General features: G+C 42.7%; 2 protein-coding genes across 3 annotated transcripts; one reads left to right on the forward strand and one right to left on the reverse strand.

Annotated features, from left to right (window-relative positions):
* Positions 1-10455: 10455 nt before the first annotated feature.
* On the forward strand, positions 10456-11892 carry LOC135702895 (probable RNA 2'-phosphotransferase). Its single transcript, XM_065223952.1, has 2 exons — positions 10456-10549; positions 11076-11892. The coding sequence occupies exon 2, from the start codon at positions 11117-11119 to the stop codon at positions 11750-11752; it is 636 nt and encodes a 211-aa protein (XP_065080024.1). The 5' UTR covers positions 10456-10549; positions 11076-11116; the 3' UTR covers positions 11753-11892.
* A 6742-nt stretch (positions 11893-18634) lies between these two features.
* On the reverse strand, positions 18635-54801 carry LOC135702957 (dual specificity protein phosphatase 10-like). Of its 2 annotated transcripts, none has more exons than XM_065224031.1 (4): positions 53680-54801; positions 48101-48211; positions 40882-41109; positions 18635-20641 (listed from the first exon to the last, which is right to left on the reverse strand). In XM_065224031.1, the coding sequence occupies exons 1-4, from the start codon at positions 53738-53740 to the stop codon at positions 19965-19967; spliced, it is 1077 nt and encodes a 358-aa protein (XP_065080103.1). In that variant the 5' UTR covers positions 53741-54801; the 3' UTR covers positions 18635-19964. The 2 variants fall into 2 exon arrangements, with proteins under 2 accessions (XP_065080103.1, XP_065080102.1); XM_065224030.1 differs by lacking the exon at positions 53680-54801 and adding an exon at positions 53100-53383.
* Positions 54802-72089: the final 17288 nt, after the last annotated feature.

Below are 72089 nucleotides of genomic sequence, written 5' to 3' on the forward strand. Positions count from 1 at the left end.
TCATTGCCCGGAATCGAGCAATGAGATGGGACCCATGCAAAGGTGATGACAAAAGATCTTAAAGATAAAGCACTCAAAAGCTCTCGTATTTTCGTGAGAAAATACGAGGAGTGCTTTACCGGCCTCATGGAGCGAATAGCCTCGACAGAACTGAGACTATCCGTAAAAATAAAATAATGATCTGGTGCAAGTGAGGCGATCGTTTCTAGCGTATAATGTATTGCCGCCAGTTCCGCAACATATACGGAACAAGGAGCATGGAGCATTAGAGAGGCGCTATGAAATTCGTTATAAATACCAAAACCAGCGGACGCCTCTATTAGTGATCCATCTGTGAAGAACGATCTTGCGGAATCAACTTGGCCAAACTTTGCAGCGAAAATTGACGGAGCAATCATGGAACGATGATGCTCTGGGATTCCGCGAATCTCTTGCGTCATTGATAAATCAAAATGAACAGAACTGTCGAAGTCGGAGAAGCAAACACGATAGGGATTATGCTGCGAAGGGCTGACATCCTGTGTTATGTACACGTAGTACAATGACATAAAACGAGTTTGAGGGTTTAGCTCAAGAAGCTTCTCAAAGTTTGCAATCACCAGTGGGTTCATAATTTCACAACGGGTGAGGAGCCTGAGGGATAATTCCGAAAACCGATCAGAGAGTGGCAACATGCCCGCTAACACTTCGAGACTCATCGTATGAGTCGAGTGCATGCATCCTAACGCGATACGAAGACAGCGATACTGGATCCGTTCCAGTTTGATGATGTGCGTTTTAGCCGCCGACTGGAAGCAAAAACTACCGTACTCTAAAACCGATAAAATCGTTGTCCGGTACAACGTTAGAAGATCTTGCGGATGGGCTCCCCACCACGTTCCGGTAATTGTTCGGAGAAAATTGATCCTTTGTTGGCATTTCCGCTTCAGATACTCAATGTGGGATCTCCAGGTGCATTTTGAATCGAACCAGACCCCAAGATATTTGAAAGACATGGAATGAGTGATCGGCTTACCCAAAAGTTGAAGCTTCGGTTGTGCTGGGCTATGCTTCCTAGAAAAAACGACCAACTCAGTTTTCTCCGTGGAGAATTCGATACCTAGCTGGATAGCCCAAGTAGACAAATTGTCTAAGGTATCCTGTAAGGGTCCTTGCAGGTCGGCCTCTCTGGGCCCTGTCATAGACACTACTCCGTCATCTGCAAGTTGTCTCAACGTGCAGTTGTCACTTAGACAATTTTCAATTTCTCTGACGTAGAAATTATACAGAAGGGGGCTTAAACATGAGCCCTGGGGGAGACCCATGTAGCTAAATCGTGAAGCTGTAGAGTTTCCATGAGAAAAGCTCATATGTTTCTCTGACAGCAAATTGTACAAAAAGTTATTAATTAATGGAGAAAGGCCACAAGCGTGGAGTTTGTCTGAAAGGACTTCAACCGATACTGAATCAAAAGCCCCCTTAATATCCAAGAAGACAGAAGCCATTTGCTCTTTATTAGCAAAAGCCAACTGAATTTCAGTGGAAAGCAACGCGAGACAGTCGTTCGTTCCCTTGCCCCTACGGAAACCAAATTGAGTATCTGAGAGTAGGTGGTTCAACTCAACCCATTTGTCCAGGCGAAAAAGAATCATTTTCTCCAACAATTTTCGAATACACGATAACATCGCAATGGGACGATACGAATTGTGATCTGACGCGGGTTTTCCAGGCTTTTTAATGGCTATAACTCTCACCCGCCTCCAATCATCCGGAACAATATTAAGCTCCAGGAACTGACCAAACAAGTTCAACATGCGCCTCTTAGCGACGTCTGGGAGGTTCTTCAACAAGTTGAACTTGATTCTATCAGCCCCCGGAGCCGAATTGCCACACGAAAGGAGCGCGAGTGAGAGCTCCAGCATTGAAAAAGGCTGGCTGATCTCGTCTACCGAATTCGTCGTTTCGCGAGGAATCATCTGTGCCGGCACAGAATCAGGACATACTTTTCGCGCGAACTTGAGAATCCAACTATCGGAGTACTCCTCGCTCTCGTTGTTTGAAGACCGGTTACGCATCCTTCGCGCCGCATTCCAAAGCGTATTCATCGACGTTTCGCGCGATAATCCGTCCACGAATTGCCGCCAGTATCCGCGTTTCTTGGCTTTGATGAGGCTCTTGAGTTCGCGTTCAAGAGCCGAGTACGCTTCGAAATGTACGGGTGTTCCACGTTTCCGGAAAAGCTTAAACGCGTCGGACTTTTTACGATAAACCTCAGTGCATTGCTGGTCCCACCAAGGGGAAGGAGGTTTCCTACGGAAAGACGTTCCTGGAACCGGCCGAGTTTGAGCTTGAAGCGCGCTGTCCAAGATCAGATTGGAGAGGAAGTTATATTCCTCCAACGGTGGAAGCCCTTCTACCGACGTTAGGGCATCTTCTATCACATTCTTGAACTTTGTCCAATCGATATTACGGGTAAGATCGTACGCGACGTTAACGGGTTCCGACGGATTGAACCCACTGGCAACTGAAACTTTGATCGGCAAGTGATCACTACCGTGGGGATCTTGGATCACATTCCACGTGCAATCCAACGATAATGAGTTAGAGCAAAGTGTGAGGTCTAATCTACTTCCATTCGAGGATGGGCCAGCCAAACGTGTTACTTCTCCATTGTTAAGAATTGTCATATTAAAGCTGTCGCAGAGGTCATATATCAAAGTAGAACGGTTGTCATCATACAGTTCCCCCCAGCCTGTACCGTGGGAATTCAAATCTCCCATAATCAACCGTGGAGCAGGAAGTACCGAACAGATATCTGAAAGTTGTTTGCGATTAACAACGGCTCTAGGAGGAATATAAACAGAAGCAATACAAAGGCTCTTACCTTTAATAATAGCCTGACATGCAACAACTTCAATACCTGGAAATTGTGGAAGATTCACTCTATAGAAGGAATGGCACTTTTTGATCCCCAAAAGTACCCCTCCTCCACGCGAATCCTCACGATCCAGTCGAATAATGTTAAAATCATAAAAAGGAAGATCGATATCTGAAGAGAGCCAAGTTTCACAAACAGCAAATGCATCACAATCATTATTGTGAATTAAAAACTTAAAAGAATCTAATTTAGGAATGAGACTTCGACAATTCCACTGTAGAACAGTGATCAAATCCCCGACCTCGTTTGGAAAATTATCCATCGAAGGAAATGATTGCTGCAATGAGGGGCCACTTCAATGTCAATTGCTTCAAGAGGGTCTTCACAGAAGAAAGCATTGCCAGAACAATGCTTTTGAGAGGATCAGAAATATTCAGGTACTTGAGAATATCGTCCACAATTTTATCAAATGAGAACAACCCGGATGAAGATGGGGCTTCTGTTCTTAAAAATGAGCCATCAGGGGTTTTTGATGTCCCCGGGAGAGATGGAAAATTCTGGTTATAATCAGTTCTGCGGAAACCAGGAGGAGTTGAAACTTCCTTTTTTCCATCACTCCTTGATTTGGGCAAGCTGATTTGGGGTTCCTTATCTACAACTTTCCGCGAACGGATGCGTTTTCGTTTCCGTGCAGAACCTTCCGGAAAACTGAAAGAAACTCCCTCCTCAGCCAAGTCAGAGTCAGACTCGTCATCAGACAAAACAGCAAAGGGATTTTTGTCGTTGGTTGATGGTGTGGCTGTTTTTAGCATTGCTGCAAAAGACTGCCTGGAACGCTCCTTAAGAGAGCGTTCTAGTTTCTCCCCGCGTTGTTTGTACGCCGGGCACGACGAGAGACCATGAGGAGTTCCCTTACAGTACACGCATTTTGGTGCAGTGACTGTGCAGGCGCCATCCTCGTGCTTCTCCCCGCATTTGGAACAGCGTGCCTTGCTGCCACAGTGAGAGGCCGTATGTCCCAACTGTTTGCAGTTTTGGCAGTTCATGACCCGAGGAACGAACAAACGCACAGGTAGCCGAAGTTTTCCCAACTCGATGTAGTGAGGAAGGGCTGAACCAGAAAAGGTCACCCGAAACGAGTCTGTGGGGGTAAAGCTTTTTTTACCCTCGCTGAAAGATACTGAGTTCAGCTTCTGGACTTCCAGTATCTCAACCGTGGGAAGCAAGGGGTTCTTGAAACGGCCAACCGCTTGCTTCGCCAAGATCTCGGGGGTCAGACTCGCTTCGGTGACCACACCTTCGATCTCCACATTACGAGCTGGGATGTACACTCTATACTCGAGTGTAAAGAGCTGGAAGGCAGCAATCTCGTTAGCTTGTTTCAGGTTAGAGACGACAACACGAAGTTTATTGTACCTCACCTTCGAGATTTCGGTCACGGCCGAGAACCGCTTCGTCAGATCATTAGTAATTTGCATTACATTCAAAGGTTTCTTTTTGGGCTGAAAGTAAACAACCCATGGGCCAGTCGAGTCTTCTGGGTAGGCTCGCGGTCGGGGGCTTATCTGTCCCTGTCCATTACCAGACTGAGATGACGAAGCAGGGATGGCATCATCTGATTTCTGGGATGACAGACGTTTTCGACCCTTTTTGCTATCGCGTGGCAAAGTGGTGTCGTCTTCCGACAAAACGTCCATTTTGCCGTACTAGTGGGAGCGAAAAACGCTCTACCACTGCAACGATAATCAAAATTACTCGGACACAATACACGAAGAAAAAAAAAATACTAACACAGAAACACAAACTTAAAATTCAATAGATGGGAGAAAGAAAGAAACAAGAACAAAAACTTATCTGATAATCCTATACTACTATCACCGAGCGTTTACACAGCAGCAGCGGAGCGACGCGCAGCTTTGATGATCTTCGATCCGCGTGTGCGGGCGGTCTTCGTTGGTGTGTGCTTGTATGAAGCTTGGCACTCAGCTGAACACACGATGATGGATGAGCGGTTTGAATGTGGAGGCAGATGCTGACACTTGATGATGATGATCCGTGTGCACAGGTATGCGTGACCACGCACCGATGGTGCGCAAAATGATTGGCGAATTGCCAATCGCAAAAACAATTTTCGATGATTCCGAAAACACACTTTCTTCTCAGAAAAAAAACTCACTTTTTGATAAATTTATCCGGAATTATGCCAGGAATCACTAAGCGAGAAAAACTGATTATTTACGTCAGATAATAGCGAGAAAACTTCCAAATTAACGGAGCGCGAAACAAGTCGACCGTACTTCTTGCTAGGACGCGGTGGTGTGACTAAACTATTGACAATAACGACAAACAATATTTTCCCTTGAAAAAAAAAGCCACAACCTATGGTCGAAATATCGGGCAGATTACATCGTAGTCGTTGCAGTGTTTCAAGACTGAGAAAGCCGTTAACCAAAGCAAAATTTTTGCTTTTGAACTATGATCGGAAAATTCCGGAAGAAAACTCCGGGGAATGTTTGAATTAGCTTCTGAATGGAGCTGAAAAAACATCCAGAGAAAGACGAAAGAAGCTCTCCTGGATGAAGTTCGAGAAAAGCTGAAAAAACCTCCGGGAAACTTCCGAGACACGAATTGAGAAACTTGTGGCGAAAATTTAAATAAACTATCGGAAAAAAAATCGGATGTCACATCCAAAGGAAGACAGAAAAGTTTCGGAAACCGGAAGTAAATTTCCAGAAGTAGCCATTTCCAGGGAAAGCCAGAAGAAGCTCGGAAAAACCTTCCAATAGAAGTCGAACAAAAAAACTTTTGGCTTATGGTCAAACTTCCAGAAGATGACGAAAGAAATTTCTGGGAGAATTAATTGAACTTCCTGGAGAAGACGAAAGTAACTTCCTGGAGACGCTGGCAGAAACTTCCTAAGGTAGATTGGAAGAAACATCTGAAGAAATTCGGAAGCCAGAGTGCTTACGGAACAGTCGAAAGAAACAAGGATATAATTCCGAATGAAAGAGGTTCCTGGGGGATGTTCTAATGATCCAGAAAATTTTCTCGATATTAAAAAAACATCCCTGAAAACTCCAAAATTTCCCTGAAGTTTACGGGACATTCCTGAAATGCAGGAATGGAATATTCCATAATTCCTCGAGATTCCTTAAAAGTTCTTGTAATTTTCCTGAAATTAGGGGCTGTTTTGGAGTTCTCTGGTCATCTTCGAAGCGCTCGGAACTTCCCTGATTATAATAAGACTACCGGCATATCTCTAATCACCTTAGAAGGTCTTTGGACTTTCTTGAAGATTACGGAATCTCATGCTCTCACAATTTTCTTGAATTTATTGTAACATCAGCACTGAAGTTCTCTGATCTTCCCGATTTTTTTAATTTTTAAAAGTTATCAACACTGCCATTAAAAAACACATAAAATGTTCTCAAAATGATCTAAAATTCATGTAACTAAACTTTTCCTAAATTTGCATGAACATTGCTGAAGTTTTCGGAAATTACCGAATTTCGCTGAACTCCTTTATAATTTCAACAATTTCATTGAAATTAATTGATCTGTCCTGATGTTCTCAGAGCTTCACTAAAGTTCCTGAAAACCATTAAATTTCCCTAAAGTTCTTTGGACTTGTGAAGTTTCCAAAATATTTATGATATTTCCTTAAGTTCACTGGAGTTCACTGGACTTTTCTGAAATTTCCGGGTTTTTTTTTAATTTTAACAGAAGTTAATGAAACCATAGAGGTAATTCTAAGACTAGAAGGTCCCGAAATAACGTGCTCAACTTTTTGGCTCAGCTCTGGTACTCTCTTTGGTCCCAAGCTAATCGATTCACCCCTCGAAACATAGGAAAAACCAATAACCCCTCATATTATCTGTCAAACTTTCATAGCGAATCAAAACAAACATTGCGTAGTACTAGAATTTCGACTAGAATGGGGTACGTTAATCGTTTGCTTGGGACCAATAGGCTAGTCAAGTAGTGAGCCAATTTAACATCGTTAGTTTCGTATTGATTGTTGATGAAACTGTCTTTAATTTATCAAAACTTAGACTTTTATGAAGTTTCAGAACTTCTTAAATGTGCTTGCAGCTAGTGTGGATCCACAATAAAAATCTGATAGCATCATTGAAGCTCCGGGAGAAGATGAAAGAATCATTCGGGCAAAGGCTGAAGAAGCTTCCAAGGTAAGGTGGAAGAATATTCCAGGGATAGTTGGACAAAACTTCAGGAAGTTTAAGAATGAATAAAAACTTTCGGAAGTTAAATAATGGTTAAAAAAATATTTCTCGATTACCTAGAAATTACCGGAAAGAGCCATCGACTATTTCTCGATTGATAGGTAGCCAAAAACGGTTAGGAAATGCAAACATTAGTCGAAGAATATCAAGCATAAGGCATCTTTAGAGATAATTGTTTAGAATTTTGAAATTTAAAAAAAAATATGAGGTATTCAAAAAGATACAAGTCTCTCACCAAAAATTTCCTCCGAAATTCGAGCGTGGGCAGGCAATTATAGTTTGGAAATCGGTATAAATACCGATAAATCGGTATATCTGGCAACGCTGACCCTCACCTTTTTTTTTAGTTAAAACCAGGGTTAAAACTCAATTACACTAGCAGCACAGATCAGACGGTTTGATCTGTCTGAACAAGCAACAGAGAATTCTGGCCGACGCATGCGCTGTACCTACTTAAATAACGGCGCGTTGTTCGCAGACTCACTTGCCAGTAAACATGCAGTTCCACGTCAAATGTCGAATCGGAAAAGTCGACCTCCTCCGATTTGTATAAAACTTTGTTTGTTAAGGGCTATCTTTCACATTTTTGCTAAAATTCGGCCAATAAGGAACTTGTATTTTTTTTTCAAAATGGTACTAATAAAAAGTTCAAACGTTTTACCAAAAGTTCTTGTTCTTTGATTTTTGTCAATAGGTTTGACCATTCCTAAAGTTTGCATTTTTTATGAGTAAAATTAAGAGATATTCGAGTTTTAAATATTTTTTTAGCCTTGACAAATAAATGATATTAAAAAAACCCTTTTTTTTATATTTCATTCCAAATTGCTAAAAAGTTACCGTATATGTTTTTCCCAAAAAGACATAATTTTTCTCTATAACTTAAGTTTATTATAACCAGGGCTGTCATCTGATCACTCAATGCGCACAATGTACTGATTTGCTGAAATAAACAAAATGAGAATCAAGCAAACACAAAGTTTGCTTGTCTTTCACCCTGCGCAAGTGTAAAGCAACCGAGAAAAGAAGACAGACACACACCCAGAAATAACGAAAGCTCAATGTGTAGCCATCGCTCTGACGGTTCCGACTCAAAGAGCACCACTCAGTGTGGGAAACTCAGCAAAAAGACAAAATTATTCTTCGTTATGCCCTTCTTCACCTTCTATGCATGCAGTCGTGGTAAAAAAAGTCTGCAAATAATTCAAAGAAGACATTAGCGCTTGTTCTATTATATTCGCTCCCTGCGCCGTACGGAGTGTACCGCTCATTGTGTGGATTGCTTTCTCACAGATTAGTTGGAAAAGAGTGTGTGAAGCAAATGTGAGAACCGAAAAACACTCTTTGTCGAGTGTTGTGAGATGCATGCACAACGCTCTGAGGTGCTTTCCAGCCCTGAGTCTCAGACGTCATTTCGACCATTAGTGACAATCACGTGCTACAATATATAGCGCATTGCGCACATTATAAGTGCGACGAAAAGTGCAGAAACGCTAATAAGGGGCTGTTCATTAACTACGTAGGGGGGGGGGGGGGGGGGCAAGAATCCCAAAAAACTGTCTACGTAGGTAATGTCATGTCTAAATCTCAATTGGGTTGTTTAACATCGAAAAACATTTCGATTTTTATATATCATCTGAAAGAGCTTTGTTTTCTGAGCACAACAATATTTGTATCGACCCCATATACATTCATCTCAATTCTTTAATAAAGATATAAATTTTTGACGCTAAATGTATTTGTTAACAGTTCGCTCTCATACAAATTTCCAACAAGCGGCGCTAATATCAACAATCAATACGAAACTAACAATTTTAAATTGGCTCACTACTTGACTAGCCTATTGGTCCCAAGCAAACGATTAACGTTCCCCATTCTAGTCGAAATTCTAGTACTACGCAATGTTTGTTTTGATACGCTATGAAAGTTTGACAGATAACATGAGGGGTTCTTAGTTTTTCCTATGTTTCGAGGGGTGAATCGATTAGCTTGGGACCGAAGAGAGTACCAGAGCTGAGCCAAAAAGTTGAGTTCGTTTCTTCGGGACCTTCTAGTCTTAGAGTTACCTCTATGCTAATATGGTGATTTTTGCTAATGTAATCGTACTTATTTAAAATAGTTAAAGTGCATCAAAATTGTTGAAATTTTAAATTTTGATTCAGTTTATAATGCAGATTACTAATATGTATTTACCTCAATACCCCTGAACAACCCAATTCTAGAGGATCAAAGAATTTCACAGTAGCGAATAAATCTACAAAAAATTATCTATTTGCACCACCCACAAACCGACATGACACTTAATTCTGACTCATGCCCGAAAATCGTTAACGGCCGATTTAAATGTGCAATGATCCGAACTGTCAAAACCATAGGATTTTTTGATCTAGATAAAAAATAATTTCTACAGAATATATCAGACACGAACCAATTCATAACTTTTGGATGCGGGTTCATGGCTTAGCTAAATATTTCCAGCGAACACGGAGCTCGATGTCAGTAGTGTGCTTTGGTCAGAAATTTTATTGTTTTAGCTATGGTCATTCATGTCGCTTTGTCGGTGCTTGCACCACACATAATCTTCATCAATCTTCTTTCTATCTACTCAGCGTGCGCGCAGCTAACCGTCCCAAAAGAAAATCTTTCCTGCATCGTAGATAGAGTCGCCCTCTCGAATAAAAGTGCGCTTTTACATTAAATCGGTTTTGGTGTTTTCTTCGCACTTTTTCCTTGGTTCATAATAAAAACTGTGCAGAAGACACCATCAAGACCGAGGGGGGCGACACATCTAAATCTCAATTCTAGATGCTCGAAAAATCTCACACTAGCTAATCAATCTTCTAAAAATCTTCTTTCATTTCTCGCATCTACTTGCATTTCTCGCATCTACTTGCATTACCTTTTTGCAGGAAATCTCCCAAATCGTGATAAATCTTCTTTCTATCTACTCAGCGTACGCACAGCTAGCCACAGCAAATCACAATATTTCCTACATCGTAGATAGAGTCGTCCCCCTCGATCAAGACGATACAAAGTAGCGATTCCGAATTTTAGAGAAGTCCGATTAGAAATGTAAAATACAATATCGAAAAATGTCAAAGACGTCAATTTAAATGAAAAATACAAAATAGATCCAAAATGACCGAATTTTAGCAAAAATGTGAATGATTCCCCAAAACAAACAACTATGCAAAGTTTCATGCAAATCGAAGTAGGTTGAATTCTTTTTTTTCGCTATTTGGCCTGGAACTGCTCTAAACACATTTACCCAGACGATGATGCCATGGCAGCTCTCAGCGCAGAGACCTATATCAAATAGGAAAACATCGAAAACATCTGATGAGCAAGCCAATGCAAACTTTGTAAATCCAGTAATCAAAATGTCTCACTAAATGACGCGATACGGAGCAAGTGCTGTATGGCGGTCGGCGTTCGAGTGACTCGAATTAAACAGGTATGTTAATGAAAAGCGGAATTGATTGCCATTTCTTTCCGAAACCATTTGATTTTCTATGCTGATGTGGATGTTATAATTTTGCTTTAAATCGAATCTTATACTTCCGCTAAACATGCTTTGATATTTCTAGATAGAGTTGGAAAAAGGGCGTAACAGCTTTTGTAAACAATGGCTTCTCTCGATGATTTCTAGAAAGTTAAAGCTCGCCAATGCAAATCAACATCACCATCGGGTAGGGGAAGACTTCCCCAAGGGCATAAATTCCAACGCTATCTAGATTTGATACTTTTAAACTAATTAATTGAAGCTGGCTACGTTAACTGTTTTCCTAATATGTACATGAATTGTGCATATTAAAGTAAACAATTTGCGAGAGTGTAGAACTAATGAATCTTAAATATTGTTATTGTTCATGTAATATAATATTAATGATAATATTATAATAGATTAATTATGATTTGCATAAATTTGTTAGAGTCAAAGTTAATGGTTTATCCAAAAATAATGCAGTTTTTTTTTTCAGTTTTATTTATAAATTTCAGATCAGGATCAAACTAACTAAAGATGAGCAACCCAAAAAACCCTTTAATACCGAACGAGAAAATTTTCTTTCAACCCGAACCGACGCACCGAGCATCAAAGTCGAATGAATCTCATCGTCCGCAGCGCCATCGCACATCAGGTAGTGGAAATACTTCGTCGGAATCCCGGTTGAGCCCGCAGAAATTTTCGTGGTTTTTGAGACATTCGGCTGCCGTCGCCGAGCACATGGACCCGGATGCTTTCGTGTGCTTTGACGTGCTGCAGCAGATCAGTGGTGCTGATAAAACCCGCATGCTGCAAATCATTGCCGAGGACCAGAAGGGACGGTTCGACGTGCGCGGAGACGAAGTCCGTGCCGTCAATGGACATAGTGTACATTTCTGTGACAACTATGAGGTTTTAACAACATCCGATAGGCCGGAGTTTTTGTATCATGCTACAAACAATCAGGCACTTGCCTTGATCATGGCGGGAGCACTGAAAAGAATGGGTCGGCATTACATTCACATGTACGATAAGCCACCGCAGAAGACTTCGGTGCGATACAGAATTTTGAGGATTAGGCCTCCGCAGGGGCATACACTCTTTAAGACCAAAAATGGATACATCCTATGCAGAGAGGACATACCGGCGGAGAACATTGAGGTGTGGAATTGAGCTTTGGATTTCAATTATGCAACGGGTTCGGGTGGTGCTCAAAACAATAAGATAGTGTTTTTGTTATTTTGAATATATATGTTGTTTGAAACCATACAGCATTGCTTTGAAGTTTGAATTAATTTAAGGTGAAATTTGCCATCCCAGTAGCCAGTTTTAGGTAATTTTAAACCACAAGTAAAACGAATTTCTCTTCCAATGTAAGGTTGGAATTATTACTTCCTTTGCATATGTTTCATGCAACAAATTTAATGGCATTTCAGGCAGCTAACAAGCAATTTTTAAAGAATGCATATTTTTCTATAAAACCTTCTTGAGGTAATTTTCAATGCATTGTTCGAAAATTACAAAATTATTTCAAAAACCTTCCGGTGACAGACAGACTCTGTTCATTGCGCAAACGATTGCAAATTCTGCATACTTTTCATGCAAATCTGTAATAGAATCTTACATTTCCCGGTTGGGTGCACCCTCCCTCAGTGAATACAATGCACAGTATGCAATGTAATATATTAACAAACATCGTAGAAGCACCGGTTGGAAACTAATGATTATAAATTGGCTCACTACTTTACTAGTCTATTGGTCCCAAGCAAATCGATTAACTTACCCCATTCTAGTCGAAATTCTAGTACTTCAGTATGTTTGTTTTGATTCGCTATGAAAGTTTGACAGATAAAATTAGTGGTTCATGGATTTTCCTATGTTTCGAGGGGTACATCGATTAGCTTGGGACCTCGCTTGGGACCAAAGCTAGTACCAGCACCGACACACCGACATGACACTTAATTCCGACTTGTGCCAGAAAGTCGTAAACGGCCGATTTAAATGTGCAGTGATCCGAACTGTCAAAACCATACGATTTTTCTTATCTAGATCAAAATAATTTGTCCATAATAGATCAGACACGAATCAATTCATAACTTATGCATGCGGGTTCATGGCTTAGCTAAATATTTCCCGCGAACACGGAGCCAGATGTCAGTAGTGTGCTTTGGTCAGAAAATTTGTTGTTTTTGCCGAGGGGGGCGACTCTATCTACGATGCACAAAAGATTGTGTTTTGCTGTAGCTAGCTGCGCGCACGCTGAGTAGATAGAAAGAAGATTGATGACGATTCTGAAGATTTCCTGCAAAAAGATGATGAGCGATGCAAGTAGATGCGAGAAATGAAAGAAGATTTTTCGAAGATTGATTTGCTAGTGTGAGATTTGTTGAGCATCTAGGCTTGAGATTTAGATGTGTCGCCCCACTCGGTTTTTGCTATGGTCATTCATGTCGGTTTGTCGGTGGTACCGGTTGGAATCTAACGATTTTAAATTTGCGCACTACTTGACTAGCCTATTGGTCCCAAGCAAATCGATCAACGTACCATAGAGGTAACTCTAAGACCACTGGGTCCCGAAGAAAATCATTATTATTTGTGGCTCACTCAGTACCAGAACAACGGTCCCAAGCAGTCCCAAGCTATTTCACTCACCCCTGCATGTTCTGCATGAATCCACACATCCCTGATGTTAGCTGTCAAACTTTCATAGCGAATCAAAACAAACATTGCGTAGTACTAGAATTTCGACTAGAATAGGGTACGTTAATCGTTTGTTTGGGACCAATAGGCTACTAAAGTGGTGAGCCAATTTAAAATCGTTAGTTTCGTATTGATTGTTGAACGTACTCCATTCTAGTCAAAATTCTAGTACTACACTATGTTTGTTTTGATTCGCTATGAAAATTTGACAGATAAAATGAGGGGTTCGTGGATTTTCCTATGTTTCGAGGGGTGCACCGATTAGCTTGGGATCGAAGAGAGTAACAGAGCTGAGTTACCTCTATGGTAGAAGTATCGTAAATATTTCTGTCAACAGAGGCACGTCAAAGATGTGGGGACCTGGTTCTGGAGATGTATGCCCGAAACATGTTCTGATTTGTAAATCACTCAGCAAATGACATGAGAATTCAAAAACCAGGGAACCCCCAGCCCCAGTGTCTAGCTAAGGGCCAAAATCCATAATGGTTTTCCTTAAATCACATGAGAATTCATCTATAAATATTTTCTCATTAGTAAGAAGGGCAAGATTCTATCATTGAGGGATTGGCGGTGCATTTTGACGGTTCGATTAGAACAACTTTTGACAGACGTCCATAGTTTTACCAACAATCAATACGAAACTTACGATTTTAAATTGGCTCACCACTTTAGTAGCAACAATCAATACGAAACTAACGATTTTAAATTGGCTCACCACTTTAGTAGCCTATTGGTCCCAAGCAAACGATTAACGTGCCCTATTCTAGTTGAAATTCTATTACTACACTATGTTTGTTTTGATTCGCTATGAAAGTTTGACAGATAACATCAGGGATGTGTGGATTCATGCAGAACATGCAGGGGTGAGTGAAATAGCTTGGGACTGCTTGGGACCGTTGTTCTGGTACTGAGTGAGCCAAAAATAATAATGATTTTCTTCGGGACCCAGTGGTCTTAGAGTTACCTCTATGCTACTACCAACAATCAATACGAAACTAACGATTTTAAATTGGCTCACCACTTTAGTAGCCTATTGGTCCCAAGCAAACGATTAACGTACCCTATTCTAGTTGAAATTCTATTACTACACTATGTTTGTTTTGATTCGCTATGAAAGTTTGACAGATAACATCAGGGGTGTGTGGATTCATGCAGAACATGCAGGGGTGAGTGAAATAGCTTGGGACTGCTTGGGACCGTTGTTCTGGTACTGAGTGAGCCAAAAATAATAATGATTTTCTTCGGGACCCAGTAGTCTTAGAGTTACCTCTATGCTACTACCATAGAGGTAACTCTAAGACCACTGGGTCCCGAAGAAAATCATTATTATTTTTGGCTCACTCAGTACCAGAACAACGGTCCCAAGCAGTCCCAAGCTATTTCACTCACCCCTGCATGTTCTGCATGAATCCACACACCCCTGATGTTATCTGTCAAACTTTCATAGCGAATCAAAACAAACATAGTGTAGTAATAGAATTTCAACTAGAATAGGGTACGTTAATCGTTTGCTTGGGACCAATAGGCTACTAAAGTGGTGAGCCAATTTAAAATCGTTAGTTTCGTATTGATTGTTGCTACTACTGCGTGCACTTCCATTCTATTACCGAGAACCATGATTTTTCGATAAATTCCTTCCACGCTATTGGTCCTGACCTTTGGGTCCATGCATAAAACGCTATTCAATATGTATTTTTGTAATCGGTCTACTGGTTCCCAATACAGGCCTTAAGACTAGAAGCGACCTAAATGAACTATGCCAAATATGCGTACCAAATACGTAACGTGACACAAACCAAGTTCAATGGACGCAATATCAACTAGCCAGGACAACATTGATTACATCCGGACATGTTCCTGAGTTGGACCATAACCCAGCATGCAACGCCTCAAATCACATGAGACATGAGAATTCGAAAGCAAGTTCAATGGTAATCATCTCGATTATCCAGGACACTGACACACTGGCCGTATTCGGACATGTACCAGGTACTTCCGGAAATGTGGTTAGTTTATTTTTTTTCCCTTTGGTTTGTTTTTTCCGTCGATCTTGTTTTCCGTGCTGAGCACCAATGCTACCGACGTGCAAGGAAGGCAGCTCCCACACCTGGACCCTACCTATCGACCCATCAACTCATGAACCGGGGACCAACGGCTTTACTTCCCATCCGAAGGAAGGCGTGATCAGAGATGTTATGCCTCAGAACATCCCGGCGGCGCCGACTGGGATTGAACCCAGGCCTGCTGGGGTGAGAGGTAATCACGGTGGTTAGTTTCTGAAAAGGTACAAAACCCCGCGACACCTCAAATCTCACTATAATTTAAAATTAGCCGCACCGGTGGTGTAGTGGTAAGCGTTATTGCCTGTCGCTCCAAGGGACCTGGGTTCAATCCCAGTCGGCGACGCGGGATTTTCTGAGGCATGAAACCCGTGACCACGCCTTCCTTCCGAAGAGAAGTAATGCCGTTGATCCCCGGACCATCAGTTAATGGGTCGATAGGTAGGGGTCCAGGTGTGTGAGCTGCCTTCCTGCCGTCGGTAGCATTGGTACTCACTACGGACTTCACAATACCCTAAGGTCGGGTAAACTTCATCTCCGAACTAAGTGTACCATGTACAAGACGCTGATAAGACCGGTAGTACCCTACGGGCATGAGACATGGACGAGGAGGACCTGCAAGCAGGGCCCCACAAAGTCACTTTCAATCGTAAATCGTCAAGCGACGATGAAGCTGTCAACCATCACTTTCAATTGAAAGTCATTCTGTCTTCTCTTCGAGCAGATCCCCCTCAACATCAACAGAACCACTTTCGATCAGTTTTCATGCTGTTTGTTTTGGCTTGACTCGTGTTCATTTCTTCTTTCATTGTCAAATGAACTTACTTTTGCATGCATGAAGCAAAGCCGTTCGATCCAAATTAGTGCAGTTTTTATGACTTTTGTTGCTTGTTCACTCGGTTTATTTTGGTTCAGATCTGTGCACGTGGATGTCAAATTTATCATTGTCGGGTGGTTTGTCTACCCATCAATATGGGTATTCGTTTAATCGGGGTGACGTCTAGAGATCGAAAATTGAAATGCGACGCGATTTTGACATCCAAGATGGCGGCTTCCAGTTTAAGAAAAAGTGGAAAATGCTGTCAAATACTTATCAATAAAGGTATTTTGGGAATCGGGATGATGTCTAGAGGATGAAAATCGATATACGACGCCATTTTGAAATTGAAGATGGTGGCTTCCAATTTACGAAAAAGTGGAAATACAGTCAAATACACATCAATACGACAGTGAGCATTCATAAGGGCGAATACGCGATGATCGATTCTCTTCATCGATTTTCTCTTTGCATTGCTACAGCTAAGCGAAACAATTTTCAAGAATTTGTTCAATGCAGAGTAGTAACAGGTTGTATTGGCTTTCAAAAGCAACAGCAAACGCACCGAGAAACGTTAAATCTAGCGAGTTATTAACAAAAGAGAAAATCGACGAAGAGAATCGATCATCGCGTATAGGCTCTTATGCATGCTCACTGTCGAATATTAGTATTTTTGTAATCGGTATGAAGTCTACAGATCGAAAATTTATATGCGACGCCATTTCGAAATCCATGATGGCGGTTTCCAATTTTAGATTAAGTGGGTAATACTGTCAAATACCCATCAATATTAGTATTTTTGGAATCGGAATGGCGTCTAGAGGCAGGAAATCAATATCCGACGCCATTTTGAAATCCATGAAATCCATCCGGCTTTTGGTTTGAGAAAATGTTTTAAATTATATCAAATACCAATACAAACGGTTTTTTTTAGCATCAGGGTGACATCTAGAAGCCAGACATAGATGTCCGACGCAATCTTGAAATTCAAGATGGTGGCTTCCGATTTCATAAGAAGTGTCAAATAGCCTACAAATAGCATCGAATATCGATTTTCAGCATCTACGCGTCGTCCTCGTTCCGAAAATGCCCAGATCTTAGGGCCGATGCATTAATTATGTCACGCTAAAACGAGCAAAAAATTACCCCCTCCCCACCTATCGTGGCGCTTTTCCTATACATAATGCATTGCTTGAAACAAAATCTTAGAGTTTTCGAGTCATTCATTGCGTCAATTGAAACAAGTCTTTGCTTCGAATGAAATGAACTGAAGCACTTGACGAACGAAACAAGTGATAGTCCAGTCATGTTTGAAAAGAGGAATGTTCATCGTGACTCGATAACAAGAAATACGATGACTTACACGGAAATGATATTGCTCGAAATGAAGCGATTCTGCGGAGAGTTCATTTTCTTTTCTTTGTTTTGAAAATGCAGAACCCTGCCTGCAAGTACTAGGAGTTTCGAACGACGCGTGCTTAGATATGTTTGGAGGAGAAGAATGAATCACGAACTGGCGTAACTCTATGATGAACCTATTATCCAGAAAGCCGCTAAAGCTGGAATGATACAATGGGCGGGCCATGTTGTAAGAATGAAGGATAATACACACAATTCACATGCACATTGCCTAATCGATGGGCTCAACCTTTAGATCCATAGGCCATCATAAGAGCCATTCCCCTATCACACATTTTTAACAAACATACAAGGTCTGGTATAGGGGGAATGGCTCTAATGTTGGCCTATGGATCTAAGATTGGGCCATCGCTAACAATCTGCTATTTATCAATTTACTAATGGATATTTTGGTCGCTATTGAAAATTTAGCCGAGTGCTGAATTTATACATGGACCCAAATTAGGGGCATTTAGGCCGACATTACATCTATTTCCCCTAAATTAAAGTAAATGGGATACAGTAATCCCCCAAATAGCGCGGTGGGTGGTGTCGTCCACAATTGAGCTGTTTTTGTATGTGCTTAGGGTCCACCATAAACTTGTCACCTACGGAACTATTCGGAGGATTCCTGTATTTACAAAGTATCGAGCACGAGCACTCTGAATGGCGTTATTGATACGCCATGATTGCCACCAACAGCCCCGGTTCAGAACATTTGTGCTGCCGTGCTTTCCACGCTCTGATTTGACCCATCAACAATATCAGTCCCTATCATATTTGTTTCAGCGCACGTTTGTCAACCTCACCTTGCGGCGGAGGGTGGAGACTCATTTGGGTTTTCCCGACCATGGATGGATGCCGCACAAACAGTGCATTCTTCAGTCATCATTTTCAGCATTATCGCCCTGCCTGTAGTTGACAGCCACCGCCACCGTCGCCGTCGCCGTCATTCGTTCTGGAATGGTGTCTCTCTCTACCTTGATTAGATAAAGTCTCATAAAAGGTGTTCACTTTTGTTCGGGTGGTTTCGGATTTTGCTGATAAGTCAGGGTGCGAAAAAAAAAGAGAACACTGGGGTTAAATTTTTCACTTTTGTGTTATTTTTTACTGTCGACTCTCCTCAGTTGTTGTATTTTTACATGAATGTGTATATCTTAGACACTAACGTTTAAATAATTTAACCGATAACTATGAAAGAGTTTGTTTTACGCAATATAAATATTTTCTGCGGTTGTTCATCGTCCGCTGTTCATTCAGTGTTATCGCACGTGCAATATTTAACTTGTGCTTTTATTGTACATCTCTCTAAACTGTCTCCTGCTGGTTTAACAGCTCTATAGGAAAAAAAGGGCATTTCGCTTGGCATATGTACAGAAAGAGATAATTGCGTTAAAGTTCAGCAAGGAAAAACAGTTACTATGCGTGTTGCTACAGCAGATGCAGAATAATAATCCAAAGTTCAAACAGGTACAGTCACACAGTTTCTGCTGCTTCTCTTTTAAAGGGGAGAGGGGGGAGCTAAAGGATATGTTTGCTTCATCTCAGAAAAAACAAAACAAAGTTAAACAGAATCTTAGCGGGGAAATTCGGCGTTATTGTTCGTACTACAGCTACATTTTGTTGGTTTGATTAAAATTTAACACAGCCTTTCTTAATTTTTACACATTCAACTTTTTTATTGATCGAGTAGTGAACTCAATGTGATTGTTTTGTTTCAGTGTGGGTTACGAAGGTTCATTTTTTCACGCACAATTTTTGTAAACAGTCGTACCGTGTTGTAGATTAATTATAATAATAGTCTAACGACGACTCTTCTTTGTGTCCACACAGTGTGTAATTCTACAGTCTCTTAGCGTAAAACTTGGCTTAGTAAACTTAAAGGTAAATGAGACTAGAATTGGCTTCCTTAATGTAGAGCTTAGTTTATACATATTGAATGAACTTAAAGAAAAAATAACGAAACAGAGACATGGCGAAGGAAATTTTTTGGCTGCTTCCGATCGCAGCAGATGGTGTGGCCGTCGAAATGGTGAATGCGTGTACGATTGGTGCTGACAGTCGCAACACTCGGGCGACTGATGGCGCTAAATGCATTCAAAGTAGCTTTTTTTTTTTCTTTAACAAATGTGTTTTTTGATGCAAACGATGATGATATGAATGATTTTTTTCTCTTCGTATTTTAAAGGATATAGGTTTTTTCTTGGTTTCCACGAAAATCTTAACTCACACTTTTCACAATGCAAAACTGACTAAACTAACAGAGGAAAGCCGATTTGCTTACGAGCTACTATGTACAAGATAGGGGGCACATAAATTAGTTCTATTGTTTTTAAAATTTGTATCACACTTTAAATAGGTAGTAGAATATAGGGGACGAAAATATTACGTCTAACTAGCTTAAACCTGATCATGAGTTGGAACTCGTAGAGACAGGCCGTGCATCGGAACTGCTGGCTGGGATAGGGAACGGCCTCGGTGCAACCATGCAGACGGGCGTTGCAGGGACTGGTGCTAGCGACTGAGTGGGCGAGGGTGTCGAGGAAGAAGATGACAGCGAGGATGGCGACGAAAGTGACGACGGCGATGACGGTGGAGAGGTCGGCAGCTTCAGGGTTAACCGTGGCGGGCAGCGGCCATTGCCTCCGTGACTATTTCGATGGCTGCTGTTAATGCTGCTACCGGAGCTGGTGCTGCTGGAGCTAGCGGTACTGCAACCGCTGTCCCGATTATTGTTCTTGCTGTCATCGCGGTGGTCATCGTCGTCGTCCATTTCCTCGTCGTGTGGGTTGAACTTGCTACAGTTGTTGATTAGGAAGAACGGTGGTTGACTAGGCGGAACGACGGGCGACGGAGGTGGCGGCTCCAGCTTTCCATCGGCGATCAGATTTTGTTCCAGCTCCAGTAGCTGACCCATAAAGTTGAGGTTCGGTGAGATGATTGGACGGGCGAGCTTCACCATTTGGTAGGCTTCCAGCAGCGAGACGGCCTTGTAGCGCATGACGTAGGCTATCGCAATTGTAGCGCTACGGCTGATACCAGCTTGACAGTGCAGCAACACGGTTAAACCTTTTTTCCGGGCATCCTCTGGAAGAACAAAAGGAAATAGAATCGAGCATTAGTCACGGTGCGAGGTTCGATAAAAATTGGCACTGGAATCTAGCGCGATGGTTAAGAGGCTAGCGACTTGTCGAACCGGCTAGCTTGAAGGTGGACGATTAGCGGTGGTTATCTTATCTTCGAGACCGCACATTACTCCCGGAAATTGAGCAGAAGTCTTCGGTCTTATGCGATTTATTGCATGCAAGTGGCTTTGTTTTCTGGTAATCTAAACCCCAAGACGAGGAGGTATAGGTAGGTGTTTGGGCGGGGTTTTGCCAAAAATACTCTTTGCATATTATACTCGCTGCGCTACAGGAGAACATCAGCATGGTGCCACCGCGGCGAAGAAAGCACGCGGCAACAGCGAGCAGAACAACTATACTAAGAAAAACCGTAGCAGAAGGTGATGGCAGAGCGTGACTCATCGCTCGGAATTTGGCGTGTGCAAGCTAAATAGTTTCTTGACTTCCACTATTGTTAGTGTGGTTTCCGTTAGGGTGGACCGAAAGTAGGCTTCCTAGGGATTGTGAGTTTTTAAACAACGATTGCAATGTTTCGATGTGCGGTGTCTATAGGTGAGGCAGAAGGAAACCAGTCGATTCTTTCATTCTCACGATGTTCTTGTGCAATGTTTTACCCGTAGAGCAAAAACCAAACCGTGATGGTGGGCTTCTTTGGAAACTATTCTGGTGTAAGCGAACTTGAACATGTTCGTATGAAATCAATAAAGTAGTTACTAATAGGATAGATCCTGTAATTATCTTGAAATTCTCGGAACTTCCCCGAAATTCACGTAACTTATGTAGAGATTTTTAAGAGTTTGAGAATTTTAGAAAAAAAATGAACATCTTTGAAGTTCTCTGGACTTCCCTGAAGTCCACAGAACTTCATAAAAGTTCTCACAATTTTTCTGAGGGTTATAAACCATGGCCCACTTAGTAATGGAACAAACTGCTTTGCTTATTACAGCGCTCCTACTGGACGTTTTCGGAAGATTTTGACGTCTATTTGTTGACAACAACAATAACAATAACAGTGTATTTTTTCAGTTCATAAAACGTTCTTGTTTTGGAGACAGTCACCATGCAAGAGGGGAATAGAAAAAAACATCATGCACCGTGACCTGGAAAATCAATCGCGGTCCGCGTCCCAGCTGGCTAAAGTGTTGCATTTCCCTAGAATCACCGTATGACGCAAGCTTAAAACGTACAGGGAAACCTTGACGACGAATCAGAAGCCTCAAAGTATGTTCGTTCGCGGTTTTAGTAAAAAGTATAATGCCGCCGTTGTACAGTGCAGCGAATTCGCTAACCCGAAGGCTTACAGGAATACCACGCCAGGAGGCTACCAAATCGACCACTCAAGCAGAATACCGTAGCTAGAACCCGTGCTCGAAAGCTGTATGACAACCTGCTGACCAAGTCCGGTGGGTGCACATTAGACTGATGCAAAATTTGACTTTTTCGCTCCACAGTGCTTAAATGGTTTCAAATCGGGTCCTGATTAGCCTCCCAAAGTTGCAACTCATTTGGTTAGAAACAGACTTCGCACAAGCCATTTGAAGTTTACATGTAAATTACTATGGAAAATTTCAACTTTTTGTTCATTGCCTTCTAGTCTTTTTCCATATTGAGCTGCGAAACAGTTCAATAGCCATTCTTATAGAAAATACAACTTTGCTGAAGATTGTTTCTATGTAAAACTAGACAGGAAAAAAATTATTAATTATTTAAGAGATTGGTAAACTTATGACATGATCAAGCAGCTGCTCTGTAGGCAACACTGTATTTTGCAGTGTGACATAGTAGCTATGATTTTCGTGTCCTATTCTACGCCCTTAGAAACACCAATGCTGCCTGCTGAGCAGTTGATTGAGCATGATCATAAGACATCAGCGCATTGAACCATTCATAACTTTCGATCCTTGCATTTAATCAAAAAGCGGTCCTGAGCAAAGTTGTAGCTGGGAAATTTTCCTACAAGTACAGTTAAAAGCGTTTGAAGCAGACCGATATGGTGAAATATTAGATAGACATGAACAAAAATCTTGGTTTTACCATAGTAATTCCCATACAAACTTCAAATGGTTTGTGCCATCTCAGTTTCTCACCAAATGTGTTCAAATTTTGAGAGGTTAGTCAGGATCCGATTTGGAATCGTTTAAGTATTGTGGAGCGAAAATTTCAAATTTTTCATCACTCTAGTGCACATACTTATGGATGATGAAAACTATGTAAAAGCCGACTTCGGACAACGTCCAAGACCAAAATTTTACAAGGCAGATCCAAATTTGTGTTTGCGGATAAATTCATACGAAAATATATGATCTGGCAGGGAATTTTCAGCTGCGGCCAGAAGACAAAGGTTTTCGTCACTGAGAAAATGATGAATTCGGAAATTTACAAAACCGAATGTCAACAGAAGCAAATTCTGCCCTTCATCCAGTCACACGATGGTCTGGTGACATTTTGACAGGAACATCTAGTTTTCCGATCGTGTTAGCTTAATGCCAACATTTTCTTCTCGCGCCTACTGTTATCATTATAATTATTGATGCATGCCAACCATATCTTTCGTGATGTGGTCGTCGGAAGGTTTAAGAAATCTTGTAATTTTTAAGTTAGCCTATTTTCCGAATAACATTTATTTCTCCTGCGGCTAGATAATCTTCTCATGAAGGTTTTGTACGAAAATATTCATTCTAGAAAAACTTGCGTGCCCGCTACAGCCCATTTGTAAGAACTGACATTACATGTGTTGTACGAAAACAAGCAGACGATGTAAGAAATCCACCATTACCTTTGATGTTCACGTCATTTGTTTTGCAGCAATAACAAAGCAGTGTGTCAACATTATTGCCGCCTCCCGCGTCTCTGTGTGGTCAATTTTCGCCCGAAGAAGCTGATTAATCGCAAAACAATTCACTGCCCGGCTGACTGATGATGTCACACACACCACACCACACACATCATACCTCGATTGGCAGAAGAATGCGGAATAGCAGTGGGATCAGAAGTTTAGCTACCGGTATTTGGCTTTTTATTTTCGTTTTCGTCGTTGTTGGAAGCTTTGTCATATGAAGCAACGCGTGCACGTGATGTGACTACCTTGCTGCGACGCACCTGGATATGACAGATGATTCATTCTGGGCTGTAGCTGACGCTTGCTGAGATGCAATCGCAACCGAAGAGCTGATCGGGGTGATTCATCCTGACAGGATCCTTCATGCATGTCCCTTTTTTATATCTTCCAAGCGGATGTGTAATGGATATCGCTTTCGGGAAAATAGGATATTAAAAAAGCGTAGATTTCAATCGGAACCTTTCTCTTCCTTGTTCCCTGTTTTGTGTGTGTGACTGCGTCGCAGCAGATCAAATTTCCGGCCATGTTTTTATCCCACAGAGCGGCAAACGGTTATGATTAGTTTTTAATTTCGATTCCCTATGTTTGCGCTCCGAGGACAAGGGGGAATATCAAACGCGACCATCCAACGGCAAGCAGTGTAATCGGGGATTGAATCCTGAAGATTTGCATTGTTTTGCGTCATGTCTGCTATTACAGGATCTAATCCTCTGAAGCTCTCTGCATGGTAATTAGGCCTCACTCAACGGCTTCACGGAGCATTAGGGACTGTCCGACCAACCGAAATCCGGAAATTGATTAATGACCCGCCGATTCGGGGGGGTGGGAAGGCACGCTCTCTGGAGAGAAACGTGTTTCCAATTAGAATCGCAAGAGGACGTCAGCAGCGAGATCATCTGCGTAGAGCGAAGGGAATCCGCAAAATCCCCTTCCTGTTTGGCTGTTTCTTGTGATGTTTCTATACGTGGGTGAAGGGGTGTCTATTTAATCTCTCTCTCTTCAAGAGCGAGAGAGACAGAGAATGCTAGTAGGCCAACGATGAATGAGTCATAACTTCAAAAAAGCAAAACGCAGCAACCCACCGCGGTCCGTTGGAGTCAAAAGACGAGTGGTTGATTGCGCGGCACTCTATGATGGTGTATAGTAAGCGGCTTGGCAGCGGCAGCAATTTTGTTATTAAAACCATTCGACTGTTAAAATAACAATTGAAGCAAACAATAACAAGAAGAACGCAAACTGCAGCGGTTCTGGCTTCTGCTGGCAGACACACACACACACAAACGCAGTAGGCGTTGAAGGTGGTATCAGCGTTGTTTTGAATGCATGGTGGTACCTAACATCACCATTGAAAATGTGCTCTACTGTCGTTGTCGTTTGATTGCGCGTGGAGTTCACTAGCATTTCCTGTCCGTTGGAAGGCGCGGAATCAAAAAAAAAAAAAAAGTATGTCTGCAGAAGTAATTTCCAAGCCAACTTTGGTAACATAATTCTCACACGCTTCAGAGGGAAGCAGAGCCGCAAGGGCACATCGAAGCAATAGGAATGTGTGCTCGTGCGTAAAATAGCGACTTAGTTTATTTCCTTTCACCTACCGTCGCTCTCTCTCTCACGCTGTGCAGTTTGTATTTACAGTCGGTGGTAGTGATTTGGATGGAGTATGAGTCATGCACATTGCTCGCGTTGTACTTTCACCCTATTCTCTGGAGTATTGGGTTATGGACTTTTCATTATTTTTTTTCTATTTTTGGCCAAATCCCGTCGGATTTTTAGCATGTTAAATTTGATCCTTTTTCGATGCAGTGCATCTGTCAGCAGTAGGGGTGGGTAGGAGTCATTGTTCTGAGATTTTCCACCCCAAACAAAAATATCTAGGAAGTACGAAGGGTTTCTTAACAACTATTTAACTGGCTGACTGAGACGATTATGGGGCTTAAAGGTTCGATTTGATCGGAATTTATCGTTGGGGAGTTTGGGAAACTTTTTAGGCGCCCTTTTTATGGACGATGTGTGCAGGGGTGTGCTGGCAAATAGGCAACGGGGCCAGATGTAAACAATCAAAACAAACCGGGCCAATTTTGCCAATCGAATGCCAAATGATCCATTAAATCGACGTCCGTCCCTCCAGTCCGGATGTATTATGTGTATTTAAAAGCAGGCGGAATCGAAAAGAATGGAACACCAAAAAGGTTTCACCATTCGGAACAATCGTAAAATTTAATTAAAATCAACGTTCATCTGTCCCTCTCCGTCTCGGCTCGGCCGCCCGTTGACGAGATCCAAATGGATGCTTTTATGGGTGCCACTGACTGCGCTTCCAGCCATCAGCAACGGGTAAATATCATCAATGAATGGGCATGAAAACGGTTTATTCTCCCCTGCTTTTACCATTTTTCCTCGCTCTGCTGCTGTCAGGATGATTCATTCATTCCATCGTACAACAGAGCACCATTTCATTCATAGTTCACAATGTTTCCGAACACAATGTGTTCGTGCTTGCACATTACAACACATTTGCACTTGGCGGGAAAAAGGGAAACTCAACGCCTACTTTACCTTATAAATACTTCTCTCTGCCGCCGCATCGCAGAATATGCGAGTGACAGCGGCGGCATCGCGCAGGGGTGGGTAAATGTTCACATATGTACACGATGTAATAAAATGCATTCTTGAAATGATTACAAGCATTTCTGTATCCTGTTCTTCCGTTCGCTGCTGCTGTCGATCCGCACGCAGGCTGGGCTGCTTGACGCCACGGACGTAAAAGAGCTAATAAAACAATATTTATTCCCCCTTGTTGTTCTTCCGGCACGTCCCCGGGCATAAGGATACCCTATGCGTGGCACGCAGCAGCACCGCATTTATTGAATAACAAGTAAAACAATAATTTCCCTATATTAGCAGCAGATGCAGAAGTGGTTTTCGTACACATTTTGACACATTCATTGTGATGCCTCTTTCAGGCAGGGGTGGAATGGAGCACCCCTTAAGATGGAAAATCTTCAGCCACGAATGAAGAAAAATGAAAAATCATAGTATAGAGATGAGGTGGTGATAACGTCAGCGCGTACACCACCTGCCAGATGGCGTTGGTGATAATTTAATCAACCGGTGCTACCAACAGCACAGCCGCCGGGCCAGGGGTGGATCAAAAAGATGAATGACAGAAGAAATTAATCTCAACGCCCACCTGAGCTGGGGTCGATGAGAAGAACTGCAAAACTTCCGCCTTGACGGCTCGCTTGCCGGCAGTTCGAGACTCTCTATCATTTATCAAACTGTCGAAGAAGAAATCTTCCGAGTGAGTTTTTTGAAGAGGATCATCAAACACACAGCGGACCGAGAGGGCAGGAAATTCGATAACGTAAATGACATCATCTTGTCATCATTCCGTACCGCTGCCGTCAGTGCGTTGTTGTTGATGTAATACACGCTCACTCTGGATTGCCACAGGAAGAACTGTCATTAATCTCTCATTGTATGGTTTGATGAAATAAAGAGGGTAACTCTGATGGGTATTGTGGGTAAATTCAATAAAAATTTGATTGTTTCCTTCGGTAGCGTTGATGATCGCAATTTCTCGCATCCGAGGCGTTGAAATTGCGTTAATTTTTATTGATCTATTTCCTTTCCGGTTATTTGGTGGGAGCTCAGGTCGCTTGAAATCGAAGGGTCGATTCAACAGCCTCCGAAAGAATGCGCCCCAAGCTTTCGAAACTCGAGAGTTCCTCAACTTTCAGCATCTGATATCTATGCTCTGTTTCTTGTGTCGTTTTCCGTAGAAGCCTTTCAGACAGCTCGCGCAGTAACGGAGTAACTGCCGGTCGAGTGAACCAGCTTCCATGGCAGGGAAGGAAACCGGGGTAGACCTAAAGCATGGGCACGACGTCTCTGAAAACCAGATTTTCTACCTCTCAAACCTCTCTCAACATTATCAACAAACGGCGCTCTGGTGCACGGTGAAAACCTGATCAGAGCCCACTTCGTCGGATCGGACGGAACCAGCACGACACCAATACATGCGCAGCCGGAGTCGGAGAATGGAGGACTCGAGAAACTCGCGGTTGATCGCTGGGTTGGAATGAGAAATTGATTGCCATACACAAGCGGTTTCCTACGGCCTTTGCGGTGACGTCACGAGCAAGCAAAGGTCATTCAAATGAGCGCTCGGTATAGTTTTAATTCGGTTGCGTTCGCCATCACATGGCCTGCTATTCTCAACTGTAACTCAGTTTTTAAGCGCATAGGAAACTAGATTTACCTAGCTGAGGTTTTTTCGATCGTTTTGACAATTACCAACATGCCTCGCATTTCGTCGACGCGCCACCACCATGACTCATAGAAGCGCGCTGCGACTTAATGCGTTGTGTGCCGTTTTCGGTCCGTTGAATTTCAGAAGGAAAGTGCAGCACCGCCGTCTGAGGTCACCGAACCAAGACACACTCGCTTGATTGACCCCCTCACGGTTTTGGAGGCAGCCGCGAAACGACGCAATAGTTCACGTTATGATCTATGAGTCACCGCGGCTGGCCGTCGTCGCAGCGTTTCGCCGCATGCCAGTGGGCCATAAAATAGTTTCGATGAGACGACCTTCCGTTCGTTGTGGTACGCAGGCAGTATAGGAGAAAAGCAACCCTCATCCGTCTCTCTTCTGGTTCCGTCGTCGCCGGAAGCACGCAGTTGCGTTGCGGCATAAAATGTGTGCGAATGGGAAGGAAGCGCATTAGTCATCGCATGAGAGCTGCCAAACACACCATCTGTCAAAAAAACCTTTCCGTTGCAGATGCAGACCATCAGCGTTATGAGGCATAATGGGCACTCCGTCAGGTCAGGAGGGATGTAAGGGTCTCTGTTTACGCAATCCACTCGAGAGGAGGCTCTTGTGAATTTGTTTTCTTTTTCGTTGTTGTCATTTCAAGATTAAATTCCTTCTTTCAATAAACCATGCGACCATGTCGTGGGTTTACTTTCCTCTTGAGGCAGACGGTACGCGCAAACACCAGGCTGCCATTGTTTATCTTCTTTCGACCGCAAATTTTGCAGGGTTCAGTTGTGCAGCCACTCTCCCGGAGGTGGATGCTGCGCAAACATGGCAGGTGGTGACGTTTGTAATGGATCTCATTTATCATTGTGTAAATTTCGGGTCTTATCTCCCGAGTCGGGTCGGGTTGGCCGCATGTGCGTCATGATGACTTCCAAAGACACTACTAATCGCCCGGAAACTAGATAAGGTTTTCCTGGATCCTGGCATGGCGTTACATATGAACCAAAGTTCCTGCTTCCGGAGGGTCATTAACGTAAGCTTCTTGCCAGCCGCAAGATTTTTCCGGTGCCGAATCGGAAACCACCGCAAATGGGAATCGGCAGCAGAAGAAATCACTTATTTCGGCAAAAAGGGCCAAAAGAGGGGATGATTTTATTGTTATTCTAATCTTTACCCTCGCTTTCGCATTTCCTGGCGATGACGACGGAGCGCATAGGATGCCATGAAATGCTACCTTCCACCGGTCGTGCGCTGCATCAGGGGTGTGCTACAGAAGGCTATTAAGAGCGATATATACCTTTCAGAGTTCCACACCCCCTCATTAGTTGCAGCTTTTGGCAATGGCAGCATCAGCATGGTAAAAAAGATGGTGACAACCGCCCTTCTTCCTGAACAGGAGTTTTCGAGAGCACCAACCCGAGATGAGTCATCGTTTGCCTGCTGCGGTGCGGCACGGGGAAAGCCGCTCCGGGTACTTTCCACCACGAGGACTAATCTGTGTGTATACACATGCGATTCTGCTCGAGGCGACGATCTTTGTTTTTCCAACAAAGGAAAACTTGAAGGGTTGTTTGTGTTGTTTTGTGGGATTTTACATTGACAGTTGGGTTTTCGATGTGTTTACGAAGCGCGACAAGGGTTGTTTTGCTTTTCGGGCAGATGATCAGGAGTCATGAAATATTCCGCCAGACGGGTGAAATATTTCACCAAGTATGGTAACTAGGCCACCGAACGTTTCCGATGACGAATTCCTTTATTTACACAAGGGCCCGGTCATCGTAAATTCCCGATCCCTGCACATTTTGTTGCTGGCAACAAAGGAACCGAGTCACGTGACATGTTAACAGTTGCGTGCATGGCTTTTAACATAAAAAATCGAAATGATTCGGTAACCCATTTCTGATAGTTTTGGACATAACATTCTGTTGCAAAACAAGCGACCCTCTACAGGCATCCGAGCAAACCACTCCGCCTCTGCCGTTTTTTTTTTATTCGTCTAATGTTTCTCCATCATCATTTCGTTTCGGTTGGTCACTTGTCTGATGTGTGCAAAAATGCAGTTGCGAAAAGCGTGGAGCTAAGAAATCAGAAAACTTCGACCACCGACCACAGAGCCAGACACACGAAATGCCACACAAAACAGGTGCGCGCTCGAAATCGTGATCATGCTGCGTAATTGCTTCTATTATTGGCCACGGTTGTGATTCCATCCCTATTGCCGCCGTCGTCGTCGTAGTCGACTACGACGACAACGGAGGACGCTAACTTTGAAAACGTCAAAATAGAAAAGAATGCCATGCCATAGAGCGCAGGAATTTCAGGAAAATCAATTTCTCGATGACTCACTCTTGGTCTCTCGGCCCGGCCCTGTGTACCATCAGAGCGTGCGGATTATTAGTTCGATATTTCACGTTAGCGTGCTCCGTTGGTTTGTGTTGGATTTTCTTTTTATTTTTTTCCTAGGAAAGCAAAGGAACCGAAACAATTTTCTTAAGCTTTCCATGTTGCAGGGTTTCTTTTATGTTATGTGAGTGTAAACATGCGCTGAAAATAGCAGCACAAAAAAAAAAAACGAACGCGGTTCGTTTTGCAGTTCGTGATTTAGCGCAATAATCGGTGGACGGTTGAAAAACAGATAATAAGTGTGTTACAACATAGCGCAAAGGATTGCACAAAGTGTGCATTTGGCTGCAGCCCTGTAGGGTTATTGATTGGACCCTGCAGTCGTGACGGGCGCAAATATATACGCGATTATTCGATGCACGTTGTAATCGGCTTATCGGCAGGGGTGGATAACGTCCGACTGACACGTGCCGTCATTTTTAGTGTCGCTTTCGGCCGCACGGCAGTCACGTGTCAAGTGTCCTTTACAAGCAAATTTAATTCTCGTCGTTTTCTGTGTTAGGTTATAATGTTACAAATTACGATTCCTTACGAAACGGGAACCTTATCTTGCGGTTGGCAGGTTACAGTGCGGTTTTTTTAAAAGACGAAATCAATAAAAAAAAAAACGATCGTCAACCAAGGTTTGGCCGATGATGATTCATCGCCGCTCGCCGTCGTGCGCAGGGGTGGATCAATTATCAGTTTTCTGAACTCGTCGAGCTGGATGTGGAGCAAGCAACCTGACAAGTGATATGCCCTTGGAGCCACACCAGCAGCTTAGCTAGGCCAGCTAGGGGTAGCCGCGATGATTGAAAGTATTTTACATAGAGCACTATGATTGGTTCGCGATAATTAGCTACCACCTGTCAGTTGTTGCGATGAATGAGTGCGAAAGCCGTAGTCAGCGAATGCGTCATCGTTGTTGTTTCGAACGAGGTTGCTGCGGCGCTAGAAGGAGAGCTGTCAGATTTCGATTTCCATAACAGCTGCCGTCGAATATTGTTCAAACATAGGCTATATGTAAACAGCAATATTCGTTAACGTTCGCAGGTTACTTTGTTTACTTTGCAGTGCGATGCACCCTTCTGCTTCTACTCAAGGCAAAGTTAGAGATTACTCCTACCGATTTCCTTTTCACATTAACTGAGGGGTTCGTAAAATACAGTCAATTCCCTGGCAGGCTCATCTCGCAGATGGAATCAAAGGCAAAGGATTTATGTCCCCTCTGATGAGCGCACAAACGCTTGTCGTTCAAAAGTTTTCTGGAATGTTTATTTAAAATTTATCTTAATTTGTTGCTTTTCCGAGCGCATCAAACCAACCTAAATATATTATACATGCAAAGCGAGTCGATCTCACCGAGTGAATCCCCTGTTCGGGGATTAGATGAGCAGAATGGATTGCTCTTGCAATCTAAGCACTCCCAGGGGAGTTGTGTGGAGTCGTAGCGCAAAATCAATGAGGCCCGGGCTAATGAACCATATTCCTTCCTACTCGCACGTGGAGCGAGCTGCGGAAAACTCGAAACCAGTGGAGTTTGGTCTAGTTTAGGCTAGGGTAGAAAAAAAAAAAACACAGAAACACTAATTACCGTCACGCAAGTCTGCCATCATCATGCTGCGAGAGTTGGAGCATGCTAATTAAACGGTGGTGAGTGACGAAAAGATTTCCCTTCTTTATAGCGTTCTTCGTGGTGTGTTACACGTTACACCACGGCACAGGCCTTGATGGTGCAGCCGACGAAATACAGAGCGTGTTGGAGTTTGCCGCTAGTCGCTGTGAAGTATCGTGTGTTCAAAGCCATATTGATTGATTGCGGTTTACTTTAGTATAGTTAGAAGTCGGCTGCTACCAATACTAACACTACTGTCGGTATATCCAGTTATCGTATCGACTAACTATGAATCATCGTTGGCTTACGGATGGCCTTAAGATTTTGCAAATTGGTTTTCATGAGCGCCGTTCAATGGCCCGGTAGGTTGTAAACAGTGATCGAACCGGGAGATTATCGCTGAAATTAGCACAATTACTGTGGCTGCTTATGATCGCAATTCTGTTGTGCATTTGAAATGAGAATATGCCTCAATTAGAGCCCTAGTTGGTGGTAATTGAAAGCCGTGTGTAAATTCTCTTATCGTGGTCGCAGCTGATAACGGGCGGACAACGCACACATACAGCCAGAACCAGCAGAGCCACGACCAGATAGGAGAGCCCGGTTATCACCGTCGAGCATTCTCCACCGCAATGAGTCATTGTTATTATTTAATAGAACACTTGTATTGTGAGCCGTCGATAAGGGCAAAATAAAGAATCAATACTCGAATCCGATTCGAGCCCCGAATGGTGCGGGATGATAAGGGCAGAGCACATTCGAAGCCACTTTGGCCGATGCGGCAAGCTGTAGAATTCAACTCGCGTTTTTAACGGTACTGGCAGACTACTCAAACTTAGACTGTGAACCATTTACCGAGTTAAATTTAACTCGTGGTTAACAGTGACATTTCGAAAGTTATTTCTTATGTTCGAAAATCCATGTGTTACCGATCGATCGGTTTTCGAGCAGAACTCAGCCACGGTTGTCAAAATTTAACTTCTTGTCGGTCAGAAGTAACCGCGCTCGGATAGCAGGGTTTATCGATAACTTTCCATCTGTCAAATTTTAACCAAAAGTTAAAATAATCCACCAAATGGTTTAAAGTCTTATAGACTGTGTTCCATTTGGTGGTTTTCACTTAAATTTACCCAGTGGCGTTTTCTTAACCTGCATCTACCTGTGCACCATCTCTCAGAACATAATCAATTATCAAAATATTGCTAGCCATGGATAGGATTTTCGAAATGTTAAATTTAAGTGAGAATTCACCAAATGGAACACAGCCTAAGTGTATTTTTCAACCGATTCGAGTATGAATAAAGGGTGATACGGTCAAAATTTGGTCAAGGGAAAACGCGTGTAAATCGGTGAAATCGTTTATTTAAAAAATCAAATTAAATTTCTTTTTCAAGTTCAATTAGTATAAAATTCAGGGAAAATATTCAGTTAGGCTTCCGCTTTTCCAAATCCGAATTGCCGGGCCTTACGCTTGACCCCTGCCATCAGATTTTGTACAGCCACCTTGTCCACCTTCTTCGCCGCAGAAAGCCAGTTTGCCTTGAACTGCTGCTCGCCCTTAGCAGTTTTTTTTTGGTCTTCTTTAGGTTCCGCTTGACAATAGCCCAGTATTTCTCAATTGGGCGGAGCTCTGGCGTGTTGGGAGGGTTCTTGTCCTTGGGAACCACCTGCACGTTGTTGGCGGCGTACCACTCCATGGCCTTTTTACCGTAATGGCAAGATACCAAATCCGGCCAAAACAGTACGGAACAACCGTGTTTCTTCAGGAAAGGCAGCAGACGTTTATTCAAACACTCTTTCACGTAAATTTCTTGGTTGACAGTCCCGGAAGCTATGGAAATGCTGCTTTTCAAGCCACAGGTACAGATGGCTTGCCAAACCAGATATTTCTTTGCGAACTTTGACAGTTTCATGTGCTTGAAAACATCTGCTACCTTTTCCCTTCCTTTTGCCGTATAAAACTCCTGTCCAGGAAGCTGGTTGTTGTCGGCTTTGACGTAGGTTTCGTCGTCCATTACCACGCAGTCAAACTTCGTCAGCATCGTCGTGTACAGCCTCCGGGATCGCGCTTTGGCCGTCGTATTTTGTTTATCATCGCGATTTGGAGTCACTACCTTCTTGTAAGTCGATAGTCCGGCTCGTTTTTTGGCTCGATGCACGGTTGTAGACGATACACCCAGCTTATTTACGGCATCTCGGAGAGAGAGGTTAGGGTTTCGCTTGAAACTACCGGCAACTCTCTTTGTCGTCTCAGCGGCTTCCGGTTTTTGATTTCCCCCCGATCCAGACTTCCTGGCTGTCGACAAACGTTCCCCAAACACTTTAATTACATTTGTAACGGTTGATTTGGCAACTTTTAGCGATTTTGCCAACTTTGCGTGCGAGTAGCTCGGATTTTCGCGATGCGCGAGCAAAATTTTGATACGCTGCTCTTCTTGCTTGGACGGCATTTTGACAACTGAAGAGTGAATTCCAAAATCAAAATAGGAGCAACATTCTACACACACACACCTTCAAAATGAGGGGTGTTCAGGTTTTTTAAATGCAAAATTGAAAGAAATACGTCAAGTTGATATTGACCAAATTTTGACCGTATCACCCTTTATGGCATTAAATCTGGGTTTGAAAGTTGGTACACAGGTAGAATTTGTTCAAATGAACCTGCTATTTTACCAGACTAATTTTTGACAAAAAAATAAATTTATTTTGACAAACATATTCTCGAAAATCGGCCGATCAACAACAAAGGGATTTTCGAACATTCTACTTTATGTTCGAAGTGTTAAATTTAAGAGGAAATTCACCAAATGGAAGATAGCTTTCAAGTGAACACACGGCGAATGAGAACAACCCAAATTTGAGTTTAGTTCACTCATAATCGCCAAAAGTGCAGGAACTCAGCGATGAGTAAAATTTGTCTCATGGTTTCCTGTGGAAAACCTAAAAAATCTGCCGGAAAATGAGGAAATTGACGAAAATTTTATTCAGTCTCGGAGTATTACCAATAGACTGAGTGAATCCAATCCTTACTTTTTCTCAAATTCGGGAATTTTCCCCTGGAAAAACCTGGGAAAACATGAGGCAAATTTACTCATCGCTGAGTTCCTGTACTTTTGGCGATTATGAGTGAACTAAACTCAAATTTGGGTCGTTTTCATTCGCCGTGTAGGGAGTGGAGAATGATAACATCTCAGCTATTTGACAGGTCTACTGCACGGCCAATGAGATCGGCCCAAATTTGAGTTCGTGCAGGAAATCAGCGATGAGTAAATTGTCGTGAGTTATTCCAGGAAAAAATTTCCTCATCTGAGAAAAGTCAAGATTGGATTCACTCGGTCTATTGGTACTACAGGTATACCTCGATATAACGTAACTGTCCCTTTTGGCTATCATCACAGAACAGAAGGGGAAGTGCAAACAAATCGGTGAATCAAAAAGTGCTCGTTTTTCTGCTCAACGAGCGATGTGATGTGGTAGCGTTCCACATAGGCTTTCTATGTGCACTCACACTATCATAGCATGCTGCCTATCTTAACTACAGGCCGAAGATGCCTTCTACCGCTAGGTGCGCTAGTGTTCGCAAATGACCAGTGGAGCCACTTTCTGATTTGAAGTTCCACTCCTGTGCTATCATCGTCCATTTATCACAAATATCAACTCAATCATACAAACCGACATTGCCAATAGATTGGGGATTGCCTCGTTTATCTGATGGTGTTTTCATTGTGCGAGATTGAAAGTCAAAAGTGACAGTTACGTTCTATCGAGGTATACCTGTACTTCTAGACTGAGTAAAATAATTTTGGAGGTTTTTCACAGGAAAATATAAGGTAAACTTACTAATCGCTGAGATCCTGCATTTTTTGCGATTTACCGTATGCGTGATAATGTTTGCACCATCGTACACATAAGGTTCCCGGTTCACCTGTGCATGCAATGCCTTGGCTTTCTTTGCATGCACGTAACCATAGCTCATACCGTAGTAGGCTGTGTATAAAAGAAAATGATTTACATAGTTTGACAGTTGCACCATGACGAAGTGGCAGCGTATTCGTGATTTGTCCCACGCGCAAATGTCGCAGAAAGACATTTCAATCGCCGTGGGAGTGTCCCGGTGGACCGTCAAAAGGGTTTTAGACCGAGAAAAGAAAGGACAACTATCCGCGAAGGTGGTCACAGGTCGTTCGAGGTCAGCTCGGGTTCCGAGGGTTATCGCTGCTATCAAAAGGAAGATTCGGGTGAATCCAGTGCGTTCAATAAGGAAAATGGCAAAGGAACACGGGATCAGTGAATTTACGGTACGGAAGATCGTAAAGGAAGATTGCGGGGCGAAGTCGAGGCACGGAAAAAACTCACATGATTACCAACCGCATCTGGGAGCTACGAGTCGAACGATGCAAGAAAATCTTGAACTTCCTTAAGCGAAAAAATCCGGTAATCCTGTTCACCGACGAGAGCATGTTTACCGTCGATCCCGTAGCAAATTCCAGAACCGACCGGTATATTAGTTCTCTTCCGGTAAAAGACGTGGCCGACGAGCACAAGAACGTGTATCTGATCAAGCATCCTGCTAGCATTATGGTGTTTGGATTGGTGGCTTCCGATGGCAAAAAAATTGACCCGGTGTTCATTCCAGAAGGCGGCAAGGTCAACACGGAGGTCTACATCGGGATTTTAAGTAAGTATGTTCTTCCGTGGATCAAAGAACAGTACGGTCCGAAGCCAAATGTTGTATTTCAACAAGATGAGGCTCCGTGCCGCACCTCGAACCGCACTCAGAAGTGATTGCAGGAACATTTTCCGTTCTGGGCGAAGGATATGTGGCCGCCATCCTGCCCCGATCTTAATCCGCTGGATTACTCAATATGGCGCGTCATGAAGGCCAAGGCCTGTTTTAAACGCCACCCGCGTACAGCTAGCCTCAGACAAACATTGACCCGTACCTGTAGAGAAATGGATCCAGACTACATTATTAGAACCTGCCGTGCATTCCGGAAGCGTGTGGAGGCAGTAATTGTAGCAAGTGGAAACTCAATCGATGATTAACATAGTTTAAGACTCTGAGAAACATCCCCCCTTTGAATAAAAAAAAAAAACAAAAACGAAATTTTTGAGATTTTTTTAAATTTTGACATTGCTTAATGGTGCAAACATTATCACGCATACGGTATGATTCAACTGAACTCAAATTTGGGTCGATCTCATTGGCCGTGTGTTCGATTAGAATGACGGTTTCCCATGCCGTTAACAGATAATCGGTAGCTCCAATTTTGACATGTCGTCACTCTACCCACATTGATGTTGTTTTAACCCATATCGTGCGATCAATAAATATTAACTAAATCCGACTAAAGTTTATCAATGTTGGTATTTTCCAACCGTATGTATCATTTTGCGTGAATCATTTGCGATAAATCTTTCCACAGACGGCTTCAAACAAAAACCGAACACGGTAATCGCTTATTATTTTGTTTGCTTTAAACTTGAATCAAGAGTAAGAAATATACGCGGCAAGTTAAGGTGAAATTTTCCGAAAAATTTATATTCAGTTTTTTTCCGACCCATCATTTCAGATTGCAAAAAGATCGCGTCATTTTGTGTAAAATAGCAAAAGCAGTGAAATGACGAGAGCTTTTCGCCATCTAAAATGAAGCGTCGAAAAAAAACTGGGTTTCTATGTTTGAACCTCGCAGCAAAGTAAATTGCACCTTAATGCTCATTTGCGATCAACAAAAAAAAAAAGGTGATTGCAGGGGTATGACACAGCTTGTCTTCTCTCACCGCGTCACTTGACGTGATGATGCGAGCTCTCACGGGTCGTCAAAGTGGGGGTATAAACAAATCTCGCGTCACTTTTCAAATAGACCAATGTAACAAATGTAAACAAATTGAGTTAAGCGATACAAACTATTGCTCTTCTATCATTGTATGGTATACAAAAACATCCATCCAAATTTACTTTCATTTATTTAAGATAATCATTGATAAAAAATTGTCCAATGTACAGTTTGAAATGATGGGTACATGATTGTTACTTCGGTCATTCGGACTGCCTAACATGATTGGTGCTCATTTTCCAAAGGCGGGGCCAATCTAAAGTTAGGTACTATACTCTGAAATCTGTGAAAGGGAATCTAGTATCATGTAGACAAAACGTCCAATGTAACACTCATTGATTATGTCATTGAGAAAAATCGTCCAATGTAACATGTCCGATGTACAACTCGACTTGTCAAAACGTCCTATGTGGTTTTTTCTATGTTGTAGCATGAAATTCAAAGTAAAATTGTGATTTTACCGTTTCTTCTGAATTTTCAACGTTATTAGACACTGACTACATTAAAAATAGTATTGCAAAATGTATAGTTTTTAAACAGTTAAAATAATAATCTGTCGAACTTCAACTTCGATTTTCTCAAAATGGTGGATATGTTACATTGGTCTATTTGAAAAGTGACGCGAGAAATTCGCTTCTTGGCACCTTGAAATTTACCTTCTTTAGTTTGTCACGTTGTTGTGATCTGCTGTTGTCTACAACCAAACAAACACAGCTCGTGTTTCTGAGCGCAAAGAGAGTTGAATGAATTTTTAATATTTTCAATTCTCCACACATTGCCGCGCTGCAGTTAATGATGATCATAACGACGGCGACGGCAGGGACAACGAAACCGGTGACGACTGCGGGATGGGTGCACGGTGAAGGCATTTTCAATAAGCTTATTTATTTATATTTACATTTGTGAATGCGAACTGCTCGCTCGGCTCAGTGGGGCTACGTAAGATTTAATTTTAACCCGCGTAAGCACCCCGAAGCGAATCGTGTGGAGGGCCGCGCCGGGACTCTGATCCGTATGGTGGTGGTTTCGACTCTCGCTCACCATTTTTTGGCCCATTTGTGAGCGCGCGGTCGCTCAAATTTAGCAGTGACATCAACTTTGGTGCACGTACGGCCGAAGTAGACGTTTTTTGTGTGTGTCTCTTCACCATCAGTGATGGTGACCAGACAAAGAAAAGCGCTAACGAAATTGTTGACAGATATGGAGAGGTGCACCGCCGCAACACTTGTTTGTAGCGGTACGGATCATGAAAAGAGTAATCAAAACTATTAGCATGCCTTTCATTCGATTGGGTGTCCTTGAATTGGCTACTTCCCTGTCTGTAGTTCAATTGGACAACCAATTCGGGGACGCTGTTCATAAACTACGTAGACAGTGTTTCAAAAGGTTTAAAACTCCTTCCCTCCCACTGCGTAGACTGACGTAGTTTATGGAGAGCCTCCATACAAAATCCAGTCGACAGGAAAAGTTTAAATGTTGAGTAGGTGCAGGAAAAAAAAATTGCCGAATCAGCAGGATCATAACGGGTCGCAAAGTGTTGAGTTCACTTCCTCTTCGCGGTTGAATGACCATCCACGCACGCAGACGGTTTCACACACTATACTATCATCAACGCTGTCAACAATGTGGTGGCCGGTCGAGCGAGCGCGCGCGATGAAATAGTGAAACCGCATCACCAAACCGGAAGTTTGTTTGGTGGCACTCTCACGACCAGCCGTTTCTGATATGTCGCGCAATGCGACCTCGATCGGTGCGTGAGAATATTTGTAGTTTGATCGTTGCCTCGCTACGCCTGCTTTGCTCTTATACAGTTCCTTTTCAACCCGACTGCTAGTCCTCCGTTATCAATCGTAGTAGGCGATAAAAGTAAACTCTTTTTGAGGCGCACTCTAGTAGTGTGCTCTGAGTTCTTCGAATAAAATCAAATTTTCTCCCTCTCACCAAGTTTCGAAGGCAGCATGTAAGTGGTGAGATAGATCCAAATTCAAATTTTGGCAGCACCCTCTCAGTAGACCACGTGATAAAAAGTGAGGTTGGCTTATCAACAGGCCGATAAACTCTGACTTCCTTCTCCTCCTCCATCAATAGAGGGGACAGTGGAGCAATCTCGCCAATGGAGCAATGTGACCGCTCGATTCCCAGATTTGTTAATCAGAAAATAAGTTCTGTCAGTAGTTTCTTATAACTTATCGTTTATATTCCTTCCGCAGCTATAGAAATGGTAATTTTCACAAGACTGAACAAATTTAATTTATTCTACAGAGGATAATTGTTTCTTTTGAATATGTTTATGCTAAAACTGTTTATTGTTGACCCTTCTTAAATCGTCGAGAAAACAATTTTTTTTTTTTATCGACAACAAAACAAACATTTTTAAAATCTTCTTTCATAAGATTCAAATGTATAAAAGTATTCATTTTGTATTCATGGTGTAAGTAGGGCTTGATACTATCAATTTGGTTAAAAATCTCATTCGAATTTTCCTCTGAATTTGATATCATTAGTGATAATTTTCCTAAGGTCGCCAAACTACCCCACTTTCCGCTACGTTTCTCGTTATCGCACTAACGCACTGGACAGGTGATTGAGTGGACCGTGAGGCTCCCAATTCGCTTGCCATTTATCGATTTACAAAGGAAGCAATAAGCGTCTAGATAGAAACCAAAATCATCTAGTTAAATACCACTACCAAGGTAGGCGCTGCCTTCCACGCAGGCAAGCAGAATGCGAACCCGCGATGATGAGTCATGTGTACCTATATTTAAAGTGCCCGGTGTACCAACACACAAGCGAAACAAAAAAAAAAGCACAAAGTACACCTGAACACTTGCGGGGTTGCGTGTGATAGTGTCCGCGAGAGGGCTCAGCAGAGCAAACGGAGTGTATGATTGATTTTTATTTCTTCTACGGCTTGCTTCATGTAGTAGCTACTTGCGGCAGTTGCAGCCGCGCGTACTCAAGATCCAGTTTTTCATTCGCCTTAGCGTGGCTAAAAGAAAGACCCTAGGGTCGCTTGAAGGTTGTTCTGGACTACCTCCGATTGCATGGTCAGATAAGTTGTTTGCAAACCGCGCGGTCGACGTAGGAATGCAGTTCCACCAAAACAAGTTTTTTTTTTCTTCTGCAGGCTGTTCTACTTCGTTTGGCCGTTGAGGCACGTTGCGTAAGTTCATTTAGGCGCTTGGCAATAGAATTCCGTTGCTAGAAATGCTGGTTCGTTGAGTCATTAACCTCTTAAATGAAATGGGGTCCTGTGAAAAGTACTCACCAATGAATTCGAAGGCCTCCTGGAAGTACTGCTTGATGTTCTGGTGTGGCGTGTCACTGGCTGGGATCTGTTTGTACTCCAGTCCTGGTTTGAGTTGGCTGGCTGCTGGCTGTTGGCAGGTAACGTTCAGAACGCAGTTTGCTCCGACGGTCGACGGGTCGATGGCGTCTCGTCCGTTGCCGAGCAGTAGATGTGGAAACACGGGTGATGCGGGATGCGATTCAATGTCTGTCAATGGGAAAAAAGACAGCAAAAGGGGGAAATTGTAGTAATTGGATCAAATTTGTATGAGTCATTGATATCGATTGGCGGTGGCAGTTGTAGATCCCAAATGACCGAGCAGCGGGTTTGAAAAGAGAGTAGGTACTTGGGCAATAAATTTCCAGCAAATTAATATAAACACTTGCCTTCCCGCAGGGCCTCTCTCGGCAGGCGGAGCGAACAACAAGGCAATATCAAAAGGCGATAACGAAATACATCAATAAAGTATTGAGTTGCATTCACACAGGCACAGCCGAGTGGTGCCCTATCAGAAGTTAAGAAATCGAGTACAACGAGGGGGGTGGATGATTAAAATTGACGTCCGAACGCGAGGGGTGAGTGTGAGAAATGAGTCACTGTTTGACACTTTCGTTTGTCTCTGGGGCCGTCGCACATCGTACAGGCGATAAGAGAGCGAGTTTCAATCATGGGTAGGCGATATTTATTTGTAACATGATATTGGTTCCGATATTTGGACAATGGTGTTGAAAATCGTCGGTTAAGTTTCTGGTAATCGAATCGATTGACAGTGATTTCCGATTCGAAAATGACACGTGTTCACGGATATAGATAAACAACGATATTCGTGAATCACACGTATTGGAGATTTGGGTAAAATTTGTCTCATCGGCCAAATACTGGAGCAGAAAATCGATTACGAAACATGAAAACGGGTGGCAGCAGCAACATGCATTGTCGACACGATCGCGAATCAGCAAAAAAAAATCGTTTATTTGTCAAAAACCGATCGCCTCGGCGCTGTTTAATTCGTCGATTAATGGTACCGTGAGGAGCGGTGTCACGTTAATTGCCATCATCAGCAGTGCAGTGTGCACTGCTACACGTGTCAAGCGAGCGCGAATGAATGTTAACATGTAACCATTCATTACACCGAATTAGGAATGAATGGGGAGCACCACGAGCAATTCTCGATTAATTGAGAATCGTCGCCGGCCGTGTTCCACCACCGGTTTCCAATTTCAGTCCATTCTGCTGCGCAGTATTTAGCGACGATCTTCTTCCTGATAGAGTGAAAAACGGGACGATGACTAACTCATTCGATTGATGATCTAAATATTCAGAACGATCAATATTCCGTATTTTGTTGTTGATTATCTGGTTTGTGCTTGTCATGTGATCTCGTTGTTTACTCGATCACTTAGCACTGGAATATATAAGCCAGCAGCGATATTCAAGCTTGCCTCTTACGCATCTTTCGATCTGCGCTAGAGTAAATTACTGCCAATTGTGCAAATTATCACAACTGGCAAGCACTGACTGAGGCTAAAAATAGTACACGAACACGTGCTGGATGCCATCTTGAACACTTGAAACGTCAACATACGGCATGTATTATGCCATCGAAGCATGTCACTTGTATTATCGTTATGACAACGGATAACGAGCGAACAAATGGACGCTCATTTCGCTTAAATACATCTGATTGCTTTGATTGCATTTCGTCTCGGTAAAATGTGTGTGAAGGCAGTTTGCCTAAGCACACACGCTAATTGAAGGCAAGTGGTTGCATCGGTGCAGGTTGTCCAAAATTCCACTGTGCAGGGGTGTGTTTGCGGAACCACGCATTGACAATCGAAATTCCTTAACGAACTGATCATCGCAGCGCGCGCATTCGCCGCTTGCCGCTGTCGTGACGTGAGTGGGAGTGGATGAGAACCGATACCTTTGTGTGTCGAGAGAGCGTCGAGAGTAGCAAATAGCGAACGAACAAAAAATAAACGATCGGCTGCTTGATCTCCGCTCGTTAGAAAATACAATACACATACACAAGAATCAGACCAAAAATAACAACAAAAGCGCGTTTGGCAAAACAGGTTTTGTTTATTATACAAGAAATCGACTATTATTGGCTTAACGCCATGATGATTGACTAGTTTTTTTTTCGGTAAAAGCGTGAGTAATACCTCAGAGAATTTATTCGTCGTTTCTCTTCTTCTTTAGCTTTATTACGTTCCCACTGGGACATTACGCCGACTCTCAACTTAGGCTGTGTTCCATTTGGAAAATTTTCACTTAAATTTGGCACTTCGAAAATAAATTAATATGTTCGAAAATCCCTCTGCTGTTGATCGGCCGATTTTCGTCAAAATTGATTCCTTGTCTGTCGGAAATAAGTCTGCTGGAATGGCAGGTTTATTTGAAAATTTTCCATCTGTCAAATTTAAGAGAAAATTCTTCAAATAGAACACAGCCTTAGTATTCTAATGCTCTGAACCATTTGGTGGATTATTTTAACTTTTGGTTATATCCGAGCGTGGTTATTTCTGACAGACAAGAAGTTAAATTTTGACAACCTTGGCTAAGTTCTTCTCGAAAACCAGTCGATCGACAGCACAGGGATTTTCGAACATAGAAAATAACTTTCGAAATGTCACTTTTAACCACGAGTTAAACTTAACTCGGCAAATGGATCACAGCCTAAAGGCCTAAACGCAATGTGGGCAGAAGCGGAGCGGAAACGGAAAGTATGACAGTTGTTACAAATGACATCAAGATGCCTAACCGAAGTCGATTTGGTTCTAACTAGTTTTCAATCCGACAAGTTGGCTTAGGCTGTGAACCATTTGCCGAGTTAAATTTAACTCGTGGTTAAAAGTGACATTTCGAAAGTTATTTTCTATGTTCGAAAATCCCCGTGCTGTCGATCGACCAGTTTTCGAGCCACGGTTGTCAAAATTTAACTTCTTGTCTGTCAGAAATAACCATGCTCGGATAGCAGGGTTAATCGATAACTTTTCATCTGTCAAATTTTAACCAAAAGTTAAAATAATCCACCAAATGGTTCAGAGCCTTACTCAGATCGGGCTTTTCCGCTTCCGCTGTCATTGCACTTGGGCCTTAAGAGGCACTTCCATAGTTGTTGAGAGCTTTCTAAAGGCTCAAACACAATGTGGACGGAAGCGGAACGAAAACGGAAAGTTTGACAGTTGTCAAACCGACAAGTAGGCTTACTCAGATCGGGCTTTTCCGCTGCTGCTGCCGTTCCACTTCAGCTGTCATTGCGCTTGGGTCTTAAGGATGTGTCATTTTTAAATCAGGATTATTCAAGCTGAACATTGCATTAGGTCCTAAGTAACATTGATCGATTCTCTTCGTCGACTTTCTCTTTCGTTAATAACTTGAGCATATAACCGTTTCTTGTTGTGTTTGTCATATTAGATGCTAGATAAAAGCTTCTTTTATCGATCTGTCTGCTGAAAATACTTGGCAATATCTTAACATGGCCGTGGGGATACAAAGAGAAAGTCGACGAAGAGAATCTGTCAATGTTACTTAGGACCTAATGCAATGTTCAGCTTGTATTGTGTGACAATTGATGAAACTAAAACTGGACTGCTTCATGAAAAAGGCAAAAAGTGTGATTTATTGCTTCATAAGGAATGAGTGCACCGAAGACAACAAAACCGTTGTCTGGCTCTGAACCATTTGGTGGATTATTTTAACTTTTGGTTAAAATTTGACAGATGGAAAGTTATCGATTAACCCTGCAATCCGAGCGTGGTTATTTGTGATAGACAAGAAGTTAAATGTTGACAACCGTGGCTGAGTTCTTCTCGAAAACTGGTCGATCGACAGCACAGGGATTTTCTAACATAGAAAATAACTTTTGAAATGTCACTTTTAACCACGAGTTAAATTTAACTCGGCAAATGGTTCACAGCCTTAATGTGTCAAAACGCGCTTATTTGACAAGTTTGGTGAGTATTAGCGGTCCTCACACGTATCAATATTATTGACAATAATCTGTTAATACATGAGTAGTGCGGAGGCACTCAAAGTGGTTGTCAAAAAAAAAAAAATCCAAATGATGCCGTCAAAAAAAAAAATCCAACGATCAGGACCACCACCGAGGCTTACGTCCCTTAAGGTGTTTCCTTGTGGGGTCCATTTTTTCCATCACACCTCGCTATTTCAAGGGCTCACAACTCAAGATCTACGAGGTTTATACATCTGAAAATTTCAGACATTGCTTGCTTCTCCGCAGCAAACAACCAGTAGTAGTTTCAGCTACGTGCATTTACAGAAACCTTATTATTTTTACATGTGAAATTGCGAAGTGTAACACGAAAAAGGACGCTACAGGGAATCACCTTAAACAGATTCGTTAGAAAGATTAAGTATTAGGATCTACAATCAAAATATTCTGCTTAAATTGAATAGCAAAGTAACGAAATAAATGTTTCTTAAAGGCTGGCCAAATTTATGCCTACCAATTCATTGTAATAATCACTAATGATTGTAAACAATCTTAACACAGAAAATTTAAATATCAAAATAATCGGGTTGAGGGAAAGCAGCAAAAGCATATTCGACCGTTTGACTTGATATTGTTTCTTACTTGATAACCATTTGAAAGCTTATTCCGAACTTTACAACACATTGGTTTTGTAAACAAATAATTTTGATGTGATTGACGGATGTTTTGACAAAGCGATTATTGTCAATAATATTCATACGTGTGGGCCTCAACACTTATGCCGAAGGCAGTCGATAAGTTTTCCGGCCCGAAAAATGCCTCGACCGGACCGGGAATCGAACCCAGCCGCCTCCAGCATGGTCTTGCTTTATTGCTGCGCCTTTACCGACTGATCTAATGGAGGCCGGTTGTCGTTTAATGGGTGTCAAAGCATAGCAAAATTTATTACTTGTTGTGCTGTTCTGATTTCTGATAGTGTATAATTATAGTTTTTGTTTGACAACAACCTCATCGAACGGGCAAGCATCGAGCTGGGAATGTTGCCTGACCGTCCTTGAAACCGGATGAATCAGTTTCAACGCTCAGAAAAGAGAAAGAAGAGCCAAACATCTCTTTCTCCTATTTATAGCCATCCGGCGAGGGCGAGACAAGGGAAAAAAAATAGCAACAGTGAAACAAGCTTTTAATTCCTTTTGAAATAAACTTCACCAATCGCTGTCGTCGTCGTCTGACGTTGTATGTGAGTGTGGAAAGGCTGTGGATCATCAACAGGTGAAATTTTCTAAACATGACCACTCGTCATGAAAAGAAATTTCTGTTCGAACCTAGGAAATACCTTGAAAGTGCGGTTGACGCATGCCATTAATCAAAATGACTGCCACAAACGACGCACTGCTGGAAATTGACAGCTCTCCTTCAAAGTTTGTTACGCATCTAAAAGTCGCGGTCGTCGTGATGCCGTGAAGTGTTGTATACATTTTGCTTTATTTTTGAAAATGACATCATTTTTTGTGCTTGACCGCTTCTGGTGCCGCGAGCGATGAGTTCATATTCTTTTCGTTTGCGCTTCGCTGCAGAAAAAGACGGTGACATACGGTGTGGAAGTATGTTAATATTGGCTGTAAATTCTGTGTTCCTCCCGAAGGCGGATGATCGAATGCAGGAGAAAAAAAAAACGAAAGAGGATACATATCCTAGTTTATGCACATTTGCCAGAAAAATAGTCAAATGTTCAGAAAAAGGCCAGCACGTTTAAGTCGAATTTCTGTAATTTTCCGCATTATTGAATGCCAGACTTGAACAGATGGGTGACAGTTATTACATGTTGACAGCATATTTTCGAAAAAATGTTCCGACATTCCAAGTGACCAACTGGCCAACTGAATATTTTTCACGCCATACCGTCGATATTATAAACGGTTTCAATTTGTTCTTATTGCCCACTGCTCGGTGTATGTGTTTTGCTAGCGTGTATGAAAGTGCATGTGCACGCGGTTTGGTCAACTAAAAAATTGAGTTTCTGAATGCGCGGCTGCGCCTGTAGTAGGCAGTGGAATCAGAATGATTTTCTCGGTCGTGTTAGGTCGGTTGTTTACAGCCATAAAGCAAATAGAAGTGATTTTTTCATTGTCGCCTGGTATATAAACAGTATGCCAGTAGGCCTGTGGTTTGCGCTTGCTGTAGGGGCTTGAAAAAGCGTTTCGTTGTGTTTTGTACATTAGCATGCTGATTGGTTTACGTAATTCACGCGTAATCGGACGCTCCACTGCGATGACGGTACATCGAACTGTCAAAACGTGCACCAATGATTGACATCAGTGCTGCCATCAGCGACATGAAATATAGTCTGTTCAACAAAGTGATAACCTTTTGGGTTATCACAAACCGCATGTTCACCGTTATGTGTTTTTGTTTTTTCCATCGCTCACAAGTATGCTATATTTACGCTTACTCAGTGTGCTCTTGGATTGGCCCTGCTGGTTTGCGGTTTATACTTTTGAATGAAACTCGATCTGACACTCTCTTCCATTGAACAATCGCTCATAGAGCGGTGCGATGAAAAAACCCGTGAATGTGGGAAAAACAATAAAATTTCATAATGAATAACCATGAATGAAAGTGCGGTGGCAATCGGAGCATCTTGTTTCGGCCATACAGAACATCACAACGGGACAACCGTTACATGTGTCACATAGGGAAATCGTGTGGTGTAACGCTACTGTATAGTAAGATCAACTGTTTACATCGTATTTGAACGATGTTTTCAGAGTGGAAATTTACATCTGTTAACCGCGTTGACAAGGGTAAACAAAGTGAAACGAATCGAGAGGCACGTTTCACTGGACTGCATATCTACGTCGAAAATCATAACAACACTGACTGGAAAGAGTATGCGACGCGCGATATTAATGAGCTACACACATCATGTAGTGAGCCGTTGTCGGTTGAGCTGAGCGCGAGACAACCCGCCCACGCATCTGCTTGGCAGCGCTACAGTCGTTAGTGGTATCATGTTCGTTTCCTGTTTGCTTGAAAAATACCGAGAATCATAATCGTGGACACAGGATAGAACGCACTTCCCCGCTCCCCCTTCGATGAGTGGTTCTCGGGACGGGGTCAAGCAGTTCTCGAAAGTATAGCCGGTAGATTATGGACTGAAATTGCTGACTTCCTCATTCCTCGGCCGGACGACCAGCAAGTTTGTTAATTGAATTAAGGGAATAAAAATGAAGCACTTACCGTAGGAAACGGCCGGACTGGAACAGCTGCGTGCCAGCGGGATCCGGGTTCCGGGCGTGATCGATGAATCATCGCAGGTATCTTTGTGCCGTTTGTGCGGATTGTGAATCGCTGGAAGAAACAGAGAACATGGGATTATTGGAATGATAAAAAAAAAAACGTTCAAACTATATAAACAATTGGGGTCGTAAGTATCGGTAGATTCGACAGCACAGATTTGCCCCCATCGGCCAAAGTATCATCGTGCAGAATCATTTCCTTATGACAGCTCTGTTGTTTACTTTGTGCTGCGCGATGATGGCGCTGATTCATGTTGATAAAAATTAACTATTCTCTTTTTTCCTCGATCTTTACACCTGAAGATATTGTGTACCTGGCGACGACGGTGGCACCAAGTGGAGAGCCGTCCAGCGTGGAGTGCAGTGAAGCCGCCGCTGCTGTTTCGTGGGCTTTGGAGCGAGAAACTTGTTTGTTACGTACGTGCTGCTCGTTGTGGCTCAACTCGCTGCGCCAATGAAGAAATCCAAGCAGCCACGAAACAAACTTGGAAAGGTCGTACTTCTTTTTTGCTTTTTTTTTCTGTCACTCCGTTGTGTGTTGAGGAGCCAGCCAGCCTTCTTGTGGTGCACTCTATCTATTGTACATAACGGCAGGTTGCACTGGCAGTGGCGGTCCATGGTGGAAAGGTGGGGCAAAACGGGTTGGCATTTTTGCTTATACTCAGCGCGCACCTTGCACCTCCACGGGTTGAGCTGAGCAAGCCTTTGTTGCGCACAGAAGAAAATGGCTGCTCGCTCACCGCACTTGCAATTGAAGCATTTTCTTCCTGCTTCGTGCAGGTGGATTTTTAGAAAGTGGATCTCCGTAATTGCAATTTTCTGCAGAGATGAGCTTCCGGAGCTGCACTGGAATGAAAAGTGCCGGAGCAACAAACGGGACAGTTACGACCTGTGAAGTGAAGTCATCAAAAGAAGCGGGGCTCTAAAATCTTAAAATAGTAGCCAAAACGTTACAAAAACAGACATTGTTTACACGCCAGCACGATTTACGATCTACCCCCGGCAGTGGTGCCCCCTCTTGCGAGTGAGTCATGTTGCGGATCAATCCGATCCCTGGGAGGTGCTCCTAGAGTCGGCCAGGAATGTTTTATGGCATCTTTTCAACTCTCATCATTAGCAAATCGAGCGTAAATCAGCGTGATTTATGTGCGAGATTTGAGCAAGGTAAGGGAAGGGAAGGAAGGGAAATATGCATGTCTTACAAGTGCGTTGCCAGTCGGATTGAGTTGGCACAGTGGTTGTGGTTAATTACCCTTTAGTACAACGACTGCCGCTGATGCGCGGTCATTTTTCTTAATGTCTCTGCCGTGTCTGCTCAGCATCTTTCAAGAGACAGAAGGCAACACACCAAAAAAAAAAGCCAATCAATGGAACATTTCCCTTCACTCTGCGCTATACTCGCGAGGTCGCTCTGCTCGAGAAACATGTGAAGGAGTAACATAAAATTTTACACGCAATGCGCAAGGCCGTCTTCGTCCAGCAGGTTCCCCTGACGGCTGCATGGGTATGTAATTTGAACCGGCAGCGCAATACACCGCACGTCCTTCCACACAGCGCAGCGCGCTCTTCGCCTGCAGGTCTCCATAGCCCACTACAATTAAAAATAAACTTCTTATAAACACTCATATATACTCTCGTTTCGCCACCTTGGCACCCGCTCCGAAAGAGAGCTGGGATCGGGCGCTCGGTCTGCGGCTGTTATGACTCAGATGTTTATAGGAGATTTAATTTAAAAATAATACATCCATTTCGGATCAACCGTACGTACTACGGTTCGTCGTCGGTTGATCTTCTTCATGGTGCGTCTTCTTAGCACTGCAGACAGAGCAACATTGGCAGACCCCCAGGCTTTGCGGTGCGCGGCCAACTTCGACTGCGAGTCGTGCGAGGAGATGGCTGCGGCAGGCGCAGAAGGGGTGGATTATTTTCATTTTCTTTCCTGCTTCGGATTTTCTTGCGTCTTTCTCCCACTATCTTCGCTCGGCTGTAGTCACAGTGTGTTGATGTTGGTGTTGTTATTTTTTTTTCAAACATATTTTGAAACACATTCGCTCTGTTTGCGCTTACACAGTTGGTTGAACCGCACCAGCCAGAGATATGTATGACTCATCCATCAGAGATATTCTCTGCTGTTGCTGTTTGCTGCGATTTCTACTGGTGGGTAGGTTGCGGAGCACTCGACGGAAGAGTAGGGAACCCCCGAGCCTGCGTTGCAAACGGCGAGACGCAAATGACCGAAATCTCCTCTCGAGTGTGCGGTGTAGCGGCAGATGTCGATATCGCTTTGGCCGTTGGGGCACTTCCTTGAAGTTTAAAGTTTAATCGCCATTTGTAATACCGTACAGTGAACGGTTGCGAAATTGTACCTATACGATCATTGCACTAGTTTTCCGTGTTTATTGTTTACAAATCGCGGTTAGAGAGCCACAAAACCATCAATGGCAACAATGGATTCGGATCGGGGCTCTGGGCGGTCTAGACGGCATTCATCATTGACGAGCGATGCAGAAAATTCCCGGTTTTCTCATTTATGGTTGTGGTATTGGATTCCTGGAATCCGGTGGCTGGTTTGGATTTATGCTTGGCTAATCGTCCAATGAATCACTGAACCGTTCGGTCCGAATGTACAGTGACTGATGTTAGGTTCACGGAAAGCATATTACTGCGCTGTGGTGTTTATTATCGTTAAGTATACACTGGACAGTGTAAGATCTAATGGCAGCTTATGGGTAAATGGTTTTTGCAACGCGCGGGGCATGATGCAAACTCCGGGAAGAGTTGTACTATTTGCTGATGACGACGACGACTCAGGTGATGATGTCACTTTCTAGCAATAAACAGTGGGACGGTCACTACAAACGGGGAATTGTGGCTCGGAGCGTTCTAGGAATTTGCTGTATGTATGCATATATCACAATGATGAAGCAGGATGTACCTTAGGACCCGGTTAGTTTCAATAGCTAGGATTCAGGGGGCGGGACACCTTAGCAGAATTTAGAACAAACATTGTCTATCTTTTGCATGCATTAGTTTTTGAAAATACTAAAATATTTTCGTTGATATTTAGAAATATTTGTTGATATTTCCAAATGTATCTCAGCTGTCTTGCCCCTTACTAAAATTGGAATTAAACGGCGCTCATTTAGAAAATGTTTAACTGGTACTCCTACACTGGTGCCCAATGGCGTTACACACCAGTGCTGTACCCCTGTTAAACATTGATTGGTGCCAGGATATCGACTAGACAACATGTTTTAAATGTTATTTGTTGTGTAAACTTTGATTCAATTCGGCATTGATAATTGTCTGAATCTCAAATAATATTGCTAGTATTGAGACTAGAGAGGGTCAAGTATAACAGGTACAAGAGAGGAGCGACTGGCTGGTTTTTAGCCAAACGAACTGTCAAAGCCAGAGTTAATCGAGCAGCACCTATCTTGATTTCATTGGCAGTGTTGCTAGAAACAACCCAGGCAAAGGTTGCCAAGGCAGTTTGTTTTGAATCCGCTCGTCTTGTATACCTCGTCTTATACTAGACCCTCTCTAATTGAGACTTACGATCTCTGAGATTAAGACAACGTCATTCTTGTCACTCAGGATGTTTGCTCAAGCATGTCGATAGGGGCTTGATTAAGAAAATCGAAACGAAGCGTTTTTCATATGAACGTCCCCTTTCCCCTTAATAAAGAAACAACAACAACAGCCAATCGGACTGTCCAACGAGGTACCAAACGAGCAAAATAAATAAACGCCATTGTTCCTAGAGCTGATGAACTGTAAGTATTACATTCATAGCTAAAAATATTTCAATCATTTTGCCAAACAAACATTCCTTCATTTCATTTATTGCGTTTTGTTCTTGATAAGTTTTAACAATATTTTTAGTTCTTTTCAGGTGCCATGGAGTTTATTATCCCTCAAAGCAATACCTTAGAGCTCTCTTTCCTCTACAACTTTATCTCAGACGTAATTTAAATCAGAATGGCCGTTTCCGTGTTAATTTATTTTCTAAAATTTCAAAGGCGCCATTTTTAAAATTTAACAAGACTTAAAGTTGCCGAATTTTAGTAAAAATGTGAATCATTGCCCATAATTGTTATGTAAAGTTTCATGCAACTCAGAGAAGAACAAGTTTTTCTAATTCCTCATTTGGCGTGGCACTGCTCCTTAGCTACATGACATATTTAAGGTGAAACTTGATTTAATCCACAAATGGCCGCTATTTTGGTTACCACTTCGAATTTTTAACGGAACGAATCTCAGAAACTGTGAAGATTTCGTGTACGAATCGATAACCACTATTTCGCTGCACTGCAGCACACATGTGAATACAATTCCTTGCACGAAATCTTCATAGTTTCTAAGGTTCGTGCCCCCAAAAACTCGTAATGACAAGACAAAAAAATTGTTTTGCGGCCATTAAATGTAGATTCTATTAACATTCACCTTAACTTCTGAATCAAACTCATTCGAAGCGAAACGCAAAAAATGTGGTTCCCATAAACACTGCTGAAAAATCATTCGCAAACCGTGCTGCTTGTTTGGCCGATTGACTCTTCACGCGGCTCTCCTAAAAATTGACTCTGCGTTTGTCAGTAATTCTTTCTGTTGCTGATAAAAATGACAACCAACAGATATTTATTGTTTGCCAACGCAATGAGACAAAAGTTGTAGCATTGCCCACGGCGAAGACCTGTTCGATTCCCGATTCAAGCTTCTTTCATGAGTACCTCAGGATGAGATGTTGACACTTGAAGGATCTCACCATTACGTCATTACGATTCGGACAGAGATCAATGAGGCTATCTATCCACAGAGAACCATTTCGCCGAGAGATGCCATGCTCCAACTAGAGCTCCAACCAAAACCTGCTCTCTGAAATACACCCGAATCACTGCGAAAATACCGCCCAAATTTTCCTGAAAAGCTGATCAACCTACCGGAAGCCATGATCGGTCGGTGCAGCGGATGCAGACACGTCGTCCTCGTTGCGATCGTCGTCTGGAGAGGAGTTGATGCAGCGCGTAGGTGGGCAAGCCGCACTGAGAAGGAGAGACTGTCGGCGGACACTTGTCGTTGGTATTTTGGTCGAGGCGAGACTAATGTCCCGCCGCGCGCGCGGAAGCTACGAGAGACACTCGGTCGCGGTTTGGCTCGACACTTGGTGGTTGGAAAACGAGCGCGGGTGCTTGGCAAAGGGGCAGAGTGATTCACGTCGTGCTCGAATGAGAGTCTAATTATAAGATGTGTATAAATCCGTCCTGAATGATGTGTGGCATGGCGTGCTGGCATAAGGGACAAGGGTTTCGATGACCAATAGAACGAAGCAAGACAGCTCATTGCAGAGGTATGTGATCTAGTTTCGATGCCCGCCTCGCACCGTTATTGTTGTTGTTGTGCGCGATTCGGTGAGGATCAAAAATAGAACAGTCGGAGGTGTGAAGTGTTCCGATCGTCCGTGCGTTTGTTGGTCTGTGTTTGCGGAGGACTTTGGCCGTTGTTGCGGTGGTAGGTACTTACCGAGTTTGGCGGCGGGCATGAGCCGTAATCCTAGGCAGGTCGATTCGCGCTTTATTCTCATCTTGGTGGACGTTGTTACAGCTCCGGTTGTCACCGACGCAGTAGACGAGTGCGATTTGGTGCTGGTAGAGCTCGAAGCGACTGCCTGTGACGATGACTGATTAGTGATAATTTTGACAGGTGACTGGATTTACACGCTGACAGCGGAACTAAGGTTGTTGTCACTCGCAGTAGGCCTTTGACGGATGATTCAATCGGAAAACTATTTTGCGCGCGCGATCGTTGTTCGTGTTCATGTATAACACCTCTTTTTATTTAGAAATGATCTCACCAATGATCGGGCCCTGATGATATCTTCGTGTTTTTTACCCTTCTCTCCCGATCTTGTTTTTCTCGACCACTGTTTTCTTCACTCTTGGCAGTTGTGATTAAAATATTGCAATGCGCACGGATCGGGTTAATACACATGAATCACTTGTATTCGCTCGACATTATGCAAGAGATTTCCTACACAACTGTCGGACGTTTGAGTATAATTTATTTTCTTCGAGTTTACCTTTTTTTTACACACGTTACTCTCTCACTCTCTTCGCGATATCAAAGCTGAAGCCCAATTTATTCGCACTTGTTACACTATATTGACTTGCCACTATCTTTACAACCTTCTGCGTTGAATACGTTAAAAACGGCACTTTATTTGTATGTGTAAAAGTGTTGGTCACCGAAGTAAAAGCACTTGATTTCACTTTGTATCACTCGTTTCTGATATTTCTGTACGCTTAATCCCACTGAATCCTAGTAGGAGTAATCCGCCAATGGGTATTTGATGTTTTGCTCCAGCTTCCTTCGATATAGCCGCGCGATAGTTGACACTTGCAACAAAGTGTCATGCAGGGATCTAACGAAGAACCGGACTGCGAGTAGAAAATGCACGAACTGGCCGTTAAATCGGAACACTGAGCGTGATGGCGCGGGATAGAAGACCAGGGATCTCTGGAGAAATTCCTGAAGGACCGCGAAAGGATGCGAACCTTCGTTGTACGCAAAGGGAAAAGATATACACGCGTGTGCTGCTCAACCGACCACAGAAATACGAATGACTGCTGACGGTCGACTGCGGACGGGGTTGCTCACCACATTCTTTGCTGCGTACTCAAACGGATACATCAACGGCACCAACACCTCCGAATACCCGCTGCCACCACTACATTCGAAGCCATTGTATGTGTATGCAGATGACGTCTTCGCAAGGGTGTCTGATACGATACGGGACGGTTGCACGTGTCCTGATTTTCAAAGTGTTGAATGCGTTTACAGGGTGAGGTGTTTTCCCGGAATTCATATAATTTTGAACTTGACCGGTTTTGAAAGACAACTTGTCACCGTGCTAAAGTAATAAAATTTCATTAATCGAAAAAAATCTTCCGGGGTTCATAAAAGACACCCTGTGACAGAATGTTTATCTTAGATACTGGCAAGATACGCGATCGTGAACACAATGGGCGAGTGCGATTAGCGCTTGGTTTCGCTACAGCCATAGCACTTGACAGATTGAGACAGATTGACAGGTTGACAGTTGACAGATTGACAGATTAACAGAATACTTACCCCTACGAAAACATAATTAAGCTTGCTCGAAGACCACCGCATGGCGAAAATTCCAACTGAAAATCAGTCCACTCTAAAACACTTAATGTTCTTGCTGTCCTAACGCATTGTCACTGCACTTCATTGTGTTTCATTTCTAATAATATGGTGAAACACATACCAACACCTTCAGCACCGACCCCAGCTGGCTTAGGAATGGGCGATGTCGATGCGATTTTTACAGAATCGATTTTTTGCCTCGAAAAATCGATGTTTTTCATCCGATCTTTTTCTGTTCGATGTTTGACAGAATCGATTTTTCAAAGTTGATATCGATTTTTTACTCATTTCTCGATGAACATTTCAAATGGTCCTATCTGCTTTGATCGATTCTCTTCATCGACTTTCTCTTTTCATAACCACTACTATGCAAACAGATTTCGCGCTAATTCTACCACATAGTTTGATAAAGGAGGTTCTTATCTAGCGTCCAAAACGTCAAATACAACAGGGAAAGGTTTTGCAGCTGAGTTATTAACGAAAGAGAAAGTCGATGAAGAGATAGGACCATTTGAAATGTTCATCGAGATTTAAACTTTTTTATAAAGCCTTTAAAAAAATAAAACGCCTAAATTACCAAAGGAGAAAATAAAATCGCCGAACTCTTTTTATGTTGTTGTTGATTATGTTGAATCAAATGTTATCATTGAATTCTTGAAAAAAAAGATAAACAAAATGGTATTTCACTATCCCAAAAATATGTTTTTATTGAAAATCATGCGATTTTAATTTCATCGTCCTCAAATTTTGCTAAGCACTCTTTCAATCTTGGGCTTTATTTATTTATTACTTTTTATGTTGTGTGTACTTTGGACCCATTCTTTCTAATTCATCCAGCTGATTTTGTTTGCAAAAAAAAAACACGCACTCCTTGATGCAAAAAAAACATTGGAAAGGTGAGTTTTAATACCTACACACTAAGATTATTTAACAGATTTCTGTAAAATTTTACAAATTTCTTTAAAAATTCATCAACAGCTGAACGTTCGGTTAACAATTTTACAGTTTTCCTGTAATTATTTACAGATATCTGTGAAAAATTCACAGATAATTGTGAAACATTACAGGAAATCTGTGAAACTGTTTACTGAACGTTCAGCTGTTGAGATTTCGGTAAAATTTTACAAATTTCTTTAAAAATTTCTAAGTGTGTACAGAAGATTTTGAAAGCTCAGATATACACGCTTATTCTGGTCAACTCAAAATTGAGTCGAATGTACTCATCTCAGCGGCAAGTATGGCTACTCAAAATTGAGTAGTCTTATGTTGACTCACTTTTGAGTAAACTACGTTGTCACGTAGAATGAGTCAAATCCACTCGCCGGTATTTTCAGTTGCAGGGAGAGTTTTTGTTTTGATTTTTATTAAAGGAAATGGAACTTGCCTGCTCCTGATTCATTCTACCGGAGCAAAAAACGGTCCAACACCGTTTCCCTAAGCAATTCGTACTTACCTGAAGGCATTTCAGCCGGTTTTGAGTAACATTTTCTATGAGGTTTCCTCCGACATGACTTGCATTTTTTTCAAGTCCAGGATTTTGCTGACTGAGTGGCTTTTACTCAGTTTGACATTTCTCGTTTACTCAATTTTTGACAACTCGATACATCGGACGAAAGTGAGTATGATCGACTCACCTGGTGAGTAAGCAGAAGTTAGAGTGTAGAGTTGAAGTTGTATAACACACTTAGAAAAAATCATGTAAATTTAGGTGCTCTAAGCCTGACATATACGAGCGTCAATTTTGACATAAAATTGTGTCATAATAGACGTGAAATTCAACTCAACAAAACGTATTTTTCGTCGAGTAACGAACTTTTCTGTCTCGGAGCATTTAATTTTACGTTACATGTTTGTTTACGTCTCATATTTTATGTCAAAGATGGATTCCGTCACATGTAAAATTAGGTATTTCTAACTGTGAAGCTAAATATTCGCAATATTATTAATAATTCGGTTTCAATATTTAAATCGAGGGGGACGACTCTATCTACGATGTAGGAAATATTGTGATTTACTGTGGCTAGCTGTGCGTACGCTGAGTAGATAGAAAGAAGATTTATCACGATTTGGGAGATTTCCTGCAAAAAGATGATGCGCGATGCAAGTAGATGCGAGATATGAAAAAAGATTTTTAGAAGATTGATTAGCTAGTGTGAGATTTTTCGAGCATCTAGAATTGAGATTTAGATGTGTCTCCCCCCACGATTTAAATAGAGTGCAATTGCTTTTGTGAATTGGTTGTATACAAATAAATGCTCACACACATACACTAAAACAACAGGAAGAGGAATATTTCGTCTAATAGAAGATTATAAAGCATAATTCAAATATTTAAAAAAAAAAAATCGATTTTACTCGAATCGATTTTTGTTCTTTCGATATTTTAGAGGATCGATTTTATAGTCAGTTTTAGAATCGATTCGACAACATCGATTTTTTGTTTCAAAACGCCCATTCCTAAGCTGGCTAACTGGCGCTTAATTCTACGATGGTGGTTGCTGTGCTTTATGTTGTCTTGATATTAATTGATTGAATAATAAAAAAAGTATCAAATATTGAAAGTATTGAGATATTTGATAGAATGGTTAATTTTCCGGAAAAATATAATAAATTATACAGACAATCCATTTCAATCAACAACCATCATCCCTATCAAAGCGACCGTTGCATCAATATTCAGCATTTTCACTTGCTCACTACCACTCAGCTGCCGATGTAGTACGTTATGAAGCGCACATAACTATATTGGTGTGTTTACACAGAGACCAGTTGTTGATGTTGTGTTTATGTTTCTACTTTGTAGTCTTCCCAGCGCTTATACCCCGCGCGACGCGACGGTTGTTTCGTCTGCCTTGCCTTGGCTTGGCTACTATACTGTACGGTATTGAGAAAAAGTATGACTCATCTGAAATGATTATATACTTTTGCGACCTCCCGTGCCATCTCCTTCCGCGTCCTCTGCTGGCTCTTGTAACGTGCAACCGTATGGCTGTCAGTGTGTTATGTGTGTAGTGGATGTTGTTGATATGACTGAGGTTGGTTCGTCGGTTGGTGCATGAATTTCGTTTAATCCATGCTGCTTGCATGATACAGTGAAGTACGACTATATGAATGCGGGAACCATACAGCTCCAGAAAGTGGTCGTTATAGATTTCCCTGACTGTGAGGCTTAAAAAAAAAAGTTCGACTAAACACGGTCCGTCTAGTCGGGTTGCTTTCTTCTTGCTGCCATCTTCTCCTTGTGCATGCATGCACCATTCGAGTGGAATATTACCAGTACCTACCACACCACCGATGTGCATCGCGACACACAGGCGATAATTAGTGCCAACCGGCCCAGACTAGCGGGCGATACACGTGATTTTGGAGCTGTCAGCGGGCGGGAAGAAATGCGATATAGCATTCAGCATGGTCAACTTTACAGTCAAAATCAGTAATCAAGTAGGCGTGTTCATGCGGGGGTACTTGACAAAAACTGCCCGCCTACTTCTCGGGGTAGGTAGAACATGCTTGTATTTATGAGTCTATGATTCATCGTTTTCTGCTTGGCAGTTGGCGTGTGTCCTTTCAAGGCCTTCTGAGTTCTGCGTGGTGATGGGAGCCGGGTAGCTTACTTCACATATATTTCTTTGGTCCTTGTTTGATAAAAACTCTGGCGAAATCTCTCGGAATCGAAATCGTGACAGTGTAGATTTTCATCGAATACTCATTTCCGTCCATAATGAGCGATAATTGCCTTGCATGGAAAAATGCAATCGTAATGATGAAACAACACAACTTATCGTATAAACATCTAAGCAGCGACATCGTCATCAGATAGTGAGATGGCTAAATCCTATATACCAGTGCGATTGCTTTCAAGTAGAATTAGTTAGTGCTTTTTCAGCTGAGGAGAATGTTCAAGATAGGCACTTGATAACGTTTGATTTCGATACGCCGTAGTGGCTGTATACTGATAGCGGTAGGGGATTCGCTGTCGTATCTGGGAATGTTTACGCAGAGCTGGGTATTTTCACCATATTGAATTGCTGTTGGTCTACGTAAATGGACGGTGATGACCAATGCTGATTGGCTGCCTATATTGTATATAATGTGCGGTTTTTCTGGATGATGAAAGTGAACCGTGATCTCGAGCTTTCCAGTTGATTATTTTTCAATACAGAGGTTGGAAATTTTTGAAATAACATACTCTCTTGAAAGGGGGGTAATAATTATGGGAAAATTCTGAAAAAATATGGACGTCATTTTTAAATCACATTGAAGCTCACATTGAAGGGGCTATTCATATTGCACGTAACACTTTCGGAACAATTGTCTGCGGTTCATGTAAATTTAAAAAAAAATGTACTTGATTGGTTGGTGGGGGAACTCCCAAACCCTCAAAAACTATCTACTTAATTTATAGACAACCCCTTAGGACGTAGTTAATTTTCAAAAAATCAAAAGCAGTTTTTTCCTTCAAAACCAAAATCATGAAATTCCACTCTACTTGCCTACCGGACCACAGTGAACACATTTTCATTGACAGAATTTCGGTTTTAAACGAAAAACTGTTTTTCCCAAAATTAATGACGTCCCCTTTCCCCTTAAAACTTTAATGCACCCGTAAGTCGAAAGCCGACGAGGTTAAAGTTCAAACAATTTAAACTTATTAAGCATCAATTTAAACTGATTAAGCATCATTTTTGAACAGATTTAAAAACACCCCATATAGTTTCATCAATTACAAGCGCATATTGCTCATTGTGATTCAACCGAGACCATATGGTTGCTGATGACGACCGTGTTCAACCGCATGGTCTGAATAACAAGGGGGTGGTTCTGGTGTAACTTATGTAGGGCAAAAATTATTCACCAACTGTCAACGGATGATTAATGCCTTCAAATGATGGCACCCAGATCAGTGTTGTTGCTGCTGGTATTGTTTTGCCGACTCATTCTTTTTCGGTAGCCTATTCTACAACAACAAAGACGATGGGGATGATGGTGATGATGTATAGAGGAAATTCTTATGCGATGTTATTGCACCGGAATGTAAGGCCGGGGCTGTTGTTTGAAGCATGGCCAACTAATTATATCGGAATGTCGATATTCTAAGAAAGTTAATTATCTGATGAATAACAGTAAATTTAGGTTTGATGGAGGGGCAATAACAGAATTCAATAGCAGTAAGTCGGAATTGGTGTGTTTGTAAAGTACACCATCGAGCTGACAACATTATGTGGGTGATATAATATGGGTCTTTTATGAAACTATTAAAAAAATCATGAATTTACCAACTTCCTAGAGGGTATTCGGAATATGTCCAGTAGAGTGATGCAAAATTTGAAATTTTCGCTCCACAATACTTAAACGATTCCAAATCGGATCCTGGCTAACCTCTCAAAATTTGAACCCATTTGGTGAGAAACTGAGATGGCACAAACCATTTGAAGTTTGTATGGGAATTACTATGGTAAAACCAAGATTTTTGTTCATGTCTATCTAATAATTCACCATATCGGTCTGCTTCAAAAGCTTTCAACTTTACTTGTAGGAAATTTTCCCAGCTAAAACTTTGCTGAAGACCACTTTTTGATTAAATGCAAAGATCGAAAGTTATTAATGGTTCAATGCACTGATGTCTTATGATCATGCTCAATCAACTGCTCAGCAGGCAACATTGGTGTTTCTGGGGCGTTGAATAGGACACAAAAATCATGGCTACTATGTCACACTGCAAAATACAGTGTTGCCTACAGAGCAGCTGCTTGATCATGTCATAAGTTTTCCAATCTCTTAAATAATTAATAACTTTTTCCTGTCTCGTTTTACATAGGAACGAGGAAAGTCAAAGTTGTAGCTGAGAAAATTTTCTATAAGAATGGCTATCGAACTGTTTCGCAGCTCAATATAGAAATAGACTAGACGGCAATGAATAAAAAGTTGAGATTTCCCATAGTAATTTACATGTAAACTTCAAATGGTTTGTGCGAAGTCTGTTTCTAACCATGAGTTGTAACTTTTGGAGGCTAATTACGACCCGATTTGAAACCATTTAAGCACTGTGGAGCGAAAAAGTCAAATTTTGCATCAGTCTAATGTCCAGGCATTGACAAATGTGGTCCTGAGCTCTTCGTGTGAACAGCTTGATGGGCTTTGGGCCTAGTCGGAAACTGGTTATTTTCACCGGAATATCCGAAACACGGTCGGATGTGATCCTGAGTACTTGATTTGGTGGCGAGGAAGAGGGAGACAACGCTGAAGGTATACAAGTTACCAATGAGGAAGCGCCCGGCCTGGATGGAATCCCAAATGTTGCTTTGAAAACGGCAATCCAGGCGTCCCGGACATGTTCAGGGTGGTACTGCACAAATAACTAGTCGATGGTAACTTCCCAGACAGATGGAAGACAGCATCTTAAAAACTGGACGCAAGAAATCAGATCTCGGGATTGGCCCAACGCTATGGAACGGTGGCTGACGCTTGAGCTGCCCCAAGGTGTCGAGATCGTTGGCTTTGCTGATGACGTTGTTTTAAAGCACAGAACAGAAAGGGAACTTCAAATCCAAAATTGGAGAATTTTTAATTCGACAACACTAGCGCACCTGGCGGTAGAAGGCAAGATTTTGTCTGTAGTCTGTCGGGCATGCTTTGAAGGTGTGAGTTCCCATATATTTCAATAGAAAGCCCGTGTGAAACGCATCGCTTGCTGAATAGAAAATTTTGCTTCGCTGATTTCTTCGCTGTTCCCCTCTCCCTTCTGTTCTGTGCTTAAAGGTAAAAGTTGAGACGCGAGAAGAAGTCGAAATACTAGCAACCGAGGTGATCGAACCGAACTGGATGCAAAGAGCGAAATTGCAGACAACTGCACTACAAAACTGAAGTGCTATTGGTCACTTGGTCAGTAACTGCAAAGCGATGCAACAGACAGAAATCATCATCAGAGAGCATGCTATAGCCTTAAAGCGCATGCTGTACTACCTCAGAGGTTGCCAAGTGATTCTTCAAATAATCTGGCTGTTGTAGAATAAACTCTGGATTTGTCTGGATGTTCTTCATAATGAAGTTTTTTTTTTAATATCTGCCTTATTTTTCAAGGGTTTCACATTTATTTCTAACACAACCAAGTTATACCAACAATCAATACGAAACTAACGATTTTAAATTGGCTCACTACTTGATTAGCCTATTGGTCCCAAGCAAACGATTAACGTATCCCATTCTAGTCGAAATTCTAGTACTACGCGATGTTTGTTTTGATTCGCTATGACAGTTTGACAGATAAAATGAGGGGTTATTGGTTTTTCCTATGTTTCGAGGGGTGAATCGATTAGCTTGTGACCGAAGAGAGTACCAGAGCTGAGCCAAAAAGTTGAGCACGTTATTTCGGGACCTTCTAGTCTTAGAGTTACCTCTATGGTTATACCACGTTATACGTTTGTTGCTTTTTGACATACTTAGAAATAATATATTGACATTTGATGGTCGAGGAGTATGCACCATCATTTATGTTAATGTTAACATTAGGGGGATTCTATCCCTGTCCACCGTAGCTAACATGATTTTGACTCCTGATGAATGTGGGCGTCTTAGTGGTATAACCGTATAAAGAGAGAGAGAAGGATTATTAATTTCCATTTAATTCCTCTACCTTATTTGCTTATCCTTGACAGATACGCGTATTTAGTCTACAATGTGCAGACTTCTTCAGTGTGGTCATTCATTCGCTGCCAGACTGTTGAGCAGTTCAGTCGATTTGAATTCTCTCTAGTTTCGTTCGTTCGTTCGCAAGTCGAATTAGCTCCGCGTTGTGTAGTGACGCTCTCGCTGACCCAGCCATGGGTAAGAAATCGCGCGGTAACGCGAGTGCCGGTTTACCGGGAAAACAGACTCTCCCAGGAGACGGCGCGACCACCGAGCCAGCCCAGAAGAAGCAGAAGAAAACCCCATTGCCCATCCCGACAGGCGTTGCGGACCCGCAGCCGGGGCCTCCCGGAACTAAACGACCCAGACCTGAAGACAGCAGCGCCACCGTATCAGCAGCAAAAAAGCTGCTGAGCAACAATCCGTTCTCCGCCCTGCAGAACGGAGCGCAGCCGCAGTCGGACCCTGAGACGGTGCCGAAAAAAGTTAAGTTGCCACCCTTCTATGTGAAGGGCTTCCCTCCCGGGCTATGGGAGCAGCTGGATTTCTACATTAAGCAGGGCCTTCGCTGCACCATTCAACGGTGCACGGAAGGCTACAAACTGATGGTCCCGGCCGAAAAACACTTCAACGCAGTTCAGGCCCTCTTGGACAGAATGAAGCTGGAGTACTTCTCCCACGACATCGAGGCCACCAAGCCGCTGAAAGTGGTGCTGCGCGGGCTCCACGACATGGACACCACCACCTTAATGGACGAGATTAAGGCGAACGGCCTCAAGCCGGTCGAAATCCACAAGATGACCCGCAGCAAGGCCATCAAGTATCGTGACCAGCTCTACCTGGTCCATCTGGAGAAGAACTCCACAACCGTGAAGGATCTCCAGACGACACGCACACTGTTCCACATCGTAGTGAAGTGGGAGCGGTATAAACCCACCCACCGTGGCGTCACTCAGTGCTCGAACTGCCTATTGTTCGGGCACGGCACCAGGAATTGCCGCATGGCCAGCCGCTGCATCAAATGCGGCAAAAACCACAAGATCGACAACTGCGACAGCATCGAGGAAGCCACTCCCACATGCGCCAACTGCGGTGCCGCCCACAAGGCCACGAGTAAGGCCTGTCCGAAGCGGGCCGAATACGCCGAGATCCGGAAGAAGGCCTCGTCCAACAGCCAGCCCGGTCGCAAGAAGGTTCCAGAAAACAACGCGCAGAACTTTCCTCCGTTATCACCGGTCCAATCACGGCCAATTCCAGTGTTGCCGCCGCTCCCGCTCAACCAACAGTTGGCTGCCGCTGCAGTACCCGGTCAAGCCTCCGGGCCATCGACGGATCCCCCTGCTCCGGGATTGGCCGGTACAACCGGTGAAGCTACAGACGATTCTCCGCTGTCAACGGATGAGATCGTCACACTGTTGGCCCAGGCCATCATCATCAAGCGCACCTGCGCAACAAGAACACAACAGCTCCAAGCTATCATCTCCTTCGTCGCTAATTATGGACCGTGAACCCATAAAGATCGCCAACTGGAACGCTCGCTCCGTAGGGGCGAAAAACATTGAGCTTGCAGACTTCCTCCGCAAGCACGACATCGACGTGGGCCTTCTCACCGAGACCCACCTCAAGACCGGTGACAGCTTCTGGCTGCCCGACCACAGCATTGTCCGGCTTGATCGCACCAGCTCCAGGGGGGGCGGTGTCACGGTCATCATCAAGAAAGGCATCAAGTACTGCACCCTACCCCACTACCGCACTTCCATCATCGAGGCCGTCGGCGTTGAGGTGGAAACATCGACCGGAAACGTCCGGTTCATCGTTGTCTACTGCCCCCGGCAATGTACCGTTAGCAATGGTACAGCACAGCAGTTCAAGAACGACCTTGCCATCATAACCCACACCAATGCCCGCTTTGTAATCGGAGGGGACCTGAACGCCCGGCACGAGGCCTGGCGGAACTACCAGCAGAACCAGAACGGCCGCCTGCTATTCGACCATTCCCAGCATGGTCTCTATTCCGTCTGGTTTCCGGACGAACCAACCTTCACATCACCGACGGGCAACCCATCGACGCTGGACCTGTTCTTGGCAAACACCAGATTAGCCAAGCCGGTTGCCGTCAACGACCTGAGTTCGGACCACCAACCGGTGCTGACCGAGCTGGGCTACAACGTGGCCCCTGCACCGTGCCAGCGGAAGGACTACCATCGAGTCAACTGGGTCCAGTTTCGACGCGTGGTCGACCGCCACATCGACGACAACCCACCGCTCGACACAGTGGATGACATCGACCGGGCCCTGGAGGGTCTCCATCAAGCCATATCCGTGGCTGACGAAGAGTGCGTTCGACGAGTTCCTGTGAGGGGTAAGTTTCAAGCAATTGATTCCCACACCAAACTCTTGATTCGGCTCAGAAATGTTCGTAGACGCCAGTTTCAGCGGACTGGGGATCTGCAGCGTAAATACGAAATGGTCGATCTGAATCGGCAGATCGCTTCCAGAATGGTCTCAATCCGGAACGAGAGTTTCGGGCGGCTCGTTCAGAACCTGGACGACCGTTCCAGACCATTCTGGAAGGTTGCCAAGGTGCTGAAGTCTCACCCCAAGCCCATTCCACCACTTAGAGTCAATGACGAACGGCTTATCACCAACGAAGAGAAGGCCAATGCGATTGGGGAGCACATTGCCCAGTCGCATTTGCTTGGCTCTAAAATCCCAAGTCCACTCGAGAACCAGGTTGCGCAGTGCGTCCTGACGTTAGATGCCTCCCCTTGTGCCGTCCCTCCAGAAGAACGGATTACAGAGGAACAAATTTGCTCAGCGCTGAAATACAGTAAGAACATGAAGGCTCCCGGGTTTGACGGAATATTCAACCTAGCGTTGAAAAATCTCAGCCCGAGGGTGCACTCGCTGCTAACTGCCACCTTCAACAGATGCTTGGAGCTGCACTACTTTCCAAGCATCTGGAAGGTGGCAAAAATCATCCCGATCCGCAAACCTGGGAAAGACCCTTCACTACCGTCAAGCTACAGACCGATTAGCCTGCTCTCAGCGCTGAGCAAGCTGTTCGAAAAATTGATCCTCAGCCGACTAAACAAGTTTGTGGAGGAACATGACATTCTTCTTCCGGAACAGTTCGGGTTCCGTAAGGGGCATTCCACCAATCATCAGCTAGTGCGGGTGATGAATAACATCCGGAGTAACAAAGCTGTATCCAAGTCCACAGCCATGGCCTTGTTAGACGTCGAAAAGGCGTTTGACAATGTCTGGCACGACGGACTTATATACAAGCTTTGTAACTCCAACTTTCCACCATACCTTGTGAAAATCACCCGTAACTATCTCCAGCAAAGGTCGTTCAGGGTGTCGTTGAATAGTTCCCTTTCGGGACAATTTCCGATCCCAGCAGGTGTTCCGCAAGGGAGTCTGCTGGGACCACTGCTTTACAGCATCTACACGTCGGACATCCCTCCTCTAGGAGACGGTTGCGTGTTCTTTCTGTTTGCAGATGACACCGCGATAGCCGTCAAGGGTAGGATGCCTCGTGAAATTACGAACAAGCTCCAACGATGCCTTGACACCTTTACTGATTATGCCACCACGTGGAAAATCAAAATCAACGCCTCGAAAACCCAAGCGATCATGTTCCTTCACAGACAATCATTAAAACTTAAACCGTCTCCCTCCTGTACCGTAATAATGGATGGTACAAGGGTCGAGTGGTCCACTGATGTTACTTATCTCGGGATGTTGTTCGATGAGAAGCTCCTGTTCCGCTCGCACATAGAGAAAACCCTAGTTAAGTGCTCCGCCTTGGTTAGGTGTTTGTATCCGCTCATTTGCCGCAGATCCCGCCTCTCAAGGCAAAACAAACTGGCTGTTTACAAACAGATCATAGCCCCCGCGATCTTCTATGCCGCCCCGGTGTGGGAATCGTGCGCTCAGACCCACAGGAACAAAATCCAGGTTGCACAGAATAGAGTGTTGAGGATGATCCTAGATCGTCCATTCGACACAAGAATAGCAGACCTCCATCAAGAGGCAGAAATTCCCAAAGTAGATTCCAAAATTGATGATATGACAACTAAATTTATTCAAAAATGCAATCTTTCTGAACATGCTTTAATAAGCAATTTGTACATAGTAGGTTAAGTGTATATAGTAGAGTAGGTTAGTTTTAAGCTGTAAATAGTAGTATTAAGTAGTTTCTCTTCAAATTCTAAAAACAAAACAAACCAATCCCACCAAGGTGGTCGACCGTGTACTAAGTCTAGGACTAATTCTGTAAAACAAATTTTGAATTTTGCCCATACCTAAAGATGAAGAAAGCAATTAAATCACTTAGTAAAAAATTTATATGGTAATCGTCCAAGTTAAACTAAAATAAAGATCATTTAAACTAAAAAACTAAACTTCTTCAGTGTCTTGTACTAATACTCGACTAAAGAAAACATCGCACTTTAATTAATTTCTTGTAGCAGCAGGTTACTCGTTGATGTGTTCTAGGTAGTAGCTTGAAAAGCCATGTGTGTCTGCTTCCTTGATCCCTGTTGAGTGAAGTTGAATTCCGTTGTTTGTTGATCTCGAGACTTTCTGCAACATCCAATTTCCATGGCCTAGATACGGTTCGTAAAATAGTTGGTGGTCCTCTATGAAGATGTGTTCTGCAACCTTTGGTTTGAAATCATATGTTAGGCCTTTTTCCTCTTGCTTTTTGGGCTTATTAACCTCCGCTATATGTTCTTTCAATCTAGTTGCTAAAGTTCTCTTGGTTTGTCCTACGTATACTTTGTTACAATGATTACAGCTTATTTTATATAGGGCAGAGAACTACTTCGGCCTAATCGCCCATTTTGGGCCTATCGAGCAGAAAACATCAAACAAATCCATGATTTCAGATTTAACAAGTCAATTATACGTTTGGTACGATACTTTAGTTAATAAGCTACGGAACGAAGTCAATGAGAACGCGTGATATGAAGGTTTGCAACCATTACTCTTAAAAACAAAAGAAGCGCTCCGACCGAATCAATTTTTATCTGTATCCGATAGGCCGAAGTGAATTCATTTTCGTTTCATTGGCTTTTCAATGCGTTAGGCCGAGTATAGAATCCGTAGGCCGAGTTTGGCGTCAATAAGCAGTGTTAGACTTTCGACAATGTCGCAACGATTGGTTTCTCTTTATCAAATCCTACGGTACATACGGAAAGGTAAATAAATTTGGAAGCCATCAGTAATAATAATATTCCGTTTGGTGTTAAAATGCACTAGATTAAGAAATACTAAGTGCGGGTTGTGCTTAATAGGCCGGAAATGGGGTATTTAACCCTACACCTGCTTTACCTAAAACATTTCCTGGGTCTTTAGTGGATCCTAACAATGATTTTAACTGGTTATGTCTACTGGTGAAAACTAAATCTAATCCGAATTGTTTTAACTGTGGTCTTAGCTTACAAGTAATATGTTGATCAAATGGAACGGACACTCGTTTCAAGGATTTAGGGGCTACCGTGAGGGTTGTAAATAATCTCCTTTGTAGAATTCTCGCTTTTTTATCGATGATTGCCTGGATTCGTACCCGTTGAGTCTCGCTGTTTCGAAGATGTGCTGTAATTCCTTCACCTTTCCTGTATCGCTGAGTGGAAGAGCCTGCATCCGATGAATCATGTGGTGGAAGGCGGCCATTTTCTGCTGGAAGGAATGATTGGAAGTATAACTCTTTTGGTGCTTGTTGGATTCCTGTAAATTTCGTATTCAAGCGAAGAAGATGATGACGATTCCCCGATGACTAGAAGATCGAGAAATGCGAGTTTCCCGTCTTTTTCTACCTTGGGAATGAATTTGATATCCTTGTGAATTCTGTTGATCTTATCTAAAATTTGTGGAAGGGCTTCCCTTTTAACTACGCTGAAAATATCGTACCTCCACCAACGGTTTGGTAACAGTCCTTTATCCTTCAGGATTTTCTCCAAGTTGGCCATGAAAAGTTCACACAGGAAGGGAGATAGTGGGTTTTCCATTGGGGTTTCTTTCGTCTGCTTGTAGAAGTTACCTCGGAAAGAGAAGCAGTTCTCTTCCATACAAAGGCGAGGGTACGTCCGAACCTTGTTTCTCCATGCTGCATCCTCTCGTTGTGTTAAAAGCCAGTCCTCCAAATGGTTGTTCGCTTCCTTGACCGGTACGCTGAGAAAAAGAGCTGTGACGTCAAAAGGTACCATATTCTCGTCCTCGTTGATGTCTCCTGAAGATTGTAGTTGATGGGCGAACTCCTGGGTGTTACTAACTGCTTTACTCTGGAACTGATTCGGTATACTCTGGAACTCTGTGACTAGCCACTATGCTAGTTTGTGGGTGGGGGAATCAACTGCAGACACGATCTCTCGCATTTCATTCACCGGTTGTGGACTTTGGGGAGACCTTTGATTCTGGGTAGAATGGGATTGGATTCCCGTAATCGACCTGCTCCATCTCCTAATATTGATTCGCACTACTTCAGTGCTTTCTCCGTGCGTTTCACTATGTTCTGTAAGGGGTCTACTCGAAGCTGTCTATACGGTCCGTTGTTAATCTTCGTTGTCATCGTCCTTGTCCATGATAACGACAATCGTCCTTGTACATGATAACGATTTATATGATTTTGACATTTTTGGGCAATCTGATAGCGGAAAACTGACTGAGGAAAACAGAACCGAACAGCTTACTCTTTCACACTTGCATCGCAGTGCTGAATGCTAGAAAGAGTAGTTTGCTGTGGTTATGCTAATCCCTATATTCATCACATTGGTGTGAGCTACGACGAAATTCTTGATTGTTACCCCCGCGGTTAACTTCATTGTTTGTAACCAGAGTTCCATCCAAGTAAAACTAAATTTATGGTAATTTCGCGGAATCGAGTAAATGAGAACGTCTCTGCTGTAATTGATGATGAGACTATTGATCGCGTTCGGGAGATTAAATATCTTGGCGTGATTATTGATGACACACTTAAGTTCAACTCTCACATTGACAATGTCATCAAGAAAATTGTCAAGAAGTATGGAATTCTATGTCGACTGAAAAATGATTTAACTATTTCCAGTAAAATACAGCTATACAAATCAATCATCTCTCCTCATCTTGACTTTTGCCCTTCCATTTTATTTCTGGCCAATGCAACACAAATATCGAGATTACAGCGCTTGCAGAATAAAATAATGCGTTTGATTTTAAGATGTAATAGATTCACTTCCTCAACTTTGTTGTTAGATGAAGCAAAGAATTGTATATTTGACTATGGTGTTCATTTTTAAAGTAGTTAACGGTTTGCTGCCTCGATATTTGTGTGATCGAATTGAAAGAGGAAGTGACTTTCATAGATATAATACTAGAAACGCGGTTGAAATAAGAACACCACATTTCTTGACTTATGCTTCACAAAATTCATAATTCATCAATAATCATATTATAAAGGAATAAATGTTTTCAATTCGATGCCCAGACATATCAAACGTTTAGCAACACTTACAGAATTTAAAAGACACTGCATTTCACACGTCAAAACTGTCTTTTGAACAGTTATCCAGGGATTTTTTTATGAATTGACAAATTATGTATCTTGACGAAGTTATCTCTAACGGATTATTTTATATGGATAGTTGTCATAACGACTTTTTAATAATTATTGTAGCACTGCAAAAACTATTTATGTTCGCCACGAGGGTGATGATGGATTGTTAGTATTTGATTTAATAGTAGATTAATTAAAAAAAAAAGTAGTCTACAAAGGTTTGAGCCTCGCGCGCGTATTACGGATATAGAGGACTGAATTTAACATTTGATAAAAAAAAAAAAATGCAATTTTGAAGCTTATTTGAAAGATACCTTGAGTTAGTAGTAAGTTTTCTGGCAAATGTTAGGGGTTCGTGAGCATTCCTGACATTGCTGAAAATTATGATAGCATCGGATTGCGGGGTTGCTAGTGTAATAGGATGGATTGTTCACTAACTCTTGATTGCTTGTAATACTTATGAATATTGTAGGTGGACAAAAAGGCGACCTGTTAGGACGCCTGAGCTTTTCCACATTAATATCGCTGTGAAGCAACTGTAAACTCTAGAGGCAATTTATATCTGTAACTGAAACCAGTTCGATTTTGTTTGCAAACCTGGTTTAATTGACATATTTAATAATCTTAAAGCGATTTATCCAGCTCAAACCTGTGTAGGGGTAAGAGGTGGGACCATCATCATCAACTTGGCTGTTAGGTATACGCCCAATCAACGCCAAGGGTTGTCTTATAACAACACCCACCAATCTGTATTTGCGTTACAACCTCCCCCTTCGACTCCCTAATCAAAACCTTGCACTCTTCCTCGTTCAGGTTGAGACAAACGTTCGCCAAGTATTCCTTAAGTCTAGCTAGGATCAGGTCTAAACCTTCCTAACTAGTTTTAATGAAGACGTGTTGAACGGAAATCTATAACAAATCCTGAAATCCTAAGTAGTTGTTATCGTCGCAGATGAGGTCGTCGCCAGGATCGAAATCTAGTAACAGCAAGTTAAACGGGAACTTTATCGACATTGTTTTGTGATATAAGGAGCTCGGAGGCCTTGTGGCAAACGGTTTTTCTTACATAGCAGACATTCATGGGTTTAAGTTCAAGCTCCCTCACATTATAGAGTAATAGTGTAAATATTTTTTTTTAAATATGAGATAAAGTGTAATGAAAATCGCTTAAGTTTTTGCATACTGAGCAGAACATCATGAGTTTAATCTCAAGCCCTTCCACATTCAAGATTCGTTAATCACTTTATTTGTTAATATGAATACAGCTTGAGCTTGAGCTTGAGCTTGATTGACCGCCCACGGTTGCTACTCTGTTACTGCCAGATCAGCTGTAATTACTCAGCGAACCAATAGATGATGCTTGGGACTAGCAATCATCCTCAATGTGTAAAAACTGGTGATCTTAAATTAGGCAATACCAGCGCCGGCCGCGCCCGAACACAGGTCAAGAAAGGAATGGGAAGGATTGTGTTGACATGACACTCGCTTTGATGGAAGCCGAGAACACCTCTGCACTTCCACGAGGAATCACTGGGATGTTGGGTAAGAGGGTTGGGTTAGCAGCAGGGTTCGTTATGGTAAACGATAAGCTGAA

This window comes from Ochlerotatus camptorhynchus, unplaced genomic scaffold (genome assembly GCF_037179485.1).
Source record: "Ochlerotatus camptorhynchus isolate MF236.1 unplaced genomic scaffold, CSIRO-AGI_Acam_v1.1 ptg000203l, whole genome shotgun sequence".
NCBI lineage: Eukaryota > Metazoa > Arthropoda > Insecta > Diptera > Culicidae > Ochlerotatus > Ochlerotatus camptorhynchus.

What these genes read in the sequence shown, in the direction of transcription:
- LOC135702895 (XM_065223952.1), top strand. Translation starts at nt 11,117, where the DNA reads ATGAGCAACCCAAAAAACCCTTTAATACCGAACGAGAAAATTTTCTTT.
- LOC135702957 (XM_065224031.1), bottom strand. Translation starts at nt 53,740, where the DNA reads ATGAGAATAAAGCGCGAATCGACCTGCCTAGGATTACGGCTCATGCCC. An exon ending in CAGTCCGGCCGTTTCCTACG is followed by an intron (nt 41,110 to 48,100) that starts GTAAGTGCTTCA and finishes TCCCATTGACAG; the next exon opens with ACATTGAATCGCATCCCGCA. An exon ending in GGAGGCCTTCGAATTCATTG is followed by an intron (nt 20,642 to 40,881) that starts GTGAGTACTTTT and finishes TTGTTCTTCCAG; the next exon opens with AGGATGCCCGGAAAAAAGGT.